At 45.2% G+C, this 72,089-nt stretch overlaps 1 protein-coding gene across 1 annotated transcript; it reads left to right on the top strand.

Moving 5' to 3' along the window:
• Nucleotides 1-39,267: 39,267 nt before the first annotated feature.
• Nucleotides 39,268-71,079, top strand: CD86 (CD86 molecule). Its single transcript, XM_040339479.1, has 4 exons — nucleotides 39,268-39,562; nucleotides 50,236-50,532; nucleotides 65,740-65,868; nucleotides 71,045-71,079. The coding sequence occupies exons 1-4, from the start codon at nucleotides 39,268-39,270 to the stop codon at nucleotides 71,077-71,079; spliced, it is 756 nt and encodes a 251-aa protein (XP_040195413.1).
• The last annotated feature ends 1,010 nt before the right edge of the window (nucleotides 71,080-72,089 follow it).

The following is a 72,089-nucleotide window of genomic DNA, read 5'->3' as shown; positions in this document are numbered from 1 at the left end:
CCTGAGCACTGTGAACAGACTGGTCTCAATGTGTGCTGTGCGCTGTCAGTGTGCGCTGTGCTATGGTGTCAATGGCTGTGCAGTTGTGTGGATCTCAGCGCTGGATTGTACTCCCTCCCGCTGTGCTGCAGCTCCTCTCCTCTCTGCCAGCCTGAATAAAAGGGGGAAGTGGGGACATGCAAGCGTGAAGCCGCACACAAAGGCTCCTGATTAGATGAATGGGAGAGAGAGGATGGATGGGAGTTGCAGAGGAGACAGCAAGAGAATGGGGAAGAGTCCCAGTTCTAGTGCCCTGTCCCTCTGGTCTGCCCCCAGTGCCCTGTCCCTCTGGTCTGCCCCCAGTGCCCTGTCCCTCTGGTCTGCCCCCAGTGCCCTGTCCCTCTGGTCTGCCCCCAGTGCCCTGTCCCTCTGGTCTGCCCCCAGTGCCCTGTCCCTCTGGTCTGCCCCCAGTCCCATTTTGTTAAAGTTGTTGTTGGTAATATTTAATTTTGTAACTTGATTCTGCATAAAACATTGTCATTCCATGAGATAATCTATGAGGGCGTGTTTACGGGTGCAATTAGGCGCAGGGCAGTGTATGAATTAGGTGGGGCAACTGGTGGCGAGTAACTCTTGAGGCCTGGCTAGTAGCTCAGGACTTGAAATTTTGAGCCCTGGTTTATACTATGGGGCATGTCTTTTGAGTTGGATATGGGGGTGCAGTAGGGTTGCCACCTGTCCGGGATTCACCCGGACAGTTCGAGTTTAGAATCATGCACCTGGGTCTCAGACTGCCTGAAACCCAGACACATTATTCAGACTGGACTATGGCTTCCCAGCAGGGTTGCTGGCTGTAGTTGTCTAAGCCAGGGGTCTCCAAACTTTCTAAACTTTCTAAATAAAGGGCCAGATTATTGTCCTTCAGACATTAGGGGGGCCGGACTGTGGTCCCCTGAGAGCAGCAAATGCCCAGAGTACATGGGAGTAAACAATGCTTCTGACTTTGTGCCCATTGGGATTACAAAAATAAAAAAAGACATTGCACCTCTGGTCAGTAGGAGTTGGAATAGTGCTCTATCACTTGTATTGGAGGCATAGTAGTGCCCCATTGCTGGTATCAGTGGGAGGGATAGTGCCCCAATGCTGGTATCAGTGGGGGATGGTATAGTTCCCCATTGCTGGTATCAGTGGGGGATGGTATAGTTCCCCATTGCTGGTATCAGTGGGAGGGATAGTGCCCCAATGCTGGTATCAGTGGGGGATGGTATAGTGCCCCATTGCTGGTATCAGTGGGGGGATGGTGCCCCATTGCTGGTATCAGTGGGGGATGGTATAGTTCCCCATTGCTGGTATCAGTGGGGGGATGGTGCCCCATTGCTGGTATCAGTGGGGGATGGTATAGTTCCCCATTGCTGGTATGAGTGGTGGGGGGGGGGGGAATAGTTCCCCATTGCTGGTATCAGTGGGAGGAGGGTGCCCCATTGCTGGTATGAGTGGTGGGGGGGATAGTTCCCCATTGCTGGTATAACATTGCTTGTGTTGGTACGGCGATCTGTGAGTTTTTTTTCATTCAGCCCCCTGGGTTGAACAAAAAGAAGTGTGCTAACACGTTGGTATCTGTAACCACTTCCCGACGGCCGTACAACTATATACGGCCACAGGGTGGTTCTACTTCTCTGGGGCGCCGTGTTTTTACGGCCGCCCCTTTCCGCGTTCCCCGCGCGCTCCCGAGCGCGCAGCAGGGAACTTCTGTTCTGGCCGTGTCCCTTGGACACAGCCAATCACAGATCACCATGAACGGCCAATCGGAGTGGCCGTTTCCTAGGCGATCTGTGCGGCCAATGAGAGATGATCTTATATGTTTACATATGAGATCATCTCTCATTGCCGGCTCTCACAGACAGCGGTGCTGTCAGGGAGAGAGGAGACGGATCTGTGTCTCTTGTACATAGGGACACAGATCGGTCACCTCCCCCAGTCACCCCCCTCCCCCCACAGTTAGAACACAATGCAGGGATACATTTAACCCCTTCCTCACCCCCTAGTGTTAACCCCTTCCCTGCCAGGCACATTTATACAGTAATTAGTGCATATTTATAGCACTGATCGCAGTATAAATGTGAATGGTGCCAAAAATGTGTGAAAAGTGTCCGATGTGTCCGCCATAATGTCGCAGTCCCAATAAAAATCGCAGATCGCCGCCATTACTAGTAAAAAAATAATAAAAAATAATAATTCTGTCCCTTATTTTGTAAGCGCTATAACTTTTGCACAAACCAGTCGCTTATTGCGATTTTTTTTTTTTTTTTACTAAAAATATGTAGAATACGTATCGGCCTAGACTGAGGATAAAAACAAAAACAAAAAAAGAAATTGAGCTATTTATTGTAGCAACAAGTAAAAAATATTTATTTTTTTCAAAATTCTCGCTCTTTATTTGTTTATAGCGCAAAAAATAAAAACCGCACAGGCGATCAAATACCACCAAAAGAAAGCTCTATTTGTGGGGAAAAAAGGACGTCAATTTTGTTTGGGAGCCACGTCGCACGACCGCGCAATTGTCAGTTAAAGCGACGCAGTGCCGAATCGCAAAAAGTCCTCTGGGCAGGAAGGGGGTTTAAGTGCCCAGTAAGGAAGTGGTTAAAGTTTGCAGCTCGAAGGTTCATATGTAGGGGAATTACGGTATAGTGAAGATCTCATATATGGTGGACTTTCTTTCCATTTATGTAAATCTCTCTGGTGTGTTCAAACTTTCTTCAGTGGAGTTGAAAAATCCGGGCACTGAGGATTCCTTGTTTATATAACATTTCTGCTGTATCACTATGAGAAGCGCACACAGGATATTGTATTATGTGCTTTGATTGCAACACTCGGCTTTATTTGCTTTATTTGGAATGCGGGACGCGGGGCTTTTTCATAATATTCTATGATTTGAGTAACACTTGATTGTAACACTTGGAGTTTTTATTTTTTTTACAACCCAGGATTTATATTTCACAACATTATACGCATTGATTGTAACACCTGAGGTCTCATAAAAAACATTCAGCTTATGTTGTGGCGCTGCGGCCCCATTCACACCACCGCATCAAGTTTTTCCGCATTTTTTTGTGCGTTTTTGTAGCACATTTTTGAACTGGCGCCATTCATTTAAAGGGGTTGTAAAGGAATTTTTTTTTTCATAATAAGTAGGGTTGTCCCAATACCACTTTTTTAGGACCGAATACCGATACTTTTTTTTAATCTCATGCGACAGCGGCACATGTGTCAGTAGTTTTTTTTCATGTCATGTGGTTACTTTTCTGGATTGTGACTGGATGTTAGTGATCATTAGTGTTGCTCACGAATATTCGTATTGCGAATATTCGGCTCGAATATGGCATATTCGAGTATTCGCGATATATTTCGAATTTTGCGGTGAATATTCGCAATACCGAATATTCGCATTTTTTCAATTTGATTTTTAAAACAGATCACATCCTATCGACGTCTAAAAGCATTGCTGGTATGATTAGAGACCCTGGGCCGAGTAGCTAAGCTGAGGCGATCCTTTTATGTTGCCAAATTGAAAAAAAAAAAAATTGCGATTTTTCGCTATTGCGAATGCGAAAATGATTGCGAATTTTCGATAACTGTGGTAGGAGAACTCTGATTGTCTCTGATGCAAAAGGGGGGGGGGCTTTGTGTATGTTTCTGTTATGAATATTTGTATGTTTGATATTATTATTTTTTGTAAGAAGGAAAAAATTGCGCATACCTTAAAAAAAGGGGAGAATACAGCAGCAACTCAAAAATGTTATACAACATAAATTAATACAAGACAGAAAATGGAGTCGCTCTACAAGAATAAAAAATATGTCTAGTGACAAGACATGTGGGCAAATTATAAAATAAGCAAGCGCAAATAACTTGTGAAATACACAGTGAAACAAATATATAAAGAAATATAGTCCCAATAATAGAAAAATAATCTTTCATAAAAATGTCTTTGATATGTGAAGTGAAAAAAAGTCCAAAGCATGCAGCATGAACGTGTTCAATCTTCAAGGTGTTTGATTGACAAACGGCTGTGACAGATGGATAGAGTAAAGAATCACCACCAATGCAAAACACTTTTTATTTTCTATTGTAAAATATCACGAATATTCTGAGCCAATCAGAGTGCTCCTTCCGCATTTGCCGAATATTCGCAATTATTTTGTATTGTAAAATATCAAGAATATTCTGAGCCAATCAGAGTGCTCCTTCCGCATTTGCCGAATATTCGCAATTATTTTGTATTGTAAAATATCAAGAATATTCTGAGCCAATCAGAGTGCTCCTTCCGCATTTGCCGAATATTTGCAATTATTTTGTATTGTAAAATATCACGAATATTCTGAGCCAATCAGAGTGCTCCTACAGCATTTGTCGAAATTGCGCAGTAAATATCGCATTCGCATTTTGCGAAATTTCGAAAAAATATCAAGAATATTCTGAGCCAATCAGAGTGCTCCTACCGCAGTTATCGAAAATTCGCAATTATTTTCGCATTCGCAATAGCGAAAATTCGCAATCATTTCATTTCGATAAAATATCACAAATATTCGAATTTAGCGAATATATCTCGAATATTCGACTATATATTCGAGATATATCGCGAAATCGAATATGGCGTATTCTGCTCAACACTAGTGATCATAGCAGAATTCAATGTAAGGAATACACAGGACAAAATGCATGTTGACAAGGGGAGTGCAGAGGTGGGCGGGGAGTCTACTGACATCACGACTCCACCCACCGAGCTCCAGACAACAGATCCACCCACAGAATTTGCAGTTTTTCGGTTCTTATAACAGACAGAGGGGAGACATGTGACAGGTAAGGATACATGCAGGAGGCGTCTATATCCTTATAGATCAGCACTATGGCAGGAGTTTAGAAAGGATGAGAGGGGCTTTACATCCACTTTAACGTAGGCTTACCTGTAGGTGCAAGTAGTTTCAGGTGGTTTACAACCACTTTAACTACTTGCCGACCACCAGCCGTCATTTTACGGCGGCAGGTGGCTCCCCTGCGCGAGAGCACGTAGCTATATGTCGGCAGGCCGCTGACACCCCGCTATCCCATAGGGATTAATGTATGTCCCTTTTTCACCCGTAAACGGATGGATGAAAAACAGACATACGGTCAGCAGGTGTGAAAGGGGCCTTAGAGCGCCCCCCACACACACACTCTGGACGAAGGAGCACAGTGGGCACCATCGGACAGCAGTATTGTCAGTCTGGGGATGGAGGGGAGTGTTAGATGGCTCAGCAGATTTACATACACAACAAATTGAAGCTGCAACCAGCACTATATAATCAGTTACAGAAAATGTTTTTTTTTGTTTTGTTTTTTTCTTTTGTGATAAAGGCTTTACTTAAATAAATTCAAGTTAATCATTGTAAGCACCCCTGTCAGTGGTAAATGGTTTGTCTCATCTCTGTAACTGCAGGAGAGCTTGTTCTTTTGAAAAAACAACTGACTTACTGGCTGGATCACCTGATGAAAATAGAAGAAAGAAAGCCTAAAAAGGAAAACGAATACAGCCATCCCATCTAAGAATTGGTAAGCGGCAATATAATAAATGTTTGCTTTGGTGTTTAACCCCTTCCATACTGGGCACTTTCACCCCCTCCCTGCCCAGACCAATTTTTAGTTTTCAGCGCTGTTGCAATTTGAATGATAATTGCGCGGTCATGCAACACTGTACCCAAATTAAATCTTTATGTTTTTTTCCCCCACAAAGAGAGCTTTCTTTTGGTGGTATTTGATCATCTCTGCGGTTTTTATGTTTTGCGCTTTAAACAAAAGAAGAGCGGCAATTTAAAAGAAAAACACACTGGGCCGGATTCAGATAGCCCGGCGTATTTTTATGCTGGCGTAACGTATCTCAGATAATTTACGCCGCCGTAACTTTGGGCGCAAGTTCTTTATGAATACGGAACTTGCGCCCAAAGTTACGGCGGCGTAAATTATCTGAGATACGTTACGCCAGCGTAGCGTATGAGGTCCGGCGTAAGCCCGCCTAATTCAAATGTGGATGATGTCGGCGTGTTTTATTTAAATGTAGTTGACCCCGCGTATTTGACGTTTTTTTTACGAACAGCGCATGCGCAGTCCGTGAAAGAATCTCAGTCCGCATGCTCGAAATTACGCCGCAAATCGTCATTGCTTTAGACGTGAACGTAACTTACGTACAGCCCTATTCGCGAACGACTTACGCAAACGACGTAACATTTTCAAAATTCGACGCGGGAACGACGTCCATACTTAACATAGGATACTCCTCATATAGCAGGGGTAACTTTACGCCGGAAAAAGCCGAACGTAAACGACGTAAAAAAATGCGCCGGGCGGACGTACGTTTCTGAATCGGCGTATCTACCTAATTAGCATATTCCTCGCGTAAATCGACGGAAGCGCCACCTAGCGGCCAGCGTAAATATGCAACTAAGATATGACGGCGTAAGAGACTTACGCCAGTCGGATCTTAGCTAAATTCGGGCGTATCTTGCTTTCTGAATACAGAAAAAAGATACGCCGGAGCATACTAGAAGTTACGCGGCGTATCAATAGATACGCCAGCGTAACTTCTCTCTGAATCCGGGCCAATATTTTTTAATTATTGATTTTAAATACCACAATTTAAAAAAAAAACAAAAAACATTTTTTTTCCTCAGTTTAGTCCGATGCGTATTCTTCTACATATTTTTGGTAAAAAAATATCGCAATAAGCGTTTATTGATTGGCTTGCGCAAAAGTTATAGCGTCTACAAAATAGGGGATCGTTTTATGGCATTTTTCTTTATTTTATTTTTTTACTAGTAATGGCGGCTATCTGCGATTTTTATTGTGACTGTGACATTGCGGCGGACATATCGGACATTTTTGGCACGTAGTACACCAAACAGTAACTATCATGAACACATAGGTGGACATAAGAAGTTACATAGGAAATACTTTAACCCTTTCATGACTAAGCCTATTTCTGACATTTGGTATTTACAAGTTAAAATCTGTATTTTTTGCTCGAAAATTACTTAGAACCTCCAAACATTATATACAGTTGCAGTAAAAAGTATGTGAACCCTTTGGAATGATATGGATTTCTGCACAAATTGGTCATAAAATGTGATCTGATCTTCATCTAAGTCACAACAATAGACAATCACAGTGGGCCAGATTCACGTAGAATTCTGGCAGCGTAACGTATTGCATTTACGTTACACCGCCGCAAGTTTTACAGGCAAGTGCTTGATTCACAAAGCACTTGCCTGTAAACTTGCGGCGGCGTAGCGTAAATCTGTCCGGCGCAAGCCCGCCTAATTCAAATGGGACGTGTATCATTTAAATTAGGCGCGTTCCCGCGCCGAACGTACTGCGCATGCTCCGTTTTGAAATTTCCCGCCGTGCTTTGCGCGAAATGACGTCGCACCGACGTCATTTTTTGAACGGCGACATGCGTTACGTCCTTTCCTATTCACGGATGACTTACGCAAAAAAATAATTTAAAATTCGACGCGGGAACGACGGTCATACTTTAACATGGCAAGTCTAAATATAAGCCAAGAAATAGCAGCTTTAACTATATGCCGGGAAAAGCCGACTAGAGACGACGTAAGATAATGCGACGAGCGCGCGTACCTTCGTGGATTGCCGTAAACAGCTAATAAGCATACCCGACACGGAAAACAACGCAAACTCCACCCAGCGGGCGCCGAAGTATTGCACCTACAATCCGAAGGCGTACGAAGCCGTACGCCTGTCGGATCGAAGCCAAAAGCCGTCGTATCTTGGTTTGAGGATTCAAACTAAAGATACGACGCGGCAAATTTGAAAGTACGCCGGAGTATCAGGATATACGCCGGCGTATTTCTACTGTGAATCTGGCCCAGTCTGTTTAAACTAATAACACACAAAGAATGAAATGTTACCATGTTTTTATTGAACACACTCACAGTGCAGGTGGAAAAAGTATGTGAACCCTTGGATTTAATAACTGGTTGAACCTCCTTTGGCAGTAATAACATCAACCAAATGTTTCCTGTAGTTGCAGATCAGACGCGCACAACGGTCAGGAGCAGTGGCGGCTGGTGCTCAAAATTTTTGGGGGGGGCGCAAACGAAAAAAAAAAAAATGCAGCCTCACTGTGCCCATCACATGCAGCCACTGTGCCATCAAACGCAGCCACTGTGCCCATCAATTGTCACCACTGTGCCATGCAACACAGCAACTGTGCCATCAATTGTCACCACTGTGCCATGCCATCAAACGCAGCCACTGTGCCATCAATTGTCACCACTGTGCCATGCCATCAAACGCAGCCACTGTGCCATCAATTGTCACCACTGTGCCCTGCCATCAAATGCAGTCACTGTGCCATCAATTGTCACCACTGTGCCATGCAACACAGCAACTGTGCCATCAATTGTCACCACTGTGCCATGCCATCAAATGCAGTCACTGTGCCATCAATTGTCACCACTGTGCCATGCCATCAAACAGCAACTGTGCCATCAATTGTCACCACTGTGCCATGCAACACAGCAACTGTGCCATCAATTGTAACCACTGTGCCATGCCATCAAACGCAGCCACTGTGCCATCAATTGTCACCACTGTGCCATGCCATCAAATGCAGTCACTGTGCCATGCCATCAAATGCAGCCACTGTTCCATCAATTGTCACCACTGTGCCATGCCATCAAACGCAGCCACTGTGCCCCTCAATTGTTGCCACTGTGCCCTTTAATTGTCACCACTGTGCCCTTTAATTGTCACCACTGTGCCCCATGATGCCACTGTGCCCATTGTCACCACTGTGCCCCATGATGCCACTGTGCCCATTGTCACTCACCACTGTGCCCCATGATGCCACTGTGCCAATTGTCACCTCTGTGCCCTTTGTCACCACTGTGCCCCATGATGCCACTGTGCCAATTGTCACCTCTGTGCCCTTTGTCACCACTGTGCCCCATGATGCCACTGTGCCCATTGTCACTCACCACTGTGCCCCATGATGCCACTGTGCCAATTGTCACCTCTGTGCCCTTTGTCACCACTGTGCCAATTGTCACCTCTGTGCCCTTTGTCACCACTGTGCCCCATGATGCCACTGTGCCAATTGTCACCTCTGTGCCCTTTGTCACCACTGTGCCCCATGATGTCACTGTGCCCCTTTCCCTGTAAAAAGCACTTACCTGAGGATTCCATGTCCTCCCTCGATGTCTTCTGCCGCTGTGGTGAAGCTTCAGCCAATCAGGTTCCTGATAACCAGAATCCGGGAACCTGATTGGCTGAAACGGCCGTTTGTCTTATGCAAGGAGCGCAGATTGCCTGCGCTCCGAGTATAGACATCTGAGAGCCGGAGAAAAGCCTATCAGAGCCGCTGGCTTTGATAGGCAGTTCCCCTCAGCCAACCAGCTGCCACTATTCGGGTAACCGGCGTCCCGCGTCCGGTTATATGAATAGACCAGGCAGCTGGCAACCAACCGATAACATACATTCGTGCATTTATGCACGAATGTGTGTTATTTGCGAGAGGGGGTGGCGCTGCAGCGCCCTCTATAGACGGCCGCCAGAACTGCGGTTAAAATGTCAAAATGACATTTTAGCCGAATAAAAGTTCTTAAAGGGCCCGTTTTATTTTTTATTTTTTTTTATTTTTTGTGACTGTGGGAGGGGGGGGCGGCGCCCGTGCGTCCCTATGGACGGGCCGCCACTGGTCAGGAGTAATTCTTCACCATTCCTCTTTACAGAACTGTTTCAGTTCAGCAATATTCTTGGGATGTCTGGTGTGAATCGCTTTCTTGAGGTCATGCCACAGCGTCTCAATCGGGTTGAGGTCAGGACTCTGACTGGGCCACTCCAGAAGGCGTATTTTCTTCTGTTTAACCTCCCTGGCGGTACGATTATTTCAGAAAAAAAGTGCTGAAAGCGGTACAATTATTTGCAAGGAAATCTGACCAAACAAGAGTCTAGTAGGCATCCCGGGTATGACATTTTTTAAAAAACAAAATTATAAATTATAATATAATAAATAATTATAAATAATTGTAACAAATAATCAGTTGCAGAATTGTCGCTGTCGTTACTTTTTTTTTTTTATGACGAATTTCCCCACAAATCGCTATCGCACAATTCTGCAAGTGATTATAATTTATTATCGCTGTTTTCTAGCTGCTCTAAAACCATTTTTGACATAAAAAGACACTTTTGGTTGCTATGGACAATCTACAGTTTGCAGGGAGAAAAAAAGGTTTTTATTATATAAAATGACATGCATGACACTGGACAGACCACTAGGGACAAGGGGGGTGTGTGTTTTTTACATACAGTACTGTAATCTATAAGATTACAGTATACTGTATGTAATGTGTTTGTTTACCTTTTTGAATTTGGCGCCGTTCTCCGCTCCCGTGCGTCGTAACGTCGCAGGGAACGGAGATCGGCGGCACACAGAGGCACTTTGAGAATTGAGCGAGGACAGACAGCGCGGTGGCATCGCTGGATCCAGGGACAAGGTAAGTAAACCAAGCCTGTGGATTCAGCGAGGCGAGCCCGAGTCTGGATTGGGGTTACCGATCGCAGCCAAAAAATCTCACCCCGAGTCAGACTTGGGAACACCGCTCAGAAGGTTAAAAGGTCACTAAAGGAATTATTTTTTTTAGCTAAATAGCTTCCTTTACCTTACTGCAGTCCTGGTTTCATGTCTTCATTGTTCGTTTTTGCTTTGATGTTGCTGTAATTCTTCTCTGTTCTGGACACTTCCTGGTTGTCTGTTTCCTGATCACCACAGTACTGGGAGATTTCTCACTGTGGTGACTAATCAAGGAGGTGTGATTACTGTGTGTCAGCACCAATCCAGTTTCGTTTTACAAAGCATCACTGCCCTCTATTGGCTCTCTGGCTCTGTACATCAGAGAACCAGGAAACAACAGCAAAAATTAAACTAAACTACAGGCACATTATATGATTGTTTTTTATCTATTTTTAATAATTTTTAAAAGGCATCAGTTAACTATTATGTCTCTATACCCTGTAAACAGTCATTTCAGCTAAAAAAATGTTTTCATTTAGACACCCTTTAAGCCATTCTGTTGTAGATTTACTTCTATGCTTTGGGTCATTGTCCTGTTGCAACGCCCATCTTCTGTTGAGCTTCAGCTGGTGGACAGATGGCCTTAGGTTCAGTCAGGTGACACTAACCAGACCCGAGCACCCGATTGGCTGAGAGGTGGGTCAGTGTTATGCTGCACTGAAGGGCACCGATGGACACTGATGAGGCTGCACTGATGGACAGTAATGAGGCTGCACTGATAGGCACTGATGGACACTGATATTCTGCACTGATGGGCACTGATGAGGCTGCACTGATGGATAGTGATATGCTGCACTGATGGGCACTGATGTATAGTGATATGCTGCACTGATGAGGCTGCACTGATGGACAGTAATGAGGCTGCACTGATAGGCACTGATGGACACTGATATTCTGCACTGATGGGCACTGATGAGGCTGCACTGATGGATAGTGATATGCTGCACTGATGGGCACTGATGTATAGTGATATGCTGCACTGATGAGGCTGCACTGATGGGCTCTGATGGATAGTGATATGCTGCACTGATGGATAGTGATATGCTGCACTGATGGGCACTGATGGATAGTGATATGCTGCACTGATGGGCACTGATGGATAGTAATATGCTGCACTGATGGGCACTGATGGATAGTGATATGCTGCACTGATGAGGCTGCACTGATGGGCACTGATGGATAGTGATATGCTGCACTGATGGGCACTGATGAGACTGCACTGATCAGTACCGATTGGGCCACTGCACATGTGAAGGACATCATTCTCTGTTACACTGTTACAGTTATAGACTATAGAATCCTTTCTCCACGCTTGCTGATTGGGCAGCGAAAGAACAACAGGTCATCTTAATGCTCACTCTTCTCTTTCCTCAGTATGTTCCTTGTCAGCATAGTCGGTTGGATCTCAGTGTTCATCTCTGTGGTACTTTGCTCTCTCCCCCCATCAGCATGCTTCTTGCACTGCAGCGCAATCAAATGGCTCCTGAGTCCTTATGGTGCTTCCCCCTCTCCCAGTCTGAGATTACAAGAGGCCAAAACCAAGTTAAATTCAGGTGCTGGTTGTATTATGAAAATAGATTTAATTATATATAAATGAACACAGAGCTGCATTCATTTGAGATTTTTATATCTGCCTGGGACTCGTACAGTAAATCTATCCTGCAGCTGGAACGTCTACAATACATACTGTAAATTCCAAAACCGTAGAAAAGGAAGTGGTTGGTTTTTTTTTTCCGACAATAATGAGAATGCAGGCAGCTTAACACAGGTAATCCTATCCATAGTTCTATGTTACAGCCCAGACTCATAATGGCCCATTGAAAACAATATGGTCTCTATGTGGCTTATACTGTAATCAATTTTATCTCAGCAGCCATTCAGCAAGGATACTAAGTGCGCTATCAGTCAAATCTACTCCAAGCCCCAAAAACTTGTTCTCATCATGTAACCGACCAGTGAGTTCCTCTTGATTAGATACCTGAGGCCCAACTGGATTAAAACTTCATTCACACCTCAACGTTTTGTAGTTTGAAGCTCGAAGCTCCAAAACGTCAGGCCCCGTACACACGGCCGAGGAACTCGACGTGCTTGGCACGTCGAGTTCCTCGTCGAGTTCTGGGATGAAGCCGCCGAGGAGCTCGGCGGGACGCCTTCTCCCATAGAACAACGAGAAAATAGAGAACATGTTCTCTATTTTCTCGTCGAGCTCCTCGGCGGCTCCATCGAGCCAAAACTGTACAGACGACAGAGTTTCTCGTCAGAATCCGGGTTTTGACCGAGTTTCTCGGTGAATTCTGCCGAGAAACTCTGTCGTGTGTACGAGGCCTGAGAGGAGAAAAAATCAATTATGCCCTATGGAGTTGGTTCCCATCTCCACATCAAGTCTCCTGAAGCTCAAAAAAGTTCTGAGGCATTTTTTTTAGCTTAAATTGGGCATATTTGCCAATTTTTTTGTGCATTTTTATTTCCATAGAGATTAATGGAAAAGCTGTATTTGCAAGTTGTTGTGCATGTTGTTTTGTTTTGTTGTGCATGTTGTTTTGTTTTGTTGTGCATGTTGTTTTGTTTTGTTGTGCATGTTGTTTTGTTTTGTTGTGCATGTTGTTTTGTTTTGTTGTGCATGTTGTTTTGTTTTGTTGTGCATGTTTTTGCATTACATTCGGCTCAATTGAAAAAAATAAATAAATAACATACCGTATTTTTCGCTCTATAAGACGCACCTAGATTTTAGAGGAGAGGAGTGAATACCCTGTGCTGCCAATTGCTTCCCGCCAAGGATCGTTTTTTGACATCTGTCATATAAAGCCTTGATCGACCTCTTTTGGCATACGCCATCAGTGGTCAACAAGTTCCGGTAAGCCTGCACTTCTATCGGTGGTGGGACTGTCACGATTTAGAAGTCACGTATTTTTTCATTTATTCACTCACTTGAAGGATATGTGGAAAATGATGAATTTCGTTATATACTTCCAATCATCATAACACTGAGTTTTGCTGGACTTTGTACTTCACTTGATATCGCATTAGGTGTATCAGACTATTTGCCAGGTTGGCACCCTTTTCTCCATCCAAAGGGTCTTACACACGTTTTGATTTGTGTTCAACATTTATTAATGTTTTATGTGTTTTATTTCATTACACACAATATGGTATTTTGATATTCACCATATCATTATAAGCGCTACACTTGTTTTCCTCCTCTAAAATCTAAAGGATATATAAGAAAAATATATATTTTGAACCAAATGGTGTACTAAAATATTTACCATGAAATGCAGCCTGACCTGTGCCATCGCATGGGGTAACAGCAGGGGCGGACTGACCATTGAGGAACCCGGGCACTGCCCGAGGGCCCCATGCCACTAGGGGGCCCCATAAGTTGTCAGTCCACCCCTGGGTAACAGTAAAAAGAATTTAAGTAACCATCAACCAATCAGAAAAAGCAGGATTTTTTTTTATTAATCCCACCCCCAGACTGTCACAAATCCCGCCAAAAACAGCTCAAATCATCCAAATTCATTAGCACAAATTCACAGAATTAGGAGAAAACATATCTATCAAATGAAGGGAATAGTAAAATGACATGCTGTTTAGTGCCTTTATATTAACTTTCTATTATCAAAATGGCGTGGTCCCCAATCATCGTTGGGACGGACCAGCTGTCAGGGAGCATCTGTTCTAGATCGGCTCCAGTGCAGGGATTGGAAGCTGTGGGTGGAGATCGTGGCAGCAATCGCAGGCCGCGCTTCCACAATGCAGCGGCGGTATCCAAGGCAACCAGAAACGATGTAGTGTCGGGGGTCGCTGTGGCGTGAACGACGCGTGACGGTAGACGTCGTTGCTAGGATGCTAGGCTTACAACATCCACCGCCGGCCGCACATGCGCGTTGTGCCAGCGGTAGCTGAGTCACGAGGGACGCTGCTGGGCTGGGCAGTGGCTGGGGGATTGCCAAAGGTGGCGGGTAAGGGGCGTGTTTCATTTAAATGAAGCACGTCCCCATGCCGAAAGAACTGCGCATGCTCCGTTTCAAAATTTCCCGCCGTGCTTTGCGCGAAATGACGTCGCAACGACGTCATTTTTTGAACTTAGACATGAGTTACGTCCATCCCAATTCACGGACGACTTACGCAAAAAAAATAAAAACTTCAAATTTCGACGCGGGAACGACGGCCATACTTAACATGGGAAATCTAACTATACACCGCAAAAAAGCAGCTTTAACTATACGCCGGAAAAAGCCGACTAGAGACGACGTAAGAGAATGCGACGGCCGCGCGTACGTTCGTGGATCGTCGGAAATGGCTAATCTGCATACCCGACACGGAAAACGACGTGAACGCCACCCAGCGGACGCCGAAGTATTGCATCTAAGATCCGAAAGGCGTACGAAGACGTATACCTGTCGGATCGAACCCAGATGCCATCGTATCTTGGTTTGAGGATTCAAACCAAGGATACGACGCGGGTAATTTTAAAGTACGCCGGCGTATCAGTAGATACGCAGGCGTACTTCGTCTGTGGATCTGGCCCTTTTTGTGCATTTTTATTCCCATAGAAATTAATAGAAAAGCAGTATTTGCATGTTTTTTGTGCGTGTTGTCACACGTTTTTTTTTGCATGATTTTCTGCTCAAATGAAAATAAATAAAATAATATATGCATATATAAATGTAAAATAAATACACAAATATCTAAAAATCATCATAAATAAATAATAAATACAATAAATTAATAATATGTAACAATGCATAAATCAATAATAATTAACCCTAACCTTAAAAAAATATTAAATGATTATTATTATTTATTAATAATAATAAAAAATAATAACAAAAATAATAATGAACTCCCAAACCCGAACAAAAAAATAAAATAACGAATTAACAATAATAATAAAAAAAAGAAATAAAAGCTGATGGAAAAGCTTCAAATGGTGAAACATATGATAGTTTTCTCTATTGGCGAATAAAAACATGCCAAAGCTCCCTGCAAAACACTGCATACAAATGTGCAAATCGCACAAAAACGCGCTAAACACGCTCTAGACGCTACGCTTCGGTGTGAATGCTTAGGCATGGGGGGTGTGGAGTTGGGATGGTCCATTCAGTAGATGATCTGATGTTTGCTGATGGGGTCGGGGGTTTCCCTGTTACATGGCGGGGGCTTTAGGAAGAGGCAAAAGTTTACTTTAGGACTGATCTTAGACAAATGTTTTGGTTTCAGGGAAATTCCACTGAGTAATGTGTACAGTTCACATACATATGATGTGCGGTCGGTTGTCACTGTTTAAATTTTTCAGGAAGTTAACGGGGGGGGGGGGGGGGGGGGGGACTGTAGTGTTTGTATTGTATTCATTTGCAGGCAGACTCTATATTCTTATTTTGCCTTTTGACCTATTGGTTTACTCTTGATAGCATATTTTTAGATCTTTGCATGTTTTTCTATATTTTTAAAAACATCAAATGCCTTCACATTTGTGCGCATTTTCTAAATATTTTGAATACTATCTTTTCTTAATTTAAACTCATTCTAGAATTTGATTAAAGGTAATGTACAGTACACTCTTTACTTTCTTTAATTAAAGTGGTTGTAAACCCTTGACAAAAAAAACCCTTTGCAAGACAAAGGCATAATGAGCTAGTATGCATACTAGCTCATTATGAATTACTTACCTTACATCGAAGCCCCAGCAGCGGTCCTCGTCCACCCCTCCGCCGGCGACATCTCTCCCGGGGGCAGGGGCGTACCTAGAGCATTTGGCACCCGGGCCGGATCTTATATCTGGCACCCCCCCCCCACGTTAAAATGTAAAAACACCCCACTGTGCCCCCTGCATACCTCTGCATCCTTCAATATCTTTTTGTTACTACTGTGTACCCCTCTCCACAACTGCACCTCTGGACCACTTTACATTGCACAGCACCCTGCACCTCTGGACCACTTTACATTGCACAGCACCCTGCACCTCTGGACCTCTTTACATTACACAGCCCCCTGCATCACTGGACCCCTTTAAAATGACACAGCGGCCTGCATCACTGGACCCCTTTACATCTCACAGCCCCCTTCACCTCTGGACCCTTTTACATTACACAGCACCCTGCACCTCTGTGCCCCTTTACATTACACAACACCCTGCACCTCTTTACATTACACAGCCCCTGCACCACTGGACCCCTTTACATCACATAGCCCCCAGCACCTCTGGAGCCCTTTACATTACACAGCACCCTGCACCTCTGGACCCCTTTACATTACACAGCACCCTGCATCACTGGACCCCTTTACATTACACAGCACCCTGCATCACTGAACCCTTTTACATTACACAGCACCCTGCACCTCTGGACCCCTTTACATTACACAGCACCCTGCATCACTGGACCCCTTTACATTACACAGCACCCTGCATCACTGGACCCCTTTACATCTCATAGCACCCTGCATCACTGGACCCTTTTACATTGCACAGCACCCTGCATCACTGCACCCCTTTTACATTACACAGCACCCTGCATCACTGCACCCCTTTACATCACATAGCCCCCTGCACCTCTGGACCCTTTTACACTACACAGCCCTCTGCACCCCTTTACATTACACAGCACCCTGCATCACTGCACCCCTTTTACATTACACAGCCACCTGCACCTCTGGACCCCTGCATGTTACACAGACCCCCCTTCAGTGCAGACACCCCCTCAGTGCAGACACCACCCCCCCTCAGTGCAAACCCCCCCTCAGTGCAAACCCCCTCGGTGCAACCCCCCAGTGCAAACACCCCCCCCCCCTAGTACAAACCCCCCCTCAGTGCGAACCCCCCTTAGTGAAAACCCCCTCAGTGCAAACACCCCCTTAGTACATCCCCCCCACCCCTTCAGTGAAATCCCCCCAGGTGCAAACACCCCCCCTCCCCATTCAGTACCTCAGATCATTGCAGGCAGCGCCATGGCACATGGACAGAAGGTCCCCTCGGCCCCTCCCCCTCTGTACACACAAACAGAGAGGAGGGGGCTGTGCCTGTGTGCCGACTGCCGACCACCGCTAACAGCCCGTGGCTGTGAGAGGAGGGGATGGATGGTGCTGCGGTGTCACCCCGCAACCCCCCTCCTCTTGTACCGCGGCACTCGGCGCTCTGATTCCGCGGCGCTCATTGCTGCAGTCGCGGGGGGGGGGGAGCCGCCCCCCCCCCACATGTCAGCTAAAAAATATATATATATTTTTTTTAATCGGGATGGTGTCACCCCTCTAGCGGGTGTCACCCGGGGCGGACCGCAACCCCCCGCACTCCCCTAGGAACGCCTCTGCCTGGGGGTTACTTCTGGGTATCGCAGCTCCAGTGCTGTGATTGGCCGGAGCCGCAATGACGTCACTCCGCGAGATGACGTCACAGTAAGTGAGTAATCCAGAATCTAACGTATGACACATTGTAAGGTAACATTAGAGGGTGATGTTGAATTTTAAAAGCAGCGGTGTTCTGTCAGATTAGCAAACCAGTGAGATCAGCAGGTTCGCCGCTGCTTTTAAAATTCAACATCACAACAGTAAGGCGGATTTCAAAATACTGTATTTCACTATTTAACACTTTCATGCCTAAGCCCAGGGCTGTCTTAATGAGTGGGCACACCTGGGCACTGCCCAGGGGCCCCAGCTGCATGGGGGGCCCCTATACTTTCCCCAAAGCAGATGGTTCTTGAGCCCACGCTGCCCAGAAATTTGGGGGCCCAATGGTGCTGGGGAGATATCTGGGGTGTAGAGGGGCCATAGTGCTGGGGAGGCATCAATCTAGAAGATATATTATATGCACAGGACAGCTTTGTTACTTTATGTATGTAGTATTTTCTCCACTGTTTCTTTGCTGTACAGAATGATTGTTCATGTAGTTAATGCGGAGCTCCACCCAAAAGGTGGAAGGCACCAACTTGTCTGCCTTCTACCTATTTGATGTCTGTTTACCTGCGTTGCCTCCATTGTAGGGGCCCCAGAGCATTACTTTGCCCAGGGGCCCAAGATGCTATTAAGACGGCCCTGCCTAAGCCTATTTCTGACATTCATACAATAAAAGTGTAGCGCTGGATGATGAACCATATGCAACCACATAATTCAATATGTAAATATGAAATGTGAAAAAAGTATCAAAAACCCACAATTTATAAATCAAACATTTCTAAATAGTGAACAGTGAATCACTAAAGTTCATAGGTGAACAAACTCCTGAGGAGAAAGATGAGAGTTCAATGTATTCATGTAGAGTGTAGACCTTCAGTGATCTAAGATATGTAAATGGAATCCAATGTGTCAAGAGACCCGCCACCAGGAGAAGAAATGAAGGCTTACCAACTTGCCAGTGACCGCCCTTCTAAAGGTTCGTACACACGGTCGGACATCCAACAAAATTTCCCTTGGATTTTTGACTTAATTGATTTGTCCGATCACACCCATAGCATACACACGCTCGGACTTTTCTGCAAACTTTTCTAACACTTTCCCAACATCACGTGGTTTTACTTGCTCTTTACCGCCACCCTTTGGTTAACTTCTGCTATTGTTGGTTGAGTTTAACATTGGTTCTGAGCATGCGCATTTGTACTTTGTCCAAAAGTCCGATGGTTTGCTGTACACACGGTCGCACTTTGCACAATCGGACTTTTCGGAACAGAAAGTTGGTCCGTTCACAGACCCAACTTTTTGTCCGATTGAAGCCAAAAAAGTTGGTCCGATGGAACGTACACACGGTCGGACAAATACGAAAAGTGCCGGATTTTGAAGTTGGTTGGGCAAAAGTCCGACCGTGTGTACGGGGCTTAAGGGGGGTCAAAACAGGCTCAGCAGATTGATGGTCCTCACTGGAGCAGAAGGGAATCCTACGACTCATAGATAACACTTCCGCAATTCCCAGATGGGTGATCCGGATACAGTCCACAAACAGGTTCCGGGGTTGGCGCAGGTAAACATCCGGTAGTGAGGGATTAGTGATACCCAATGGGAAAAAAAGGGAAAATTCCAATAGTGTAGTGCATTTTGAATGACAATTGCTCGGTCATACAACACTGTACCCAAATTATATTTTAATCATTTTTTTTCCCACAAATAGAGCTTTTTTTTGGTGGTATTTGATCATCTCTGCAATTTTAATTTTTTGCGCCATAAACAAAAAAAGACAGAAAATTTGGAAAAAAAACACAATGGGCCAGATTCACATATAACTGCTGCGGCGTAACGTATCGTCTATACGTTACACCGCCGCAAGTTTTCAGCGCTAGTGCCTGATTCACCAAGCACTTGCGTGTAAACTTACGGCGGTGTAACGTAAAGGCGTCCGGCGCAAGCCCGCCTAATTCAAATGGGGCGTGTACCATTTAAATTAGGCGCGCTCCCGCGCCGGACGTACTGCGCATGCTCCGTTTTAAAATTCCCGCAGTGCTTTGCGCGAAGTGACGTAATTTTTTTGAACGGCGACGTGCGTAACGTACTTTCGTATTCCCGACGTCTTACACAAAAAAAAAAAAATTTGAAATTCGACGTGGGAACGACGGACATACTTTAACATGGCTCGTCTAAATTTAAGCCATGTTAAAGCAGCCGTAACTTTGCGACAGGAAAAAACGACTAGCGACGACGTAACGAACGCGAAAACCTTTGTGGATCACCGTAAAAGCTCATTTGCATACCCAACACTGGAAAACGACGCGAACTCCACCCAGCGGCGGCCGAAGTATTGCAGCCTAAGATCCGAAGGCGTACAAAGCCGTAAGCCTGTCGGATCTTAGCCAAAAGCCGTCGTATCTTGTTTGTAAATCACAAATTAACATACGACGCGGCAAATTTGATAATACGCCGGAGTATCAGTAGATACTCCAGTGTATCTCGTCTGTGAATCTGGCCCACTATTTTTTACTTTTTGTTATAATAATATCCCAATTTATATATTTTTTTAATATTTTTTTTCCTCGGTTTAGGCCGATACGTATTCTTCTACATATTTTTGTTAAAAAAAAATCACAATATGCGTATATTGATTGATTTGCGCAAAAGTTATAGGGCCAAATCCACAGAAGAGATACTCCGGCGTAAGCCGTCGTATCTCTGGTTCTAACTTTGGAACTGATCCTCAGAAGCAGTTTTCCATAGTTAGGCAGAAGATCCGACATCTGTAAGGGACTTACACTGCCGGATCTTAGGATGCAGTACCGCATCCGCCACTGGGGGCATTTCGAGTCGAAATGCCTCTGCTAGTATGCAAATTAGCACTTAGGGCGATCCTCAAAGCTTTTGTGCCTAGTTTTTTCGCCGTAAGTGTTAGTTTGCCTGGTGTAAAACTAGGGCTGCTTTTACAAAGTGTAAAGTTAGTCACACCTTGTAAAGGCCCATTCAAGCGACGGCATTTGGTATGCATTCCCGAGGGAGAACTCCACGGCAATTTGTAAATTCCAAACCGGCATGGGTTCCCCCCCAGGAGCATACCAGGCCCTTAGGTCTGTTATGGGTTGTAAGGAGACCCCCCTACGCCGAAAAATTGACGTAGGGGGTCCCCCTACAATCCATACCAGACCCGTATCCAAAGCACGCTACCCGGCCGGCCAGGAATGGGAGTGGGGACGAGCGAGCGCCCCCCCCCCTCCTGAGCCGTGCCAGGCCGCATGCCCTCAACATGGGGGGGTTGGGTGCTCTGGGGCAGGGGGGCGCACTGCGGGCCCCCCCACCCCAGAGCACCCTGTCCCCATGTTGATGAGGACAGGACCTCTTCCCGACAACCCTTGCCATTGGTTGTCGGGGTCTGCGGGCGGAGGCTTATCGGAATCTGGGAGTCCCCTTTAATAAGGGGGCCCCCAGATACCGGCCCCCCACCCTAAGTGAATGGATATGGGGTACATCGTGCCCCTATCCATTCACCTGGAGGCAAAAAGTAAAAGTTAATAAACACACAACACAAGGCTTTTTAAAATATTTTATTATTCTGCTCCGGACGCCCCCCCTGTCTTCGTTATTAGCTCAATTACCAGGGGGGGCTTCTTCTTCCACTCTCCAGGGGTCTTCTCCGCTCTCCGGGGGGGGGTTTCTGCTTCCGCTCTCCGGGGGGGGCTTCTCCGGACTCCGGGGGGCTTCTTCTATCTTCTCCCCTCTTCCGCTGTTGACTCGGCGAACCCCGGTTCTTCTGCAGCTCTCCGGTGCCTTCTTCTTCAGCGCTGGCTGCCTGCTATGTTTGTGTGTTAGCTCGATTTCAAACAGGCAGCCAGCGCGGTCTTCTGTGGCGTCAGGGTCTTCTGGTCTTCTCCCCTCTTCCGATGTTGACTCGTCGCCTGTTGTCGCTGTAATGATGGAAGCGCGCCTTGCATCACATTTATATAGGCATCACCGTCCCATCATGCTCCGGCAGGTACCCACGTGGTGGGTGCCTACCCACGTGCACCCACCACGTGGGTACCTACCGGAGCATGATGGGACGGTGATGCCTATATAAATGTGATGCAAGGTGCGCTTCCATCATTACAGCGACAACAGGCGACGAGGCAACATCGGAAGAGGGGAGAAGAACAGAAGAGAAGATGACGTCACAGAAGACCGCGCCGGCTGCCTGTTAGTAATTGAGCTAACACACAAACATAGCAGGCAGCCAGCGCTGAAGAAGAAGGCACCGGAGAGCTGCAGAAGAACCGGGGTTCGCCGAGTCAACAGCGGAAGAGGGGAGAAGATGGAAGAAGCCCCCCGGAGTCCGGAGAAGCCCCCCCCGGAGAGCGGAAGCAGAAACCCCCCCCGGAGAGCGGAGAAGACCCCCGGAGAGTGGAAGAATAAGCCCCCCCTGGTAATTGAGCTAATAACGAAGACAGGGGGGGCGTCCGGAGCAGAATAATAAAATATTTTAAAAAGCCTTGTGTTGTGTGTTTATTAACTTTTACTTTTTGCCTACAGGTGAATGGATAGGGGTACGATGTACCCCATATCCATTCACTTAGGGTGGGGGGCCGGTATCTGGGGGCCCCCTTATTAAAGGGGACTCCCAGATTCCGATAAGCCTCCGCCCGCAGACCCCGACAACCAATGGCAAGGGTTGTCGGGAAGAGGTCCTGTCCTCATCAACATGGGGACAGGGTGCTCTGGGGTGGGGGGGCCCGCAGTGCGCCCCCCTGCCCCAGAGCACCCAACCCCCCCATGTTGAGGGCATGCGGCCTGGCACGGCTCAGGAGGGGGGGGCGCTCGCTCGTCCCCACTCCCTTCCTGGCTGGCCGGGTAGCGTGCTTTGGATACGGGTCTGGTATGGATTGTAGGGGGAGCCCCTACGTCAATTTTTCGGCGGAGGGGGGGTCTCCTTACAACCCATAACAGACCTAAGGGCCTGGTATGCTCCTGGGGGGGGAACCCATGCCGTTTTTTTCTTTGAAAATTGGCATGGAGTTCTCCCTCAGGAATGCATGCCGAGCGACGCTGTCATTTTTTTTTATAATTATTTGTTTTCCCGGCGCGTCTTTTTTTCACCCGTCGCAACTTTAGTGTCCCGTCGCAATCCACAAAGCCGCCCGGCGTCAATTACGTTCGCGCGATGCACGTCGGGAAAATGATGTCACACGCATGCGCAGTACGGCCGGCGCGGGAGCGCGCCTCATTTAAATTGTAAACGCCCCCCGGAGAGGAGGAACGCCTTACGACGGCGGCACTTAACTTACACGGCTTGAAATTTTTACGTAAGTGCTTTGAGGATCAGGCACTTAGGTAAAAACTTTAAGTCAGTGTAACTTAACTGCTGAAAGTTAAGTTACGCCGCCTGGCTGAGGATTTGGCCCATAGTGCCTACAAAATAGGGGATAGATTTAGGATTTATTTTTTACTAGTAATGGCGGCAATCTGCGATTTTTATTGGGACTGCGATATTGCCGCGGACGTATCGGACACTTTTGACACACTTTTGGGACCATTCACATTTATACAGCGATCAGTGCTATAAAAATGCACTAATTACTGTATAAATGTGACTGGCAGGGAAGGGGTTAACACTAGGGGGTGAGGAAGGGGTTAAATGTATATCCTGGGTGTGTTCTAACTGTGTGGAGGGGGACTGACTGGGGGAGGTGACCGATGCTGTGTCCCTATGTACAAGGGACACAGATCGGTCTCCTCTCTCCCTGACAGGACGTGGAGCTCTGTGTTTACACACAGAGCTCCACGTCCCTGCTGTCACCGCCGATCGCGGGTACCCGGCAAACATTGCGGCCGCCAGGCACACGCATCGGTATCTCAGCGATGCGCTGGGCACAGTGTTTACCTGCTGCGCGCCCCAAGCAAACAATGAAAACGAAAACTCTTGGGTAAAAATTTATGATGATGAAACTAATTTCCTTGCAAGGATAAGAAGCTCCGTGGTTTGTCAGTCTGAAAGTCCGGTTCGCGCATGCGCAGTACGTTTGCGTGACACCCTACGACTGTTTCGTCATAACTGACGTCATCAGTCGTAGGGCGTCACGCAACTGTACTGCGTATCAGGGTTGCCAACTTTCAGTAAATTTACAAACAGTTTGTAAAATACATAATTGTTGCATGTGTCCATGAATGTCGGTTACCGACATGCAGCCTACATGTCCGTAATGGACATTCAAGGACACATGCAAAAAGTACAGATTTTACAAACTGTTTGTAGAATTACTGAAAGTTGGCAACCCAGCTGCGTATGCGCTACACTTTTATTGTAAATATCTCTGTTGTGCCTTATATCAAGGTTGTGGTGTTTAGCGGCAGGACATCTGTCATAGATACATTCATTCATTTATTCACATATCTTTCACCTAGTGCAAATTTTTCTTTTTACAACTATACACTATTTCTGACATTTGTTAACATTATTTTAGCAGGGAATCTAAAGAATAAAATGGTGTTCGTTGCAATATTTTATGTCATGCTGTATTTGCGCAGCGGTATTTTAAACGCAATTATTTAGGAAAAAAGACACTTTCATGAATCAAAGAAAACCTAAACAGTAAAGTCAGCCCAATTGTTTTGTATAATGTGAAAGATGATGTTACGCCGAGTACATAGATACCTAACATGTCAAGCTTTGAAATTGCTCACACTCGAATGGCGACAAACTACGGCCCCTAAAAATCTCCATAGACAGCATTTTAAAAAAAACGGTTACCAGGTTAGAGTTACAGAGGAGGTCTAGTGCTAGAATTATTGCTCTTGCTCTGACGATCGAGGCGATACCTCACATGTGTGATTTGATCACCGTTTACATATGCGGGCGCTACTTGCGTGTGCGTTTTCTTTGCTGCACGAGCTAGCAGGGACGGGGGCACTTTAAAAAACGTTTTTGTTTTTTTACTTATCAAGGGCCAGATTCACAGCGGAGATACGACGGAGTATCTCAGATACTTCGTCGTATCTCTCAGAGTATCTATGCGACTGATTCATAGAATCAGTTACGCATAGATATCCCTTAGATCTGACAGGTGTAATTGTTTTACACTGTCGGATCTTAGGATGCAATACCACGGCCGCCGCTGGGTGGAGTTTGCGTCGTATTCCAGCGTCGGGTATGCAAATTAGTAGTTACGGCGATCCACAACGGTTTTTCGCGTTCGCTACGTCGCTGCTAGTCTAGTTTCCCGTCGCAAAGTTAGTCGTCGTTTTAGGTGCCCTAACTTTACACAGCAAAAGTATGTGCTGTATAAAGTATGGCCGTCGTTCCCGCGTCGAAATTTAATTTTTTTTTTCTTCTTGCGTAAGACGTCCGGGAATACGAAAGTACGCTACGCACGTCGCCGTTCGAAAAAATGACGTCACTTCGCGCAAAGCACGGCGGGAATTTCAAAACAGAGCATGCGCAGTAGGTCCGGCGCTGGAGCGCGCCTAATTTAAATGGCACACGCCCCTTTGAATTACACGGGCTTACGCCGGAGACCGCCGGCGTAAGTTTTCACGCAAGTGCTTTGTGAATCAGGCACTTGCGATGAAAACTTGCGGCGGTGTAACGTGCAGTTCTTTGTGAATCTGGCCCTTAGTTTTTACATTTTCACTTTAAAAAAAAAAAAAAAACGTGATCACTTTTATTGCTGTCACAAAAAATGTAAACATCCCTTGTGACAGCAATAGGTGGTGACAGATACTCTTTATGGAGGGATCGGAGGTCTAAAAGACCCCAAATCCCTTCTTTACACTTCAAAGTGTTCAAAAACTGCGATTCTGAATACTGTTGTTTTTTTCTTAAATTGCGCCATTGGCAGCCAAGTAAACCGGAAGTGACGTTGCTTTCGTGTTTACACCAAGGAGACCGGAAGGAAGCAGTTTCCGGCTTCCTTCCAGTCTCACTCTAGCCAGCGGAAGTGGCGCATCGCGGATCGGATCTCCCGGTGGAACGGGAAGCCCGAGAAGAGTGGCGGAAGGTAGCGGGAGGGGGGATGTCCCCTCCCGTTCCTCTGGGATAACAGCCGAGCGGCTTTTAGCCGCATCGGTTGTTATGACTGAGGAGCCGACCGCTCTAAAAAGTGGTACCAGGATGATGCCTGAAGCTGCATATCGTCAAATGCCAGACTCCGGTGGGTGTAAAAAAAAATGTCCACTTGCCGCCTTCTCAATGTATCCTTACTATGGGGTGTAGCAAGATGGCCCGTGACGGAACATCACTTCCGTTACAAAATTTGACAGGTCACCTAATCTGACGGAACACCGGCAGGAATGTGCATTTACAGTAGCTGAGAAAGCCCCTCCTCTCCTGAAGACTCCTGGGATGTATGATATCATTTTGACCTAGGCCAGAAACCAGGAAGTAACTGAAGAAATGTTAAAAAACACATTTTAAACAAGTAAATATCATTTTTATAATAATAACTATAGTTATACCTATCTATCAATTTACTAATGCTAGCAGCATAAGGATTAAAAATATCTAATACTGATTGAGAGCGCTTTGTTCTTTAACCACTTAAGGACCGCCGCACGCCGATGTACGGCAGCAGAATGGCACGGCTGGGCACAAGGCCGTACAGGTAGATCCCAGCCGTGGGTCCCGCTTCCCGGTCCTGAGCTCTGTGACTGTGCCCGCGTGACTCGCGGACACGATCGCCGCCGGTGTCCCGTGATCGGGTCACAGAGCTGAAGAACGGGGAGAGGTAAGTGTAAACAAACCTTCCCCGTGCTTCCTAGTGAGAGTGTCACTGATCGTCTGTTCCCTGTCATAGGGAACGACGATCAGTGATGTCACACGCCAAGCCACGCCCCCACACAGTACGAATAACACATTAGGTCACACTTAATCCCTTCAGCGCCCCCTACAGGTTAACCCCTTCACTGCCAGGGTCATTTTCACAATAATCTGCATTTTTATAGCACTGGCCGCTGTATAAATGACAATGGTCCCAAAATAGTGTCAAAAGTGTCCGATGTGTCCTCCATAATGTTGCAGTCATGATAAAAATCGCTGATCGCCACCATTACTAGTAAAAAAATATATAAAAAAAAATGCCATAAAACTATCCCCTATTTTGTAGACGCTATAACTTTTGCGCAAACCAATCAATAAACGCTTATTGAGATTTTTTTATCACAAATATGTAGAGGAATACATATCGGCCTAAACTGAGGAAAAAAATAGTTTTTTTATATATTTGTTGGGGGATATTTATTATAGAAAAAAGTAAAAAAAAAATATCGTCTATTTTTGTTTATAGCGCAAAAAAATAAAAACCGCAGAGGTGATCAAATACCACCAAAAGAAAGCTCTATTTGTGGGAAAAAAAGGACGTCAATTTTGTTTGGGAGCCACGTCGCATGACCGCGCAATTGTCAGTTAAAGCGACGCAGTGCCGAATCGCAAAAAGGGGCCCCTGGTCCTTTAGCTACAAAATGGTCCGGGGCTTAAGTGGTTAACAAAAGACACAATGCAAAATGACCACTGAGTTCACCTCTATCCTCTCCTTAGTAATTTCATTGGTGACAATGGGATGTATTGCTGTCATATCTTAAAGCTTAAATATCCTTGGGACTAACAGGAGTATCTGTTGTTTTAATTACAGGAAGAATTAAACATGGCTAAAGTTTTGATCGTGATCATCTTAATACTGAAATTTGTGGGTAAGCAGATTTTCTAATTTTCCATTCATAAGAAATTTGAAAAGACATAAAAATACATTGATGAACCATAACTAGTATTTACATACTCTGGCAGAATTTATGATTTCTTGGCCATTTTTCAGAGAAAATTAATAACACAACATTTTTTCTCTCACTCGTGGTTAGTGTTTGGCTGAAGCCATTTATTATCAAACAACCATGTTTACTCTTTTTAAATCATAATCACAACAGAAACTACCCAAATGACCCTGATCAAAAGTTTACATACCCCAGTACTTATTACCGTGTCTTGCCCCCTTTAACATCATAGACAGCTTGAAGTCTTTTGTGGTATTTGTGGATGAGGCTCTTTATCTTCTCAGATGGTAAAGCTGCCCATTCCTCTTGGCAAAAAGCCTCCAGTACGGCACAATTGAGATCTCCCCAGAGGGGCTCAATGATATTGAGGTCAGGAGACTGAGATGGCCACTCCAGAACCTTTACTTTATTCTGCTGTAGCCAATGACAGGTGAATGAATGAATGAATGAATGAATGAATGAAAAACTTATAAAGCGCGGCGCATGCGAACTGAATCGCTTCTGGGCGCTAGTTGTTCGTGTCTCATGACATCAAAAGAGCAGAGTTTTGATCCGTCTTCTGAAAGTCAGGTGGTTTTCCTCCAACCGAATGCTGGTTGGTAAAGCGTTCCATAGTCTAGGACCCTGAAAAGCAAACCTTCTTTCTCCTTTGGACTTGTATTTGGTTTTTGGTACCCTGACCAGATTTTGGTCGGTGGATCGCAGAACGCGATTCGAATTGTGAGGTTCTATCTTGTCGCAAAGATATTGCGGAGCCTTCCCATGGATGCACTTATGTGTCAGGCAGAGTGCTTTAAATGCAATTCTGTCTTTTACTGGCAGCCAGTGAAGGGTTCTCAACGAAGGTGAGATTGATTCCCATTTTTTTTTCCCCAGTCACCAGTCTGGCGGCCGTATTCTGAACGACTTGCAGACGGGAGATTTGGTACTTTGGGAGTCCGAGGTACAGGGCGTTAGCATAGTCCAGTCTGGAATTTACGATTGTTCCCACCACGACTGCTACGTCTTCTTTGGGGATAAATGGAATAAGTCTGCGTAGTAGGCGCAACAGATGGTGCGCTCCGCTGACTACTGACCCTATTTGTGCGTCCATTGTCATGAAGGTGTCGAAGATGACCCCGAGACTTTTGACTTTGGAGCTAGGGGTGATGATTTGGCCCATAATGGGCGGGGGTGTCCAGGTTGTTGCCAGTTGACTCTTTCGGCTGGCGTGAAACATAAGGAGTTCTGTTTTTGAACTGTTGAGTTTAAGATAACTCTTTGTCATCCAGTTTTCTATCAAAGAGAGACATTTCTCTAAACTGGGATGATGATCCTTTTTGTTGCAGATGCGAAAATACAGTTGCGTATCGTCTGCATAAGAGTGATAGAGTAGTTCTTGGCTACTGATAATATCAAAGAGAGGGCGAAGATAGATGTTGAAAAGCACCGGTGGACTTGGCCTTGTGCTTTGGATCATTATGTTGGAATATCCAAGTACGTCCCATGGGCAGCTTTCTGGCTGATGAATGCAAATGTTCCTCCAGTATTATTTGATAACATACTGCATTCATCTTGGTCTCAATTTTCACCAAATTTCCTGTGCCTTTGTAGCTCACACATCCCCAAAACATCAGCGATCCGCCTCTGTGTTTCACAGTAGGGATGGTGTACCTTTAATCATAGGCCTTGTTGACTCCTCTCCACATGTAGCGTTTATGGTTGTGGCCAAAAAGCTCAGTTTTGCTCTCATCACTCCAAATGACTTTGTGGCAGAAGGTTTGAGGCTTGTCTCTGCGCTGTTTGGCGTATTGTAAGCGGATACTTTGTGGCATTTGCATAGTAATGTCTTTCTTCTGGTGACTCGACCATGCAGCCCATCTTTCTTCAAGTGCCTCCTTATTGTTCATCTTGAAACAGCCACACCACATGTTTTAAGAGAGTCCTGTACTTCACCTGAAGTTATTTGTGGGTTTTTCTTTGCATCCCAAACAATTTTCCCGGCAGTTGTGGCTGAAATTTTAGTTGGTCTACCTGACCGTGGTTTGGTTTCAACAGAACCCCTCATTTTCCACTTTTTGATTAGAGTTTGAACACTGCTGATTGGAATTCTCAATTCCTTGGATATCTTTTTATATCCCTTTCCTGTTTTATACAGTTCAACTACCTTTTCCCGCAGATCCTTTGACAATTCTTTTGCTTTCCCCATGACTCAGAATCCAGAAACGTCAGTGCAGCACTAGATGAAAGATGCAAGGGCCTGTCAGGAGTCCAGAAACTCATTGACCTTTTATACACACACACTAATTACAAGCAAACAGATCACAGGTGAGGATGGTTACCTTTAATAGCCATTCAAATCCATTTGTGTCAACTTGTGTGCATGTTATCAGGCCAAAATCACCAGGGTGTGTAAACTTTTGATCAGGGTCATTTGGGTAGTTCCTGTTATCATTCTGATTATCATTCTGATATTATCATGATGAGTAAACACAGTTGATTGATAATAAATGGCTTCAGACAAACACTAAGCATGAGTGGAAAGAAAAGCTTTTGTGTTATCATTCATATTCTCTGAAAAATGGCCAGGAAATCATAAATTCTGCCAGGGTATGTAAACTTATGAGCACAACTGTAACTTTATTCCAGTGTTAATTTCGTGGTTGAAAATATTTTTGCGCGGTTGTGCAACGTGGCTCCCAAACAAAATTGACGTCCTTCTTTTCCCACAAATAGAGCTTTATTTTGGTGGTATTTGATCACCACTGCGTTTTTTAAATTTTTTTTGCGCTATTAAAAAAAAAAAGAGTGACAATTTTGAAAAAAAAAAGCAATATTTTTTACTTTTTGCTATAATAAATATCCCAAAAAAATATATATAAAAACATGTCTTTCTCAGTTTAGGCCGATATGTATTCGAAGGCCCCATACACACGAGAGAATTTATCCGCGGATACGGTCCAGCGGACCGTTTCCACGGATAAATCCTCTCAAAGATTTCCGCAGATTTCTATGCGATGGAGTGTACACACCATCGCATTGAAATCCGCGCGGAAATCCTCTGGCGATGACGTGTCGCGCCGTCGCCGAGATTATGACGCGGCGACGGCGCGACGCTGTCATATAAGGAATTCCACGCATGCGTCAAATCATTACGACGCGTGCGGGGAATCCCTTTGGACGGATGGATCCGGTAAGTCTGTACAGACGAGCGGATCCATCCGTTGGAATGGACTCCAGCAGATGGATTTGTTGTGCAGCACAGCAAATATCCGATCTGCTGGAATCCATCCCAGAGGAGATTTTTCCGCGGAAACAGATCCGCTGGGATTTATCTGCGCATGGATTCTATCGTGTGTATGGGGCCTTAGTATTAAAACTTTAATAAGAGTTTATTGATTGCTTTGCACAAAAGTTATAGGCCCAGATTCTCAAAGGGCTTACGACGGCGCAGCGCCATGTACGCCGTAGTAAGTCCTAATCTGGGCCGTCGTATCTATGCGACTGATTCTTAGAATCAGTTACACATAGATATCCATTAGATCCGACAGGCGTAAGGCTCTTACGCCGTCGGATCTTAACTGCAATTTTTTTTTTGACCGCTAGGTCGCGTTTCCGTCGTTTTCCCAGTCGAGTATGCAAATTAGCTAGATACGCGAATTCCCGAACGTACGCGTGACCGACGCAGTAAATTTACGACGTTTACGTTAGGTTTTTCCCGGCGTAAAGTTGCCCCTGCTATATGAGGGGCAACCAATGTTAAGTATGGCCGTCGTTCCCGTGGCGAAATTTATAAATTGACGTTGTTTGCGTAAGTCGTCCGTGAATGGGGCTGGACGCCATTTACATTCACGTCAAAACCAATGACGTCCTTGCGACGTCATTTGGAGCAATGCACCCTGGGATATTTTACGGACGGCGCATGCGCAGTACGTTCGGCGCGGGAACGCTATGGCCCAGATTCTCGTACAATGGAGTAAATTTGGGCGGGCGTAACGTATCTCATTTACGCTACGCCGCCGCAACTTTACACGCAAGTGCTTTGTGAATAAAGCACTTGCATGAAAAACTTGCGGCGGCGTAACGTAAATGAGATACGTTAAGCCCGCCCAAATTTACTCCATTGTACGAGAATCTGGGCCATAGCGTCTACAAAATAGGGGATAGTTTTATGGCATTTTTTTATTACTAGTAATGGCGGCGATCTGCGATTTTTATCATGACTGCGACATTATGGCGGACACATCGGACACTTTTGAAGCTATTTTGGGACCATTGTCATTTATACAGAAATCCGTGCTATAAAAATGCACTAATTACTGTGAAAATGACACTGGCAGGGAAGGAGTTAACCACTAGGGGGCGAAGAAGGGGTTAAGTGTATCCGAGGGAGTGATTCTAACTGTGTGGGGACTGGGCTACCAGTGACATAACATTGATCACTGCTCCCGATGACAGGGAGCAGCTGATCAGTGTCCTGTCACAAGGCAGAACAAGGAAATGCCTTGTTTATACAGGCATCCACATGTTCTGCAGCTCCGTGACACGATTTCGGGACACCGGCGGACATAGAGTCCGTTGGTTCCGCGGGCACGGTCATGGAGCTTGCGGCAGGGGCGCACATGTGCCTGCACAGCGGCTAATTTAAAGGGACGTATAGGTACGTTATATGGTGTTGAATCACAAGACCAACTCACCAGAACTAATAGTTCTTTGGCAGTAAAAATAGCATACACTATTAGGTGGATTTAGGCCGGTGTATCAGTAGATACGCCGTCGTAACTCTGAATCTACGCCATCGCAAATTTAAGCGTATTCTGGAAACCAGATACGCTTAAATTAGGCTAAGATACAAGCGGCGTAAGTCTCCTACGCCGTCGTATCTTAGGGTGCATATTTACGCTGGCCGCTAGGTGGCGCTTCTGTTGAGTTCGGAGTAGAATATGCAAATTACTAGATACGCCGATTCACGAACGTACGTGCGCCCGTCGCAATTAGTTATGCCGTTTACGTTAGAGATACGCCGCCGTAAAGATAAAGCTGCTCCCTAGGTGGCGCATCCCATGCAAGGTATGGACGTCGGAACAGGCCTATCTTTTTACGTCGTTTGCGTAAGTCGTACGCGAATCGGGCTTGACGTAATTTACGTTCACGTCGAAACAGCGTACTTTGGAGCAATGCACACTGGGATATGTCCACGGACGGCGCATGCGCCGTTCTTTAAAAACGTCAATCACACAATCACATCAGTCATTTACATAAAACACGCCCCCCTGTTCCACATTTGAATTAGGCGCGCTTAGGCTGGGCCCATTTACGCTATGCCGCCGTAACTTTGACTTACGGTACGCCTGCCTAACATTGCGCCCGCCTACGTGAATCTGGCTATATATGGACAAAGGTTTGTGGACACCTGGCTATCACACCTTCATATATGACCAAAAGTATGTGGCCTGCTACTGATTATTGAATTCAGGCATTTCCAGTGAAGCAAACTGTTATGCCGGGTACACACGAGAGGATTGATCCGCGGATACGGTCCGCCGGACCGTATCCGCGGATAAATCCTCTCGAGGATTTCCGCGGATTTTGATCCGATGGAGTGTACTCACCATCGGATCGAAATCCGCGCCGAAATCCCATCGCGATGACGTGTCGCGCCGTCGCCGCGATGATGATGCGGCGACGTGCATGACGCTGTCATATAAGGATACCCACGCATGCGTCGAATCATTACGACGCATGCGAGGGAGGGAATCGGACGGATCGATCTGGTGAGTCTGTACAGACCACCGGATCGATCCGCTGAAGCCGATTCCAGCGGATAGATTTCTTAGCATGCTAAGAAATTTTTATCTGCTGGAAATCGGTCGGCCCGAAAAAAATCCGCGGAAAAAGATCCGCTGGGATGTACACACCAGCGGATCTATCCGCTGGAACTGATCCGCAGATCAATTCCAGCGGATAGATCCTCTCGTGTCTACGGGGCCTTAGGCTGGTTTTACGATCTGCTGTGGTTTGGCTACAGCTCAGGAGTAACAATAGTGCCCTTTCCCATAGACTTCAATTAGATCAGGTGTTTTTTGCTGCATTTTCTGAAAGCGCACCAAAACCACCTGGTCCAATAGAAATCTATAAGAAAGTGCAGGTAACAAGCATGAAAACCACAGGTACACTGTGGCCAAACCTCAGCGGATCAGTGTGAAACTGCCCTTAACCGCTTAAGGACCGCCGCACGACTAAATACATCAGCAGAATGGCACGGCTGGGCATATGGACGTACCTGTACGTCCCCTTAAAGAAGCCCAGCCGTGGGTCGCGAGCGTGCCGCCGGCGGCACGCTCGCGACCCGGTCCTGTGCTCTGTGACCGCGCCCGTGGGATCGACAGAGCTGAAGAACGGGGAGAGGTGAGTGTAAACAAACCCCTCCCTGTGCTTCCTAGTGAGCCTATCACTGATCGTCTGTTCCCTGTCATAGGAAACGACGATCAGTGACATCACACGCCCAGCCACTCCCTCCTACAGTAAGAAACACACATTAGGGAACACTCAACCCCTTCAGCGCCCGCCTACAGGTTAACCCCTTCACTGCCACTGTTATTTTCACAGTAATCAGTGCATTTTTATAGCCCCAAAATATGGTCCCAAAATAGTGTCAAAAGTGTCCGAAAGTGTCCGCCATAATGTCGCAGTCACGATAAAAATCACTGATCGCCGCCATTACTAGTAAAAAATTAATTATTAATAAAAATGCCATAATACTATCCCCTATTTTGTAGACGCTATAACTTTTACGCAAACCAATCAATAAATGATTATTATTTTTTTTACCAAAAATATGTAGAAGAATACGTATCGGCCTAAACTGAATTTTTGGGGGATATTTATTATAGCAAAAAGTAAAAAATATAGCTTTTTTTCAAAATTGTCGCTCTATTTTTGTTTATAGCACAAAAAATAAAAACCGCAGAGGTAATCAAATACCACCAAAAGAAAGCTCTATTTGTGGGAAAAAAAGGACGCCAATTTTGTTTGGGAGCCACGTCGCACGACCGCGCAATTGTCAGTTAAAGCGACCGAATCGCAAAAAGGGGATTGGTCCTTTAGCTGCATAATGGTCCGGGGCTTAAGTGGTTAAAGGGGTTGTAAAGTTTTTTTTTTTTTTTCTAAATAGGTTCCTTTAAGCTAGTGCATTGTTGGTTCACTTACCTTTTTCTTTAATTTCCCTTCTAAATTTTTTTTTTCTTTGTCTGAATTTCTCACTTCCTGTTCCTCCTCAGTAAGCTTGCCCCCATCATCATCCGAGCCGTTCTGGCTGGGGGTTATTCAGCGTACTCGCCCCCTCCCTTTGGACTACATGAACATTCACAGCATCTACCCGCAGGGATGTAGTCCCAAGGGAGGGGGGCGAGTACGCTGAATAACCCCCAGCCAGAACACCTTGGATGATGGGGGCAAGCTTACTGAGGAGGAACAGGCAGTGAGAAATTCAGACAAAGAAAACAAATATTTAGAAGGGAAATAGAAGGAAAAGGTAAGTGAACCAACAATGCACTAGCTTAAAGGAACCTATTCAGAAAATAAAAAATGAACCTTTACAACGCCTTTAATGGCACACTGTAAAAAGACATTGTAGACTGTTGTACCCATCTAACCAAGTAGTAACTGTTTGATGAAAGTTCTCAACTGTTCCTGCATGACTGAAACCCTGTTTACAAAGCCAGCTTCATACCATGTCGTTGGTTTGATGTGGATGAACTTGAGTGTCCTGTACAGAGCCCTGATCTCAACCATTCTGATCACCATCCATAAAGTCATAGTTTGATGAGTTTATTATGAAGAAACTTGAGTGTCCTGCACAGAGCCCTGATCTCAACCCTAATGATCACTAGGGATGAGCTGAACATCTCCCCGTTCAGTTCGCACCAGAACCTGCGTACACACCAAAAGTTTGTGTGAACTTTAGAACCGTGTTAAAGTCTATGGGACTCGAACGTTTGAAATCTAAAGTGCTAATTTTAAAGGCTGTTATGCAAGTTATTGTCCTAAAAAGTGTTTGGGGACCCGGGTTCTGCCCCAGGGGACATGTATCAATGCAAATTTTTATTTTAAGCGGCCGTTTTTCCGGGAGCAGTGAATTTAATAATGCTTAAAGTAAAGCACTAAAAGTGAAATATTCCTTTAAATTTCATACCGGGGGGGGGGGTGTATAGTATACCTGTGAAGTAGCGCTTGTTTCCCGTGCTTAGAACTGTCTCTGCACAAAGTGTCATTTCTGAAGGAATAAAGTCATTTAAAATCACTCGCGGCTATAATGAATTGTCGGCTCCCGCAAATTCAGAGAAAAGTCATTAATTAAAAAAAAAAGTGTGAGGGTCCCCCCAAATTCAATTACCAGGCCCTTCAGGTCTGGTATGGATATTAAGGGGAACCCCGCATTAAATAAAAAAAAATTATGTGGGTTCCCCCCAAATATCCATTCCAGACCCTTCAGATCTGGTGTGGATTTTAAGGGGAACGCCACCCCAAATTTAAAAACATAACGGCGTGGAGTTCCCCCAAAAATCCACACCAGACCCCTTATCTGAGCACACAAACTGGCAGTCCGCAGGAAAAGAGGGGGGGGGACAAGAGAGCGCCCCCCCCCTCCTGAACCATACCAGGCCACATGCCCTCAACATGGGGAGGATGTCCCCATGTTGATGGGGACAAGAGCCTGATCCCCACAACCCTTGCTCGGTGGTTGTGGGGGTCTGCGGGGGGGGGGGCTGATCGGAATCTGGAAGACCCCCTTTAACAAAGAGGACCCCCAGATCCCGCCCCCCTATGTGAATTGGTAATGGGGTACATTGTACCCCTACCATTTCACAAAGGAAGTGTAAAGAATTGTAAAAAAAAAAACACACACACCGTGGAGAAAGTCCTTTATTAAATCTCGCTGTCGGTATCCTGCGATGGGTGATCTCCTCTCCGCCAGGGTCCAGCAAAGAGAAGATCCATCCAGGTCCGGGATTCAGCGCACGCATCGCCGCCTGTCTCCACCGGAGACAGCCCGGTGAATGACGCGGCTTCAGCCAGTGACAGCTCTTATATAGGTAAGGTCACGTGACCCCGCCCCCTCTGACGCACTTGTCACGTCACTGGGGAAGCCTGGACTCTCCCTTGCATCAGAGGGGGATGGGGTCACGTGACTGGTGCTCGGATAAGAGGTCTGGTATGGATTTTTGGGGGAACTTCACGCCATTTTTTTTAATTTGGGGTGGCGTTCCGCTTAAAATCCACACCGGACCTGAAGGGTCTGGAATAAATATTTGGGGGGAACCCCACATCATTTTTTTTTTATAATTTGATGCAGGGTTCCCCTTAACCACTTCCATACAGGGCTGTTATACACATCCATACCAGGCCTATTCTGGCACTTCTCTCCTACATGTACAAATCATAATTTTTTTGCTAGAAAATTACGCAGAACCCCCAAACATTATATATGTTTTTTTAGCAGACACCCTAGGGAATAAAACGACGGTCATTGAAACGTTTTATCTTGCACGGTATTTGCGCAATAATTTTTCAAACGCCTTTTTTTCATGAATTAAAAAAATAACAAAACAGTAAAGTTAGCCCAATTTTTTTGTAGAATATGAAAGATGATGTTACACCGAGTAAATAGATACCTAACATGTCACGCTTTAAAATTGCGCACACTCATGGAATGGCGCCAAACTTCGGTACTTAAAAATCTCCATAGGCAACGCTTTGACATTTTTTACAGGTTACCAGTTTAGATTTACAGAGGAGATCTAGTGCTAGAATTGTTGCTGGCACTCTAACGCACGCGGCGATACCTCACATATGTGGTTTAAACGGCGTTTACATATGTCGGCTGGACTTGCGTATGCGTTCGCTTCTGCGCGAGAGCTACTGGGGACAGGGGCGTTAAAAAAAATATTTTTTATTTATTTTTATTTTTTTTACATATTTATTTATTTGTTTACACTTTTATTTTTATTTTTTATTTTTTATTATCACTTTTATTCCTATTACAAGGAATGTAAACATCCCTTGTAATAGGAATGTGTGTGACAGGTACTCTTTATGGAGAGATGCGGGGTCATTAAGACCGCACATCTCTCCTCTAGGCTGGAAAGCATGAAATCGGTGAAAAAAATTCACCGATCTCATGATTACTGTTGCTTAGCAGCCGCAATTGCGGCTTTGTTTACTTACGGGGACCCGGGCGTGACGTCATCACATCGCGCCCGGGTCCTCCGACGGTCATAGAGATGACTGGTGACCATCTGGTCACCAGTCATCTCTATGCTTCCTGCCAGCGCTGGACGATTCGTTCTCCGGGCCCCCGATGGCACGGGAGAGCCCGGAGAAGCACCAGATGGCGGCGGGAGGGGGGGATGTCCCCTCCCGCCGCCTGTAAGAACGATCTAGCGGCGGAATCGCCGCTATGATCATTCTTACGTTGTGCAGAATCGTCGGCAGAAGAGAAGGATATCTGAATGATGCCTCTAGCTGCAGGCATCATTCAGATCTGAAGGGCCTGGTAGTTGAATTTGGGGGGACCCCCACGCTTTTTGTTTCTTTTTTTATGAATGACTTTTCGCTGAATTGCCGGGAGCCGACAATTCATTATAGCCGCGACTCATTTTAAATGACTTTTTCCCCCTTTAGAAATGACACTGTGCAGGGACAGTTCTAAGCGCGGGAAACAAGCGCTACTTCACAGGCATACTATACACCACCCAAGTACGAAATTTAAAGGAATATTTAACTTTTATTGTTTCACTTTAAGCATTATTAAATTCACTGCTCCCGAAAAAAATTTGCATTGATACATGTCCCCTGGGGCAGTTCCCAGGTCCCCAAACACTTTTTAGGACAATAACTTGCATATTCGCCTTTAAAATTAGCACTTTAGATTTCTCCTTTTACAGGGTGTTCCGCCGCTTTTCAAATTTTCCGCGAACACCTCAAATTCTTCGCTGTTCACCGACCTCAACCCTACTGATTACCATCCGTAAAGTCATAGTTTGATGAGTTTAGTGTGGAAGAACTTGGGTATCCTGCACAGAGCCCTGACCTCAACCCTACTGATCGCCAACCATAAATACATGGTTTGATGAGTTTAGTGTGGAGGAACTCCAGTGTCCTGCATAGAGCCCTGACCTCAACCCTATGGAACACATCTTCTCATCCAACATCACTGCCTGACCTAACACAAGTTCTTTTGGCTGAACGGGCACAAATTCCTACAATCACTCTCCAAAATCTTGTGGAAAGCTTTCCTAGAATAGTGGAGGCTGATATGGCCACAAAGGAAGTGGGAGCACCATATTAATACCCATAGCTTTGTATTAGAATTGTATCATACAGTAGGTGTAACACGTTTAACTGTTTAACCAGGTCTATGAGTTTTTACTGGTCAGTTTTGCATCAACCTTCTTTGCTGCCCTTATTGTAACCAACAATACAGTGTAAAAATTGTTCTTTCAGAAGCTGCACAAGAGACTCTCTATGGGACAGTAATTGTCAATGGCATGGCTGAACTTAAATGCCAATATAATAATCCAGACAACATCTCCAGAGAGTCACTGAACATCTACTGGCAAAAAAACGAGGAGGTTGTATATGCACTGGTGAGTGGAAAGGAGGCGATGCAATTTGTCCATAAGAATTACGTGAACAACACAAAGGTTCTACTATCAAATTACGACCTCAGAATGTACAACATAAGCCTCAAACAGAGTGGAGAATATGAATGCATTGTGCCTGCACTAAAAGAATTTCGTAATAAAAATGTACATAAGTCCAAATTTCATCTGAACGTACTTGGTAAGATATGTTTCTATTATTACCTCTATTACATGTTTACAGCACATTGTAAATATAATATCTGTAGAATATGCAAAAAGCTGTTTTTCTTTCACAGTGTTAAGACAGGGCTCTAGAGTCCAATGACTTGGACCAACTCCTGATCATGTGGCCACTGAAAGCCAATCATAGTGGTCAACTGAATGGCTGATCCTTTCTGCCCCCCAAGCACGCAGACCCTATTAAAAGGATGCCAAGAAGGGGTTAACTAACCAAAATGGTGCAGATAAGAGAAGTTCAATATCAGGGTTTACCTAAATTTTACATTCAATCACCAAAACTTTGGAAAAAAAAATATGTTGAATGTTTGTAGTCCTTCCTCATAATTGAGGTCCTCCAGCCTCTTAAAGCGGGTGTTCACCCTAAAAAAAAATTCTAACATTACATCCAGCATACTAAGCATACTAAGGACATTTACTGTATGCAGGTCATTTTTTTAATCCATACATACCGTTATATTGTCATTTTGTCCAGGGCTTCCGGGTTCCGATGACTGCGGGACTGGACGTTCCTATCCTTCGGTTAGATGATTAACGGCTTTTGAAACAGGTGACCTGTCGCACAACGCGCGTCACCAGATTTCCGGAAATAGCCGAGCTGCAAGTCGGCACTATACCGCGCCTGTGCAGTCAGCTCTACACGGCGGGTGCAGGCGCCGTATAGTGCCGACTCGCAGCTCGGCTATTTCCGGAAATCTGGTGACGCACGTTGTGCGACAGGGGAACTGTTTCACAAGCCGTCAATCATCTAACCCAAGGTTAGAAACGCCCAGTCCCGCAGTCATTAGAACCCTGAGGCAGGGATAGGAACGCCCAGTCTAGCAGTAATCAGAACGCGGAAGCCCTGGACAAAATCAGAATATAACGGTATGTACGGATAAATAAAAAAAATGACCTGCATACAGTAAATGTCCTTAGTATGCTGGCTCTAATGTTAGAAATTTGTTTTTAGGGTGAATCCCCACTTTAATTTGCTTTGTTACCATTCTCTGGACTCTTTCCAGTTCTAGCCTGAGGATTGGTGACCAAAACTGGATGGCATACTTAAAGGGGTTGTAAAGGTAATTTTTTTCCCCTAAATAGCTTCCTTTACCTTAGTGCAGTCCTCCTTCACTTACCTCATCCTTCCATTTTGCTTTTAAATGTCCTTATTTCTTCTGAGAAATCCTCACTTCCTGTTCTTCTGTCTGTAACTCCCCACCGTAATGTGAGGCTTTCTCCCTGGTATGGAGAAAGCCTCTTGAGGGGGGAGGGGGCGAGCAGGCAAGTCAGGACACTCTCTACTTTGCAGATAGAGAAAAGAGCTGTGTGTTAGTGGGCATCCTGACACTCCTGCTCGCCCCCTCCCCCCTCAAGAGGCTTTCTCCACACCAGGGAGTTACAGACAGAAGAACAGGAAGTGAGGATTTCTCAGAAGAAATAAGGACATTTAAAAGCAAAATGGAAGGATGAGGTAAGTGAAGGAGGACTGTACTAAGGTAAAGTAAGCTATTTAGGGATTTTTTTTTACCTTTACAACCCCTTTAAAGGGATACTAAGGCTGGATTCACACTTGTGTGGTGCAAATTCCATCTCTCTTATCTCTGCAAAGAGATAAGAGAACTGTTCAGCAGATCATCTCTGTTTTTAGCTGCGAATTTGGAGACCTGTGAGAGGGGAGGGGGAGGGGGGAAGTGTATTGAGGAGAATGAGAGAAATCCTGATGAGAACTGAACACATCGGCGAATCAGATGCGTGCCCATAGAAGATAATGGGCCTGAATTTGCACCTGAGCCGCACCGCAATGCCTAGAAAACGCACACTTTTTGGGGAAATGCGCAGTGCGAATGCATTGCTCATATGTGAACCAGCCTCATTAAAATCATTGTATTTTATAATGTTATGCGAATTGGATGTGGTTTAAGCCGCCCTTAATTTGCATAGGTGTGAACCCGGCCTTAAAGTTATATATTTTTTTTTTAAACAAACATGTCATACTTACCTCCACCGTGCAGTTCGTTTTGCACAGAGTGGCCCCAAATCCTCTTCTTCTGGGGTCCCACGGCGGCTCTCCCAGCTCCTCCCCGCAAGAGCTAACCCCCTCTGGGAAGCTCTCTCCTGAGGTGGTTACCTTTTGGGCATGCTCCCGTGTGATACACTAGGCGGCCATAGCTGCCAAGTGTATGATTTAGGCCCTCCCCCCCGGCGTGCCACGTCATTGATTTGATTGACAGCAGAGGGAGCCAATGGCTGCGCTGCTATCAATCTAACCAATGAAGAGCCGACAAGCCATTTGGAAAGCGACCACGGAAGTTTGGGGGTCAGGTAAGTAAAACGGGGGCTGGGGGGGATGGGGGTGGGCGGAGAGTGCAAGGTGTTTTTTCACCTTAATGCATAGGATGCATTAAGGTGAAAAAACACAAAGGTTTACAACCCCTTTAATATGTGGCCGACCCAGAGTTTTGTAAATTGGTAAAATGATAGTTTTAGCTCCTAGAGTAAATCCCCTTTTTAATACATGCTAATAGTCTGCTGGCATTGCTTGCTATTAATAAGTCTGTCATCTACCAGGAACCCCAGATCCTTTTTCATCCTTGATTCCACCAGAGATTCTCCCTTTAGTGAGTAACTACATTCATATTTTTAGCCCCCAACTGCATTACTTTACATTTTTTTATTTGGCCACCCCTCTATTTTACCAAGGTCTTCTTGTAAAATTGCTATATCCACTTGTGAAGTTATAAATGTGCTTCGCTTTGTATCATCTGCAAAAAATGAAATCAAACTCTTTATGATAACCTCTATATCTATTTAATTTGTCCTAGGACAGAATCTTGGGGTACCCCACTTACAACTGCAGATGATAAAAAATGTTTTAATTACCTGATGCATACTGAGACAGCTAACATCCAGGCCCGTCGTGACAAGGCAAGCAAACAAAGCAATTGCTTGGGACCCCGAGCTGGCCTGGGGCCCTAAGCAGGACCCTTGCCGCGCTTCCTATAAATGCTGCGGCCGCCTGAGCGCTCTATAGAGAGCCATGGGGAGGGGGGAGTAAAAAGAAAATGGGGGGAGTAAAAAAAAAACATAGGGAGTGGTTCCTGTGAAATTTTCCTTTGTTTGAGAGAGAGGAGATCTCTCTAATGTAAGGGAAATACCCTCGGAGGCAGTGGCCACCAGAGCAAGTGTCCCCATTGAAAGATTTTTTCTTCTACTCATTCTGGTGACAACCCAAAATTTTGCATTTTCACTCGCTTGTGGTCTCAGAGACCATGGTCGACACCAGGATAAACAGAGAGAGTGAATTTCAAAGGATCTTTGAGTCTAAAGCTAGTCGTACACCTATAGATTTCTATCATCCAGTCTGCACTAAAGAGCGTTGTAACGGACCTATGTATTCTGCCTGGACATGCAGTGAGGCATACAAAGAACTGCATGACTTGTTACAATTGCATTTACCACATTGTATTCTGAGCTCAAAGGGTTAATTATAGAAGGGACTCTTTCACTGCTAAATGCTAATATTCCCTTTGCATAGCTAATTGACTCTCCTTTGTGTAGTTAACAGCCTCCTGTCAGGTGTATGCTGATGGGATTATGTGTGAGTGATAATTGTTTTAATTGTTTTAAAGGTTAATTGAATTCTATTGATAAAGGAAGGTGTCTGATCAAATCATGTTAAATGTAAGCTTGGAGCCAAACCGTCTAGAGACTGATTGGCTCAAGGGAATGTCATTATTTCAAAGTATCTGTATTGAAGCCCCCCCCGTGTGAGGAGGGGCGGAGATTGTTCCTGTACAGTTTGTAACCACATATAAGCTAGGTGAAATGTGCCATTAAACAGTCCTACTTGACCCTTCAAAACGTAGCCTCGTCTCGTTCTTGAAAGGGCGTTCAATGGGATTGTTATTCTGCTCATTTTATAGCTGAACCTGACTCTCTCTCTCGGGATCTCGTGGATGGGATATACCGGCTGTACCTGCATATCGCAACTTGCAAGGGAAAAGGATGTCTCCAACGGCTGATACCCTCTCACTACCTGGGTAGCCGTTACATTGGTTGGCAGCAGCGGGATGGTCCTTTTATCCAAAGAGCAAGTTCTGAATGGAGTCGCAGTACGCCAGGCTGAAAAGATCCACACTAAAAGATTTATTGGAGAGTCGTGGTAGGAGCGCCAGCAACAGACCACGGAGGGAGCTGATAGCTGACCTGCTGGAGCTGGACGAAATGGATGGATCTATGGAAGGAACGGAGCCCCTTGCACCGGTCAGCGAGGAAGATATAATTACTGGGATTGTGCAGCGGAGATTATCCTTGTATCCAGAAACGTCAGTGGAACTAATAAACCAGCTGTTCCGGGAAGCAAGGGAGGAGATACAAACGAAGAGGGGACAAGAACTGGAACTGGTAAGAGCGAGACAGCCCATTACACATGCAGCTCCTACTCCCCCACCTGCGGCTACAGGAAAGAAAATACCGTTTACTGCATTTAAAGCTTTTGTAGAAAGTGAGGAGGAATTCGATGGATATTTGGCTGATTTTGAGAGGCAGTGCTCACTACACCAGGTACCACCAGACCAATGGGTCACTATTTTGTTGGGGAAATTGTCGGGCAAAGCCAATGAAGCCTTTCGGGCTCTCACTCCAGAGGATATTTTACAATACCAGCAAGTTAAAAAGGCGCTGCTAACCCGATACGCCGTAACTCCAGAAGCCTACCGCCGTCGCTTCCGGGAGTCCAAGAAGAAGGCTGTGGACTCCCACATGGAATAGGCCAACCGGTTACAAAGGGTGGCATCCCTTTGGGTCCAAGGGTGCAAGGCCAACACCGGGGAGGAAGTGTTGCAGCTGTTCCTAATGGAACATTTCTTCCAAGACCTGGCTGCGGACATACAAGACTGGGTACGAGATCGCCGTCCCGCTAACTTAAACGAGGCGGCTCGGCTAGCAGATGAGTACGCGGAAACAAGGAAAGTAAGCCAGGGTACTACACGGCTGGCTCAGAAGGTAGAACCGCGTACTCCAACCGTCACCCCACGCCCAGAGTTTCAGGCTCCAGTCCCACCAGGACCACCAAGTCCTCAGGGGCCTAACAACTATCCCCGGGATTCGTCTAGGGTGACGTGCCATCACTGCACCAACACGGGACATATTGCTCGTTATTGCCCTTTGAGAGCTACAAATAACAACTGGAGACACACAACACCCAACACAGAGGTCACTCCATCACGTCCCTCTGCGGCCCACTGCCTGGAGACTGAGGGGGGCCCGGAGGAATGTCTGGGAATTTTGTATGAGGCAGACCCAATACAAGCTGCCTCTCCAGATAACCGTCAGCATCACCGTCAGGAGGTACGGGTGAATGGACACGTAGCACAAGGCTTAAGAGATACCGGGACTACTATCACTTGGATTCAAAAACATCTGGTAAAGCCAGAGAACGTGTCCACTCGCACAGTTGCCGTCCGGGTCGCAGGGGGTGCTGTATTTTGCGTACCCACCGCCCGGGTGCACTTAGACTGGGGAGCCGGGTCAGGAAAGACCACAGTTGGTATCATGGACAACCTACCTGCCGAGGTTGTGCTGGGCAACGACATTGGCCCTCTGACTTCGGCTTATTTACCTACACCTGCTGCTGCTTGTCCCGTGACCACCCGCGTTGCTGGAATCAACTCGCTTGCTGCTGAGAACCAGGTAAGACTAACTTCCCCGACATGTACTGTAGATCCAGCACAATATCACAGTCTAAAATGGAAATGTGACAAGTTGGCCAGTGAGAAATCAGAGATGCAACGACACTATGTCATGTATTATGAGATGTGGCTTGAACATTGAAATGCACAAACAGGCGGAAATTGTCAAAAGATTAAATGGGATTTGCATTCAGGTGGTGCCTTATCTGTCCCAAGAGCATCAGCAACAGGTTTTGGGAGCCATTGAGAGAGCAAAGCAAGTGACTGTTCCAGAACTGAATTCCATTATTCACCTTCACCCTCAGCTACCGACCTGGTAAGCCAATGGGAATGCCGATGGACTGTCCAGGCAAACTGAACTTTAACCCTAACAGCAGACCGGACATCCCCAAGTTGACCTGAAAAGGATCAATCCGGGTCTGCCGGAGTGTTCCACAAAAGGGGAGTAGTGTAACGGACCTATGTATTCTGCCTGGACATGCAGTGAGGCATACAAAGAACTGCATGACTTGTTACAATTGGATTTACCACATTGTATTCTGAGCTCAAAGGGTTAATTATAGAAGGGACTCTTTCACTGCTAAATGCTAATATTCCCTTTGCATAGCTAATTGACTCTCCTTTGTGTAGTTAACAGCCTCCTGTCAGGTGTATGCTTATGGGATTATGTGTGAGTGATAATTGTTTTAAAGGTTAATTGAATTCTATTGATAAAGGAAGGTGTCTGATCAAATCATGTTAAATGTAAGCTTGGAGCCAAACCGTCTAGAGACTGATTGGCTCAAGGGAATGTCATTATTTCAAAGTATCTGTATTGAAGCCCCCCCCCCCTGTGTGAGGAGGGGCGAAGATTGTCATTGTTCCTGTACAGTTTGTAACCACATATAAGCTAGGTGAAATGTGCCATTAAACAGTCCTACTTGACCCTTCAAAACGTAGCCTCGTCTCGTTCTTGAAAGGGCGTTCGATGGGATTGTTGTTCTGCTCATTTTATAGCTGAACCTGACTCTCTCTCTCGGGATCTCGTGGATGGGATATACCGGCTGTACCTGCATATCGCAACTTGCAAGGGAAAAGGACGTCTCCAACGGAGGATACCCTCTCACTACCTGGGTAGCCGTTACAAGAGTGGATGAAGACATCTCCACTGATGGCTATTGTATTAAGCAGCTGGCAGGAGCCAAGGGTGCTGTAATGCAAGATTATCATAGGGCCCCCATGCACCTGGGGCCCCTTTGCACTGCCCATGGGTGCCCATGCATTAAGATGGCCCTTCTGTAAGCTAACAATTTTATTTTGTTACAGGAGCTTTGACTAGCGTTCAGAGAGCTTTAACCAAGCCTGTCCGAAGCCTTGTTTTGAAGCAAGTGTAAACTAGCCTTTAATGTGTGTTGAAGTCAAAGCAAGTATAAAGGAGCCCTAAGAGCCATGGCAGCTGTGCAGACCTGGGGAATCCTACATAGCTCCCAACTGTCCCTGATTTTGAGTGACTCTCCCTGATTTGGAACAATGTCCCTCTGTCCCTCTTTCCTCCTCATTTGTCCTTCATTTTGGTCTGATCTATATAATTGTATATACAATGCACTTTTTATCTTTCAATAAGTGTTTTCCAGAGCCAAACCTTTCATCCAATTTCTAAATTGCTGCATTTGTACATTTGTAAAACCAATATAAAGGAATAGCAGTGGTAAAAAAAACACTTATTAATCTTTTTTTTGGTTAATTCTCCTTTAAGGGGGTGTGGCAGGGGGCGTGTCCTATGCCTACATACATTTGCTAGTAGGTGTCCCTCATTCCAATGTGAAAATGTTGGGAGGTATGGTCCTATCCTGGGCTTCGTACGAAAGATTTGCACCTATTTCCTGTCTTGGTGAGAACGGTTTCACCAGGCCGGAATTCTAGGAAAATCTGCAACAAAGACACAGATATTGTAGAAGTAAAAATCTGACAAGGGTTTTAGCCTTCCCCTCTCTACTGATAAAATGTTCATCCTCACTTCCTGTCTGGTAATAAAATGTCAGCAAGACAGGAAATTGGGGTAAATCTCTCTAATGGAACCCTGGATCATAGTAAAAACCCAACAGGGCTTCTTCCCCTTCCTTGCTCTAGATCAGGGGTCTCCAAACTGCGGCCCAAGGGCCAGACGTGGCCCTTTGCTAGCCTTTATCCGGCCCTTAGGGCACTATTCCTTCTACTTACACCAACAATGGGGCACTATTCCTCCCACTGACACCAATGATGGGATACTATTTCTTCTACTGATAGGGGAACTACTACTCCTCCTCCTATTGACCACCAATCCTGAGGCCATATTTATTCTCACTCATGTCAGACCCGGGACATTTTCTTCCCACCCGCTGGCCAATCTGGACTTCCTAAAGTCTGAAGGACAATAACCTGGCCCTTTGTTTGAAAAGTTTGGAGACCCCTGCTCTAGATCTAAGGGAAAACAAATCCTGGATGTACAATTAACCAATTCGCATCCCAGCTATTGTTATATGTCATCTGCAGGAGGGATCTCCCATCCTGGGCGGGCATCATATGACGTCCTGGGCTCCTATTCGCTCCGGAGCTGGTGCCCGGCGGCCGTGATGTCCGCCGGGCAACCGCAATTGCCGGTAATCTGTGTGTGTAAACACATAGATCCACGTTCTATCAAAGGAGAGGAGACCGATGGTGTGTTCCCAGTAGTGATGTCGCGAACCTAAAATTTTTGGTTTGCGAACGGCGAATGCGAACTTCCGCAAAAGTTCGCGAACCGGGCGAACCGCCATAGACTTCAATGGGCAGGCGAATTTTAAAACCCACAGGGACTCTTTCTGGCCACAATAGTGATGGAAAAGTTGTTTCAAGGGGATGGAGGGGGATCCATGGCAAAACTCCCATGGAAAATTACGTAGTTGTCGCAGAGTCCGTTTTTAATCCATTAAGGGCATAAATCACCTAAGATTCATAAATTGTTTGGAATAACGTGCTTTAAAACATCAGGTATGATGTTGTATCGATCAGGTAGTGTAAGGGTTAGGGTTAGGGTTACAGACAGGGTTAGGGTAACAGATAGGGTTAGGGTTAGGGTTACAGACAGGGTTAGGGTTAGGGTTACAGATAGGGTTACAGACAGGGTTAGGGTAACGAATAGGGTTAGGGTTACAGATAGGGTTAGGGTTACGGACAAGGTTAGGGTAACAGTTAGGGTTAGGGTTACAGACAGGGTTAGGGTCAGGATTACAGATAGGACAAGGGTTACAGATAGGGTTAGGGTAGGGTTATGGTTACAGACAGGGTTAGGGTAACAGTTAGGGTTACAGACAGGGTTAGGGTTACAGACAGGGTTAGGGTAACAGATAGGGTTAGGGTTACAGATAGGGTTAGGGTTACAGACAGGGTTAGGGTTAGGTTTAGGGTAACAGATAGCGTTAGGGTTACAGATAGGGTTAGGTTTAGGGTTACAGACAGGGTTAGGGTTACAGACAGGGTTAGGGTTACAGATAGGGTTAGGGTTACAGTCTGTAACCTTAACCCTAACCCTGTCTGTAACCCTAACCCTATCTGTAACCCTAACCCTATCTGTAACCCTAACCCTATCTGTAATAGGGTTCACAGTGAAAGACCAAACTCTGACTATGTCCTCAGAACTTTTCGAGTTCAGGGTACGTGGCCTCTGAACACTGGGCATTATTCTGGGGCCAAAGGGAATCACAGCACCATGACCACGACGGCCCCTGCGTGGTGGCCTACCTCTGCCTGTCATTTTTTTTAGATTAGTTTAGTTGTACTATGCGTGCAAGCTACTGTGCCACCAGATATGAGATGTGGCACTGGACAGGTGGGCACAGTTTACCCTGTGAGGCAAAGACACCCTGGCAGACAAATGACTAATATTATGTATTGCAGTGAATTTTGTTTTCATATCTTATCAACTGTGCCAACACAATATAGATGAGATGTGGCACTGGACAGGTGGGCACAGTTTACCCTGTGAGCCTGGGCCCCTTACATTACACAGCACCCCACAGCTCTGGGCCCCTTTACATAGCACCCTGCACCACTGGACCCCTTTATATTACACAGCACTGCACCACTGGACCCCTTTACATTACACAGCACTGCACCACTGGACCCCTTTATATTACACAGCCCCCTGCACCTCTAATCTAACTAAACTATACAGTGTATAAATATATGTACAATTATATATATATGTACAATTGCGAACAAGCGAAAATCGCCGCGAACTATTCGCCGGCGAACAGTTCTGTACATCTCTAGTTCCCAGTACAGAGGAACAATGATTGGTCTCCTCCCCTTGTGAGTCCCCTCCCCCTACAGTTAGAAACACTCCCTAGGATACACATTTAACCTCTTGATCGCCCCCTAGTGTTAACCCCTTCCCTGCCAGTCACATTTATACAGTAATCAGTTTTATAGCACGGATCGCTGTATAAAATGTGCCAAAATAGTGTCAAAAGTGTCCTATATGTCCGTTGCAATGTCAGTCGCAATAAAAATCACAGATCGCTAACATTACTAGTAAAAAAATAAAATAAAAAAAATGCCATAAATATTTCCCCTACTTTTGCGCAAACCAATCAATATAACCAATCAATAAGGAAATGTTTTTATTTATTTTTTTAAATTGGATATTTATTATAGCAAAAATGAAAAAAAAATATTTTCAAAATTGTTGCTATTCTTTTGTTTATAGTGCAAAAAATAAAAACGCAGAGGTAATCTAATACCACCGAAAGAAAGCTCTATTTGTGGGGGGAAAACCCATAAAAAGCATTTGTGTACAGTGTTGCATGACTGCGCAATTATCATTCAAAATGCGTCAGCGCTAAAAAAAAAAAATTGGCCTGGGCAGGAAGGGTGTGAAAATGGCCCATATTGAAGTGGCTAAAATGTATTTTAGTCTTTTATTTTTTTGTTTGTTTTAAAAAATGTTGCTACTTTCTTATTACAGCTAATTTCAGTGTGCCGGAAATCAGTTCTGAATCCTCATTGGTTGAACTGGAACGTAGAAGTACTGTGTCTTTGAAATGCAGCTCAGGCCATGGATTCCCCAAACCACAACGCATGTTTTGGCAACTGACTGATGGAAATGGAACAAAGGAGCCTAGATACCCACATTACAATGTTGAAAATATCGGTGAAACATTTAACATTTCTATTAGCTGGACACTGACGGTGGAGGAGGACATCAACGTCACCTGTGGGCTGGAGGCCCATCACAAAGCCGTATCTCCAGTCCTGCAACTAAGTGAGTCCTTAACCACTTAAGCCCCGGACCAATACGCTGTCTAAAGACCCAAGGTGTTTTTACAATTTGGCAATGCGCTGCTTTAACTGGTAATTGCGCGGTCATGCAATGTTGTACCGAAACGAAACTTGCGTCCTTTTCTTCCCACAAATAGAGCTTTCTTTTGATGGTATTTGATTGCCTCTGCGATTTTTATTTTTTGCGATATAAACGCAAAAAGACCGTAAATTTTGAAAAAAATGATTTTTCTTATAACAAAAAGTAAAAAATATCGAATAAACTAAATTTTAGTCAAACATTTAGGCCAAAATGTATTCAGCCACATGTCTTTAGTAAAAAAAATCTCAATAAGCGTATATTTATTGGTTTTCGCAAAAGTTATAGCGTCTACAAACTAGGGTACATTTTCTGGAATTTACACAGCTTTTATTTTATGACTGCCTATCTCATTTCTTGAGGTGCTAAAATGGCAGGGCAGTACTAAACCCCCCCAAATGACCCCATTTTGGAAAGTAGACACCCCAAGGAAACTGCTGAGAGGCATGTTGAGTCCATTGAATATTTTTTTTTTTTTTGTCCCAAGTGATTGAATAATGACGAAAAAAAAAAAAATGTTTACAAAAAGTTGTCACTAAATGATATATTGCTCACACATGCCATGGTTATATGTGGAATTGCACCCCAAAATACATTCTGCTGCTTCTCCCGAGTACGGGAATACCACATGTGTGGGACTTTTTGGGAGCCTAGCCGCATACGGGGCCCCAAAAACCAAGCACCGCCTTCAGCATTTCTAAGGGCACAAATTTGTGATTTCACTCCTCACTACCTATCAAGGTTTCGAAGGCCATAAAATGCCAAAATAGCACAAAACCCCCCCAAATGACCCCATTTTGGAAAGTAGACACCCCAAGCTATTTGCTGAGAGGGATGTTGAGTCCATGGAATATTTAATTTTTTTGCCCCAAGTCACTGAATAACGACCAAAAAAGAAAAATTACAAAACGTTGTCAATAAATGATATATTTCTCACACATGCCACGGTTATATGTGGAATTGCACCCCAAAATACATTCTGCTGCTTCTCCTGAGTACGGGGATACCACATGTGTGGGACTTTTTGGGAGCCTAGCCGCGTACGGGGCCCCGAAAACCAAGCACTGCCTTCAAGATTTGTGTGAGTGAAATCAAAAATTTATGTCCTTAGAAATCTTGAAGGCGGTGCTTGGTTTTCAGGGTCTCATACGCGGCTAGGCTCCCAAAAAGTCCCACACATGTGGTATCCCCGTACTCAGGAGAAGCAGCAGAATGTATTTTGGGGTGCAATTCCACATATAACCATGGCATGTGTGAGCAATATATCATTTAGTGACAACTTTGTGCAAAAAAAAATCAGTTTGTCATATTTCCGCAACTTGTGTCAAAATATAAAATATTCCATGGACTCGACATGCCTCTCAGCAAATAGCTTGGGGTGTCTACTTTCCAAAATGGGGTCATTTGGGGGGGTTTTGTGCTATTTTGGCATTTTATGGCCTTCGAAACTGTGATAGGTAGTGAGGAGTGAAATCAAAAATTTGCGCCCTTAGAAATGCTGAAGGCGGTGCTTGGTTTTCGGGGTCCCGTACGCGGCTAGGCTCCCAAAAAGTCCCAAACATGTGGTATCCCCGTACTCAGGAGAAGCAGCAGAATGTATTTTAGGGTGCAACTCCACATATAACCATGGCATGTGTGAGCAATATATCATTTAGTGACAATTTTTTTTTTTTTTTTGTCATTATTTAATCACTTTGGACAAAAAAAAAAAAAATCAATGGACTCAACATGCCTCTCAGCAGTTTCCTTGGGGTGTCTTCTTTCCAAAATGGGGTCATTTGGGTTTTTTTGTGCTATTTTGGCATTTTATGGCCTTCGAAACTGTGATAGGTAGTGAGGAGTGAAATCAAAAATTTACACCCTTAGAAAGCCTGAAGGCGGTGATTGGTTTTTGGGGTCCGGTACGCGGCTAGGCTCCCAAAAAGTCTCACACATGTGGTATCCCCGTACTCAGGAGAAGCAGCAGAATGTATTTTGGGGTGTAATTCCACATATGCCCATGGCATGTTTGAGCAATATATCATTTAGAGACAACTTTGCGCAAAAAAAAAAAAATATATATATATATTTATATTTCCCGCAACTTGGGTCAAAATCTAAAATATTCCATGGACTTGAGATGCCTCTCAGCAAATAGCTTGGGGTGTCTACTTTCCAAAATGGGGTCATTTGGGGGGGTTTTGAATTGTCCTGGCATTTTATGCACAACAATTAGAAGCTTATGTCACACATCACCCACTCTTCTAACCACTTGAAGAAAAAGCCCTTTCTGACACTGTTTGTTTACATAAAAACATATTATTTTTTTGCAAGAAAGTTAAGTTGAACCCCCAAACATTATATATTTTTTTAAAGCAAAGGCCCTACAGATTAAAATGGTGGGTGTTGCAATTTTTTTTTCCACACAGTACTTGCGCAGCGTTTTTTCAAACGCATTTTTTGGGGAAAAAATACACTTTTTTTTATTTTAGAGCACTAAAACACACTATATTGCCCAAATTATTGATGAAATAAAAATTATGATCTTAGGACGAGTACATGGATACCAAACACGACATACTTTAAAATTGCGCACAAACGCGCAGTGGCGACAAACTACATACATTTTTAAAAGCCTTTAAAAGCCTTTACAGGTTACCACATTAGATTTACAGAGTAGGTCTACTGCTAAAATTACTGCCCTCGATCTGCCCTTCGCGGTGATACCTCACATGCATGGTGCAATTGCTGTTTACATATGACTCCAGACCGACGCTTGCGTTCGCCTTTGCGCAAGAGCAGGGGGGGACAGGGATGCTTTTTTTTTTTTTTTTTATATATTTATTTCGCTTTTTTTATTTTATTTGTTAACTGTTCCTTCCATTTTTTAATTTTTTTACCATTTTTATTGTTATCTCAGGGAATGTAAATATCCCTTATGATAGCAATAGTTAGTGACAGGTAGAGGTCGACCGATATATCGGCCGATATTTGGCCGTTTTTAAGAAATCGGCATCGGCCGATTATTGTAAAAAAATCGGCCGATTTTCGGCTGCCGCGCTAAAACCCCGCTCCACCTACAGCAGCACGAGAAATGAATCCTTCAGCCACGCTGCTGGTAGCCTGCGCGCCGGCCCCGCCCCCCCTTACCTCGGCGGGCTGTAGCAGAAAGCAAACTTGTCACAAGCCCGAGCAGCTGCAGTACAAGTTGTCTGCGCAAAGAGATCACAAAAGCTTCCTGCATGCTGGGACGTTGGCGGGATTACTGAACATGGGCTCTAGGCTACGGCTCCAGCCGTAGCCTAGAGCCCATGTTCAGTAATCCCGCCACCGTCCCAGCATGCAGGAAGCTTTTGTGATCTCTTCGCGCAGACAACTACTGCAGCTGCTCGGGCTTGTGACAAGTTTGCTTTCTGCTACAGCCCGCCGAGGTAAGGGGGGGCGGGGCCGGCGCGCAGGCTACCAGCAGCGTGGCTGAAGGATTCATTTCTCGTGCTGCTGGAGACTGGGGTAATGTACAGTATTCCTATCATCTCTGATAGGTGCCTCGGCTCTCTAGTGATTGTACATGGTACTCCAACTCACGTGGGAGCTCACAGGTGTCATCCAATGGACAGTGCTGGAGGGAACAGTGTGTACATGTTAGAGCACACCCCTCTCCTGTATACACACTCATTTTATATATATCCATCCCCACCCACGGCCAGCTGCATCCATCCACCCCCCTCTACAAAGCATCTCCCACCCACGGCCAGCTCCATCCATCCATCCCCCTTCACAATGCATCCCCCACCCACGGCCAGCTCCATCCATCCACCCCCCTCCACAATGCATCCCCCACCCACGGCCAGCTGCATCCATCCATCCCCCTTCACAATACACCCCCCACCCACGGCCAGCTCCATCCATCCATCCCCCTTCACAATGCATCCCACGGCCAGCTGCATCCATCCATCCCCCTTCACAATGCATCCCCCACCCACGGCCAGCTCCATCCATCCATCCCCCTTCACAATGCATCCCCCACCCACGGCCAGCTTCATCCATCCATCCCCCTTCACAATGCATCCCCCACCCACGGCCAGCTTCATCCATCCATCCCCCTTCACAATACATCCCCCACCCACGGCCAGCTCCATCCATCCATCCCCCTTCACAATACATCCCCCACCCACGGCCAGCTCCATCCATCCATCCATCCCCCTTCACAATGCATCCCCCACCCACGGCCAACTGCATCCATCCATCCCCCTTCACAATACATCCCCCACCCACGGCCAGCTGCATCCACCCATCCCCCTTCACAATGCATCCCCCACCCACGGCCAGCTGCATCCATCCATCCCCCTTCACAATGCATCCCCCACCCACGGCCAGCTTCATCCATCCATCCCCCTTCACAATACATCCCCCACCCACGGCCAGCTCCATCCATCCATCCCCCTTCACAATGAATCCCCCACCCACGGCCAGCTTCATCCATCCATCCCCCTTCACAATGCATCCCCCACCTACGGCCAGCTGCATCCATCCATCCCCCTTCACAATACATCCCCCACCCACGGCCAGCTCCATCCATCCCCCTTCACAATACATCCCCCACCCACGGCCAGCTCCATCCATCCCCCTTCACAATGCATCCCCCACCCACGGCCAGCTGCATCCATCCATCCCCCTTCACAATGCATCCCCCACCCACGGCCAGCTGCATCCATCCATCCCCCTTCACAACACATCCACCGCCAGCACCATCCATCTATCCCCCTCCACAACACATCCCCCACCCACACCCAGCACCATTCATCCATCCCCCTCCACAATGCATCCCCCACGCACAGCCAGCACCATCTTTCCCCCTCCACAACGCATCTCCCACCCACGCCCAGCACCATCCATCCTCCTCCACAATGCATCCCAATCCAAAAATCGGCCCAAAATATCGGCCGCAAAAATCGGCCTCATATATCGGCCATCGGCTGCCCCGATTTCTGAATATCGGCATCGGCATTGGCCAGAGAAAAACCCATATCGGTCGACCTCTAGTGACAGGTACTCTTTTTTTTTTTTAAATGGGGTCTATTAGACCCTAGATCTTTCCTCTGCCCTCAAAGCATCTGACCACACCAAGATCGGTGTGATAAAATGCTTTCCAATATTCTCAATGGCGCCGTTTATATCCGGGGGGGGGAACATTCCCTCCCACTGAATGTAAAAGCAGTCTAGAGGCTAATTAGCCGCTAGGACTGCTTTTACATGAAAGCTGACCGCTGGCTGAAAAGAATGATACCAAGATGATGCCTAAACCCACAGGCATCATTCTGGTATAACCATTCAAAGTCCAGCAACATACCAGTACATTGATGGTTCTTGTTGGACATGTATTGTAATCTTTTTTTTTCATGCAGCCTGTTGGCTGAACGAAAAAAAGATTGATCGGTGGGTATGCCCACCATTAGAATACCTCCCTTCATCCACCCACTTCTAATGATGGGCATACATGCACCATTTATATATGCTGAAGCATGGGGGCATCCTCCCGCAAAAAAGTTATGCCGCGTACGGTCGGACTTTTCTATGCCGCGTACACACGGTCGGACTTTTCTACGCCGCGTACACATGGTCAGACTTTTCCACGGGAAAGCCTCAGTAGGAATGTCAACAGTATGTACGCGGCATTAGGAGCAAAATCGCTCCTCCGCCCCTAATGCCCCCATGCTCCGGCATATATGCTCTTTTTTGAACTGTGGTGGTGAAATCACCTCCTACAGCATTGGAGTCGCGGCTTTATATATATCGTGGGAGCAAACGCTGTTGCTGTCACGCTAAATAAATCCGCACTGCAACTGAATGGCGTACCTGCTAAGCAAATGATGGTTAACATTAAAACAAAGTAACATTCCAGTATAACAGTAAGATCATACCATACCTGCAAAGCAAATACCTATAAAAAAAACTGTAAAAAATAAAACATTTTTTAACGCAACCTGTGCCTAAAATATATATATGCCGAAGCATGGGGGCATCCTCCCGCAAAAAAGTTATGCCGCGTATGGTCGGACTTTTCTATGCCGCGTACACACGGTCGGACTTTTCTATGCCGTGTACACATGGTCAGACTTTTCCACGGGAAAGCCTCCGTAGGAATGTCAACCGTATGTACGCGGCATTAGGAGCAAAATCGCTCCTCCGCCCCTGCTGCCCCCATGCTTCGGCATATATGCTTTTTTTTTAACTGTGGTGGTGAAATCACCTCCTACAGCACTGGAGTCACGGCTTTATATATCGTGGGAGCAAACGCTGTTGCTGTCAATATAAATAAGTCCGCGCAACAGCTGAATGATGTACCTGAAAACAGTAAAGTAAATTACATACCTGAAAAGCAAGCATGAAAAAACATAACAACAATAAAACTTTGCAGAATAGAATACAGTAAAAAAGAGCAGAACAATAGAGAGAGAATAGAGAGGGAGAGAACAATAAAACAACAACTTTTTTTTTTTTTTTTTTTTTTTCCTTTTTTTTTTTTTTTTTAACACTTTTTTTTGTAACTGTTCAACTTTTCGGTTCCAGGTTTGGGTCTCTCAAAATGCGATGGCATCTTGGGAGACCCTGTGTAAGTGAGCCTATCCTGTGAAATGTTTCACCCTACACTAAAAATTAACTCGTGTGTGGAAGCGTTCAAAACATTCCCCAATACAAAGACCAGGATTGTCAAGACAGCGGGGACAAAAATAACGGGTGTCACGCCTAAATCCGCGCTTGGTACAGACACGACATCTTCTTTGGGGGGCTCGTTGGGTAGGGGTACTCTCGAGGACATAAGAAAAATGCCTCTCATGCAGTCGGCTTACTGCATTTGGTAGGGGCTGGTGAGGTGCAGTACCGCCTGGATACAGGAGTTCTGTGATGATATCCCTCTGGAATTGAAGGAAGGATTCATTCCGTCCTGAAGCTCTGTATACGACATGAGCATTCAGTAGAGCCAATTGAAATAAATGTAGAGACACTTTTTTGTACCAGCGTCTCGTCTTGCGGGCAATATGATACGGCGCCATCAGCTGGTCGTTGAGGTCCACCCCTCCCATGTTTTGGTTATATTCGTGGACACAGAGGGGTTTCTCCACAACACCAGTCGCCGTACGAATTTGTACTGTCGTGTCTGCGTGAAGGGTGGTAAGAACGAAAACATTCCTATTGTCCCGCCACTTCACAGCGAGCAAATTTTTACACTTGCAGCAGGCTCTCGCCCCCAGGCTAAGACGGGCATCTACAAGCCTCTGGGGAAAGCCCCGGCGATTAGGTCGCACGGTGCCACATGCTCCAATCTGACGATCAAACAAGTGGCTAAAAAGTGGCACGCTGCTGTAAAAATTGTCCACGTATAAGTGGTACCCCTTTCCGAATAAGGGTGACACCAAGTCCCACACGATCTTGCCAGCGCTCCCCATGTAATCTGGGCATCCTTCCGGCTCTACCTGACTATCTTTTCCCTCGTAAACCCTAAAGCTCCATGTGTAGCCTGTGGCCCTGTCACAGAGCTTATAGAGCTTGACCCCGTATCTGGAACGCTTGCTGGGAATGTACTGTTTGAAAGACAAGCGGCCAGCAAATTCAACCAGGGACTCATCAACGCATACAACCTGCTGGGGATTAAACAAGGCTGCAAAACGTTCGTTGAAATGGTTTACGAGGGGCCGAATTTTGTAGAGCCGGTCAAATTCAGGGTCTCCACGTGGACGACAAAGTGCATTGTCACTGAAATGCAGGAACCGCAGGATCGCCTCGTATCGTTTCCTGGCCATGTGAGCAGAGAACACGGGCATATGGTCGATGGGATGTGTGGACCAATACATCCGCAACTCCGGAAATGTGTGTATTCCCATGTTGAGGGTAAGGCCCAGAAAGATCTTAAATTCGGAAACCTCAAGAGGTTTCCATTCTTTGGCAAGGAGAGACTGGGGGTTAGCGGCGATGTAGGTACCAGCATATAAATTAGTCTGGTCCACAATAGATCTATAGAGATCTTCCGTCAAAATACAGCGAATAAAAATCAAGTGACGTAAAGTTCGCTGTATCCACCTGAATACCGGGTTGGCCAGTGAATGGGGGAAGTACGGGTTCTGCAGAAGTGGTGGGGACCCAATCAGGATAGGCGAATTCTGCAGGAAGGGCACTATGGGCACGACGGGCCTGTCTTTGTCTTCTTCTTGGTGGCAGCGGGACACTACTTGTGCTTGCCACCTCGCCAGCTTGAACTGCACTTATGGGACTCGCCACGTCGCCACGTCTTACTGCAGTGCTGGATGAACGACCAGGGTGTACTAGGCCGCTGGTGCTTGCCAATCCACCAGAAGGAATAGCGGCGCTAGTACTGGCTCTCTGCTCCATACGAGGGACCTGCGGTTCTTGCTGCTCAACAACATCAGAATGGGGTCGGGTACGCCTGGCCTTAGCAGGGACCACCACTCCGTCGTCCGAGCTATCTGACATGGAGCCGCTGTTGTAAACAGGATCGTATTCTGAGCCAGATTCTGTCAGATGCGTGACCTCCTCTTCTTCACTATCTGACATGCACAGAATCCTGACGGCCTCTTCACCACTGTACATTCGCTTTGCCATTTTGGGTTTTAAATTTAGTGGTACACTGGTGATGATTCACAGGTAAAAAAAGCACCCGACTATAGAAAGGAAAATGTAGAAAATGCTTCCAAAAAAACTGTTAGCGATCGCAGGGATCAACCTGTCTCTGCGAACGCTGCAGTTGTGTGTTGTGTTTTTGAAGTGACAGTGATCGATCGATACTGCACTTGGGTGGGTTGGGCTGGGCAACCTGAGGGGGAAAACGCAGGTGCTAGCGGGTATCTGGGCTGATTCCGCTAACAATGCGTTTTTGGGTACCCTAAACTGCTGGGTGCGCTAGTATAGATCTGATCAGATCAGGTATCGATCCGTTCAGATACTATACCACTAAGGGGGGTGTATGCTTTGCGAGTGGGTGTAAGCGGTACTGGCACTAACCTAACACTGCCTGGGGCGACGCAGACCCTGACTGACGCTAAAATTTTATTTATATCACCCGCCGGGCGATCAGGGGGTTAAACCTTTATTGGGTTATATACGGCGGGTGCCCTGATGCTATAAACAGCAAACTAACTAACCAGCGTCAACCGTAACACTTATACGGTGATCACTGGTGAAAGGGTTAACTAGGGGGCAATCAGGGGTAAAAACTTTATTTATGGGGGTACCTAACGCTATAGAACCTGGCGGCGAACCTCAAAAAAAACTAACTGCCTAGCGGCAACAGTGACACTAATACAGCGATCAGAAAATCGATCGCTTAGTGACACTGGCAATAGGGGGTGAAAGGGTTAACTAGGGGGCAATCAGGGGTTAAAAACTTTATTTATGGGGGTACCTAACGCTATAGAACCTGGCGGCGAACCTCATAAAAAAAACTAACTGCCTAGCGGCAACAGTGACACTAATACAGTGATCAGAAAATCGATCGCTTAGTGACACTGGCAATAGGGGGTGAAAGGGTTAACTAGGGGGCAATCAGGGGTTAAAAACTTTATTTATGGGGGTACCTAACGCTATAGAACCTGGCGGCGAACCTCAAAAAAAACTAACTGCCTAGCGGCAACAGTGACACTAATACAGCGATCAGAAAATCGATCGCTTAGTGACACTGGCAATAGGGGGTGAAAGGGTTAACTAGGGCGGTGATCAAGGGGTTAAACCTTTATTAGGGGGGGGTAGGGGGCTACCCTGGACCTAAAGGGGGCTAAAACTAACTGCCCTAACACTTTTTTTCTGTAACACTGACACTAAATGCAGAAATCAAAAAATAAATGATCCCTGCATTCAGTGACACTATTACAGGAGACTGGGGGGGGGGGGGGCGATTGGCGGTGACTGAAGGGGTTAAAAGGGGGTTAAATGTGCCTAATGTGCTGGTGTCAGTGTGCTGCTTGGTGCCACTTACTTTTGTGATGTCTTCTCTCCTCAGCGGTGGTCGATATGACCACCACGAGGAGAGATCACACACTTCCTCCTTCCTGTTGTTTACACTGAACACAGGAAGGAGGAGGGGGGAGTGCAGGGATAGGCTGAGAGCGATCGCAGAGGGGGAGCTGAAAACGGACAGCCGCCCCCTCATCACGGATCGCTTCTACAGCTTACCGACCCGCGCCATGTACCGGGGGGGGTCCCGATCGGACCCCCCACCGCCGTCAAGCAGAGGACGTACAGGTACGTACATGTGTACATGAGCAGGTCGGCAAGTGGTTAAAGCTGAACTCCGGCTGGAAAATAAAAATGTAATAGTCAAGTACAGTGAAACCTCGGATTGCGAGTAACGTGGTTAGCGAGCGTTTCGCAATACGAGCATTTCTTTTCTTTAAATCCTGACTCGGTTTGCGAGTGTTGTCTCGCAACACGAGCAGGATTCAAGCCACAGCGGTGTACAGCACCGGGTTTGGCTAGAAGTGCGGGGGCGCCAAAGCCCATCTGAGCCGAGCGTAGCCGATCGGAGCCATTCGTAAATACTCAGAAATACTCGGAATACCTTGGAAATACTCCGTTCCAGAGGGTTTCTAAATTCAGCCAAGCTGTTCCCGAGTATTTCTGAGGCTCTCCGGCGCCCCCCCCCCCACCTCTGGCCACATACGGTATTACATGCCATAAAAGTCAATCTGGAACAAATTATTTTAGTTTCCATTGACTTCTATGGGGAAACGCTTTGATATGCGAGTGCTTTGGATTACAAGCATTCCCCTAGAACGGATTATGCTTGTAATCCAAGGTTCCACTGTAAAAGTAAAAATAGTAAAAAGCTGATTTTAGACAGAATAAATCTAAGCATGCAGCAGTCTTGGTGGTTACATCTAAAGCCCCGTACACACGATCGGACCTTTGTCCGACCAAAATCACGTCAGAATTCCATCGGAGTAAAATAGAACATGTTCTCTATCTAAACTTCGGTGAAATTCATCGTAATTTCCGATGGAATTACTCCGATGGGGCATACACACGGAATTTCCGATAGAAAAAAGTCTGTCTGACTTTTTCCATCAGAAATTTTGATTGTGTGTATGGGGCATTAGTTATTTCACCCAATAACAATTCTTAGCTTTGATCTCTACTTTTTGTAGCGTAAACATTAAGAATAGCCATTACTACAGAAGTGTGTCAAGAAAAAACACAGCCATATTTATTCATTTAAATTTCATTGATCGTCTTCACATTTGCCAAAAAGTTATCACTAAGGGAACTATTATATATATATATATATATATATATATATATATATATATATATATATATATATATATATATAAAAATCTGTAGGAAAGTGACAAACATTGGCACAACCTCACTGAAAACTTGCCAAATTTTGTCTAAAAATATTATTTCCTATGTCTGCCATCTAGAGGCCACAATGTGATATTTTTCCTGAAACATCTCAACCAGGAAAGATTCTTCATTATGACCATTAGATGGCATTGATGAGCATAGGAAATAAACTTATTACGGCAATCCCTTTACGACCACCTGACACATTTGTGCCGTGGCAAAAGGGTGGCCTTCAATGTCCACCCCTAAACGTTGCTGGATGGCTGTTGTTAAAGCGGAGTTCCACACAAAAATGGAACCTCCGCTTTTCGGAACCCTCCCCAACTCCGGTGTCACATTTGGCACCTTTCAGGGGAGGGGGAAGCAGATACCTGTCTGAGGCCTTGTACACACGACCGGATCGGTCCACTAAAACTGGTCCGCGGACCAGTGTCAGCGGACAGATCCGATCGTGTGTACAGGCTAGCGGACAGATATCCGGCGGACAAATGTTTCTTAGCATGCTGGAAAGCTGTCCGGCGGACATGTCCGCTGGTTAGTACACCTAACCAGTGGACAGATATCTCCCGCATGCGTCGAATGGATTCAACACATGCGTGGAAGTATTTTACTTCCTGGTTTGGTGACGTGGCGGCGTCAACGTCACCGCCACGTCACCGCGCTGTCTGTCCGCGGGGAGTTCGGTTTGATGGTGTGTACAAGCCATCAGACCGAAATCTCCGAGTGGACGGTCCGATGAAAACGGTCCGCCGGACCGTTTTCATCGGACTGTCCGCTCGTCTGTACGGGGCCCAATACAAGTATTTTTCTCCCACTTGCGGGCATAGATACTCAAGCCACCTGTGGGTATCTACGCCACTTCCGGCGCCTTCTCCGTCCCACAATATAAAAAATATAAAAATTGGGCTAACTTTACCATTTTCTTATTTTTTAATTCAAAACAGTGTATTTTTTCCAAAAAAATTGCGTTTGTAAGACTGCTGTGAAAATACGGTGTGCATAAAGTATTGCAACGAGCGCCATTTTATTCTCTAGGGTGTCTGGGAAAAAAATATAATGTTTGGGGGTTCTAAGTAATTTTCTAGCAAAACATTTTTTTTTTAACTTGTAAACAACAAATCTCAGAAAGAGGCTCGGTCCTTAACCACTTAAGACCCGGACCAATATGCAGGTTAAGGACCTTGCCCCTTTTTGCGATTCGACACTGCGTCGCTTTAACTGACAATTGCGCGGTCGTGCGACGTGGCTCCCAAACAAAATTGGCGTCCTTTTTTCCCCACAAGTAGAGCTTTCTTTTGGTGGTATTTGATCACCTCTGCCGTTTTTATTTTTTGCGCTATAAACAAAAATAGAGCGACAATTTTGAAAAAAAAAATCTATATTTTTTACTTTTTGCTATAATAAATATCCCCAAAAATATATATACAAAAACAATTTTTTTCCTCAGTTTAGGCCGATACGTTTTCTTCTACTTATTTTTGGTAAAAAAAAAATCGCAATAAGCGTTTATTGATTGGTTTGCGCGAAAGTAATGGCGGCGATCATCGATTTTTAACGTGACTGCGACATTATGGCGGACACATCGGACACTTTTGACACTATTTTGGAACCATTGTCCTTTTTACATCAAGCAGTGCTATAAAAATGCACTGATTGCTGTGAAAATGACACTGGCAGTGAAGGGGTTAACCTGAAGGGGGGTTAAGTGTGCCCTAATGTGTGTTTCTTACTGTGGGGGCGTGGCTTAGCGTGTGACATCACTGATCATCGTTCCCTATGACAGGAAACAGACGATCAGAGACAGCCACACTAGGAAGCACGGGGAGAGGTGTGTTTACACTTACCTCTCCCCGTTCTTCCTCTCTGTGACCAGATCGCGGGACACCACTGGTGATAGGGTCCGCTGTCATGGAGAAGAGGACCAGGTCGTGAGCGTGCTGCGCGACCCGCGGTTGGGCTCTTAAAGGGGACGTACATGTACGCTCTTGTGCCCAGCCGTGTCATTCTGCAGACGTATATCTGCGTGTGGCGGTCCTCAAGTGGTTAAATGCCACCTATGGAGATTTTTAAGGGTAAAAGTTTGTCGCCATTCCACGAGCGGGTGCAATTTTGAAGCGTGAGATGTTGGGTATCAATTTACCCGGCGTAATATCATCTTTCACAATATAAAAAATAAATTGGGCTAACGTTAATGTTTTCTTATTTTTTAATTCAAAAAGTGTATTTTTCCCCCCAAAAAATTGCATTTGTAAGACTGCTGCGCAAATACGGTGTGACATAAAGTATTTCAACCACATCATTTTATTCTCTAGCTTGTTCTGTTGAAAATCAACAGATTTCTGCCGCGTACACACGATCGGAGTATCCGATGGTCTAAAATCCGATGGATTTTTTCATTGGAATTCCGTTCAAGCTGTCTTGCATACACACTGTCAGATTAAATTCCGACCGTCCAAAACGCGGTGATGTAAAACACTACGACGAGCCGAGAAAAAGTTTAATGCTTCCGAACATGCGTCGACTTGATTCTGAGCATGCATGGATTTTTCTCCGATTGAATTCCACACAGACGGAAGAGTTTACTGGCTGGATCACAAGGTAAAAATAAAGGAAAGAAGGCCTAAAAAAGAAAACAAATGCATCCATCGCATCTAAGAATTGGTAGGCTGCAATATATTAACCACTTGAGGACCGCTTAACGCCGATATACGTTGGCAGAATGGCACGGCTGGGCACAAGCACGTACAGGTATGTTGCCCTTTAAGTGCCCAGCCATGGGTCGCACACGCGCCATCAGTCCGAAGCCTGGTGACCCGGCCCGCGGGACCCGCTAACCCGATCGCCGCCGGTCTCCCGCGATCGGGTCACAAGAGCTGAAGAACAAGGGGAGGTGTGTGTAAACAAACCTTTCCCTGTTCTTCTCTGTGGCAATGTCAGTGATCGTCTGTTCCCTGTCATAGGGAAGGACGATTAGTGACATCACACATACAGCCACGCCCCCCTACAGTAAGAATCACAAATCAGGGCACACTTAACCCCTTTAGCACCCCCTAGTGGTTAACCCCTTGACTGCCATTATCATTTTCACAGTAATCAGTGCATTTGTATAGCTCTTTTCACTGTGAAAATGACAATGGTCCCAAAAATGTGTCCGAAGTGTCCGCCATAATGTCACAGTCACGGAAAAAAAATTGCTGATCGCCGCCATTAGTAGTAAAAAAAAAAAAAATTAATAAAAATGCCATAAAACTAGCCCCTATTTTGTAAACGCTATAACTTTTGCGCAAACCAATCAATAAATGCTTATTGCAATTTTTTTTACCAAAAATATGTAGAAGAATACGTATCGGCCTAAACTGAGGAAAAATATATATATTTTTTTTTTTTTGGGGGGGGGGGGGATATTTATTATAGCAAAAAGTAAAAAATATTGAATTTTTTTTTCAAAATTGTCGCTCTATTTTTGTTTATAGCGCAAAAAATAAAAGCCGCAGAGGTGATCAAATACCACCAAAAGAAAGCTCTATTTGTGGGGGGAAAAAAGGACACTAATTTTGTTTGGGAGCCACGTCGCACGACCGCGCAATTGTCAGTTAAAGCGACGCAGTGCCGAATCGCAAAAAGGGGCCAGGTCCTTTTCCTGCATAATGGTTCGGGGCTTAAGTGGTTAAATATTGTCTTTTGGTTTTAATACCGATTTTAAATGCTTCCTAAAAAGCTGACTTCTACCTAAGTTTATGAGAATAATAAAGTATTATCACCATTTCTTCACAGAGTTGAAAAAACCACCAGTGCCTCCTGAGTCTGACCTGAAAATGACCATCACCATCATGATCAGTGTCGTCGTCCTAGTTTTAGTCTCGTCTTTATCGATTATATTGATCTGTAAACAAAGCAGATCCAGTAAGTATATTTTTTTGAATGTGTCAAGCAGAATGATCTATTCCCCCCCCCCCCCCCCCCCCCCCAAGTACAGACATTATACGAGGGGTGAGCAAAAATTCCATAGCAATCGTATAGCCAATTATTATTGTTAATATTATATTAACCACTTCCAGCCCAAGGCCATAAGGCCATCAGGCCATTTCAGGGGGGGATATCTGAATAATGGGTCACACACCCCTCCAGCCGCCATCCGGTGCTTTCCCGGGCTCTCCCGTGCCATCGGGGGCCCGGAGAAAGAATCGGCCGCCGCCGGATGACGACCATAGAGATATCTGGTGACCAGATGGTCACCAGTCATCTCTATGACTGTCGGAGGCCCGTTATTACGCCATGTCCGGGCCGCCATTGTAAACAAAGCAGCGATCGCGGCTGGTAAGCGTGAGATTGTGAATTATTTTTTTATGGTCTCAGACTTCCCAGCCTGGAGGAGAGATGTGGGGTCTTATTGACACCGCATCTCTCCATAAAGAGGACCTGTCACACACCATTCCTATTATCAGGGCCGCCATCAGGGGGGTACAGGCAGTACACCTGTAAGGGGCCCAGATGGCAACCCCCTTAAATTTTTTTTTTTTTTAGGGGTCCGGAGGTCCCCAGGGACACGGAGGCCCACAGGGGCCCCAGATGGCAACTCCCCCTTTTTTTATATAAAAAAAAATATTTTTTTTAATTCATTTGTATTTATTTTTTTATTAAAGGGCCAAGTTTTTTTTTTTTTTAGGGGTACGGGGGGCCCGTAGATCCCCAGGGCCCCGGATGGCAACCCCCCCCCCCCCCCTTTTTTATAATTTTTTTTTTTTTTTTTTTTTTTTATTTCTTTTTTTTATATATATATCTTTTTTTTTACTATTAAAGGGCTCAGAGGTCCCCAGGGCCCCATGTGGCAAACCCCCTTTTTTTTATTTTTTATAAATGTTTATTTTTGTTTATATATATTTATTTTTTTATTGAAGGGCCCAGAGGTCCCCAGATGGCAACCCCCCTTTTTTGTAATTTTCTTTTTATAAAAAAAACTAATAATAATTTCAGGCGGCAGCACCCCCCCCCCCCCCCAGTTCTCTGCTCCAGGGGGCCCATGCCTTAAGCTGTGTAGGGGGCCCCATAATTCCTGATGGCGGCCCTGCCTATTATAAGGGATGTTTACATTCCTTGTAATAGGAATAAAAGTCATCGAAAAAAAAAAATGTAAAAGCGAAAGTGTAAAAAAAAAAAAAGTAAAATAAACAATATATATATATATATATATATATATATATATATATATATATATATATATATATATATATATATATATATATATATTTTTTTTTCTTAACACGTCCCTGTCCCCGGTAGCTCGAGCTCAGAAGCAAACCGTACACATAAGTCCCGCCCACATATGTAAACACCGTTCAAACCACACATGTGAGATATCGCTGCATGCGTTAGAGCGCGAGAAAAAATTCTAGCACTAGACATGGGGCTAGATTCAGGTAGACTTACGATGGACGTATCAGTAGATACGCCGTTGTAAGTCCGAATCCGCGCCGTCGTATATTTAAGCGTATGCTCAAATTGAGATACGCTTAAATGTTGCTAAGATACGTTCGGAGTAAGTCTCCTACGCCGTCGTATCTTAGCTGTCTCTTTACGCTGGCCGCTAGGGGCGTGTACGCTGATTTACGCCTAGAATATGTAAATCAGCAAAATACGCCTATTCACCAACATACGCATGGCCGTCGCAGTAAAGATACGTCATTTACGTAAGGCGTTTTCAGGCGTAAAGATAAACCACCAAAAACATGGCGCAGCCAATGTTAAGTATGGACGTCGGAAGGCCGTCAAATTTTTCACGTTTTACGACGTTTGCGTAACTCGTCCGTGAATGGGGCTGGGCGTAAGTTACGTTCACGTCGAAAGCATTGACTTTTTGCGACGTGATTTGGAGCATGCGCACTGGGATACTTTCATGGACGGTGCATGCGCCGTTCGTTCGAATCGTCATTTACGTGAGGTCACGATTAATTTACATAAAACACGCCCACCTCTTCCACATTTGAATTAGGCGGGCTTACGCCGGCCAATTTACGCTACGCCGCCGCAACTTACGGAGCAAGTGCTTTGTGAATACTGCACTTGCCCATCTAAATTGCGGCGGCGTAGCGTAAATAACATAAGCTACGCCCGCAAAAAGTTAAGCCGCCGTACGTGAATCTAGCCACTTCTCTGTAACTCTAAACTGGTAACCTGTAAAAAAAAAAAATTAAAGCGTCACCTATGGAGATTTTTAAGTACCGAAGTTTGGCGCCATTCCATGAGTGTGCGCAATTTTAAAGCGTGACATGTTGGGTATCTATTTACTCGGCGTAACTTCATCTTTCACATTATACAAAAAAGTTGGGCTAACTTTACTGTTTTGTTATTTTTTTATTCATTAAACAGTTTTTTTTCCTGGAAAAACATGTTTGAAAAATTGTTGCGCAAATACCGTGCAAGATAAAAAGTTGCAACGACCGCCATTTTATTCCCTAGGGTGTCTACTAAAAAAAACATATATAATGTTTGGGGGGTTCTGAGTAATTTTCTAGCAAAAAAATTATGTTTTTTACATGGAGGAGAGGAGTGGCAGAATAGGCCCGGTATGGAAGTGGTTAATTATTATTATTATTTTTTTTTTTTTGTGTGTTCCGGATGGAGTGTGGAAAAGGTAGAAGATCTGCCAGGCTTTGATCACTGTCTGTGTCTCTGTTGGGGAAATTCACCCTCTCTATGATGACCAATGGCTACTATTGCAAAGTGATGGGTTATCCAAAATCTTAGCATTGTCACCAGCAGGGCAGCCATCACAAAAAAAAAAAGTGTTAAAAAAAACGGGAGGGAGCCAGTTGGGCCCCTGCCATTGTCCTTTTCCCAGTATTCAATGCATTTTTATAGCACTTTTCGCTGTGAAAATGACAATGGTCCCAAAAATGTGTCAAGTGTCCGGTGTGTCCACCATAATGTCGCAGTCACGAAAAAAATCGCTTATCGCCGCATTACTAGTAAAAAAAAAAAAATATTAATAAAAATGCCATAAAACTATCCCCTATTTTGTAAACGCTATAACTTTTGCGCAAACCAATCAATCAATAAATAAATAAATAACTTTGCGACGGGAAACTAGACTAGCGGCGATGTAGCGAACGCGAAAAACCATCGTGGATCCGCCGTAACTCCTAATTTGCATACCCAACGCTGGTTTACGACGCAAACTCCCCCCATCGGCGGCCGCGGTATTGCATCCTAAGATCCAAAAGTGTAAAACAATTACACCTGTCGGATCTTAGGGATATCTATGCGTAACTGATTCTATGAATCAGTCGCATAGATAGAAACAGGGATACGACGGCGTATCAGGAGAAACGCCGTTGTATCTCATTTGTGAATCTGGCCCTTAGTTCCTCCCTTTTTAGAATAACCGAGTGTCCAGCTACACAGTCCCCTGTTAGTTTATGTCTCTGTTCGAGATCAAGAATTTAAACAAAAATGTAGCGCTAACAAACTCAAAATTATATAGTACCAAGTGAGGTAACAACTCTCATAATATAAGAGCATAAATATAAACAATTGGCATGAATGAAAGTGACTAAAACAATGCTCAATGTAAAACAAAGAATATAAACGTATCAAAGTCTATATTATAAAGATGAGTGAACATCAGATGGAGTGATTGAAGCAGGAAAACAGGTGAGCTGCAATCCAGTGATTAAGATGCAACAGGTGTGCAAGTTGTCTGTAGAACCCCGTGAAGATCACAATCACATCAAAGTATGAAATGGGTAAAACACGCTTACCAGATGGTGTTGGACTCTACTACCTTACAGCAAAGAGTCAGCCAGACATTGTGGTCTTTGGAAGCCGGGACCACTAGAAACCGGACTTGGATCATATGCAGGGCTGGAACTCCAATGGAATGGACAACAGGAACCAGCAGTGCTTGAATGATGTATTTGCGTCAATGCCACAGGCTCTGAATACGATCTTTGGACCATCGATCAGGAAATGCAGGCAGAGGACGTAGTTAGAGCTCCAAATGAAGCCATGGGGTGGATGATAGAAAAGGAAAAAAGAACTCCAATGGTGCAGGTCAATTAAAACCAATAGGTTTATTTATAAAAGTCATAAAAATGACAAAAATAAAAGTGATCACGTACAGGGGTAGCAATGTGGGGTGCTCAAAGGCAATACCTGACGCGTTTCGGCTCAGTAAGCCTTCAACATGCCCCTGTTGAAGGCTTACTGAGCCGAAACGCGTCAGGTATTGCCTTTGAGCACCCCACATTGCTACCCCTGTACGTGATCACTTTTATTTTTGTCATTTTTATGACTTTTATAAATAAACCTATTGGTTTTAATTGACCTGCACCATTGGAGTTCTTTTTTCCTTTTCTATCATCCACCCCATGGCTTCATTTGGAGCTCTAACTACGTCCTCTGCCTGCATTTCCTGATCGATGGTCCAAAGATCGTATTCAGAGCCTGTGGCATTGACGCAAATACATCATTCAAGCACTGCTGGTTCCTGTTGTCCATTCCATTGGAGTTCCAGCCCTGCATATGATCCAAGTCCGGTTTCTAGTGGTCCCGGCTTCCAAAGACCACAATGTCTGGCTGACTCTTTGCTGTAAGGTAGTAGAGTCCAACACCATCTGGTAAGCGTGTTTTACCCATTTCATACTTTGATGTGATTGTGATCTTCACGGGGTTCTACAGACAACTTGCACACCTGTTGCATCTTAATCACTGGATTGCAGCTCACCTGTTTTCCTGCTTCAATCACTCCATCTGATGTTCACTCATCTTTATAATATAGACTTTGATACGTTTATATTCTTTGTTTTACATTGAGCATTGTTTTAGTCACTTTCATTCATGCCAATTGTTTATATTTATGCTCTTATATTATGAGAGTTGTTACCTCACTTGGTACTATATAATTTTGAGTTTGTTAGCGCTACATTTTTGTTTATTATCTTGCTGGCTTTGTTTGTTTGTATGTAGCAGCTTGGCACTTATTTTTATATTAGCGCAGTTTTTTCTTTATTTTATTTTAATTCGAGATCAAGAATTGTTTTATGTAACTCATCACGTTTCTTCCTCCTTTCTTTTATTTTAGCTGTTCCGATTGCAATCAGAATACCTCTGATATAAGCCTTGTGGGCTTCCCATACTAATGCTTCTGACATATGTTCTGAACTATTTTCTTTAAAATACAGTTCTAATTCCCGTTTGATCTTATTTACAACCTCTTCATCTTGGAATAGATCCTCATTAAGTTTTCATGTTGAAATGTTCTTTTGTATTCCCGCTATGTTTAAATTAATTGATACTGGAGCATGATCCGACAAAGTTACTATTCCAATATCGGAACTTTTGACTGTCTCCAAAGATCCATGGTCCACCAAAAATAAATCAATTCTAGAATAAGTCCCGTGTACAGCAGAGCGGAATGAGTAGTCACGTACTTTTGGATGTTGTATTCTCCAAACATCCATCAATTGGTGTTGATGTAATTTCTTTTTAAGTAATTTCCGTTGTGCATTCCCGCCCCGCTGCACACGCGACGTACAATCGGCATCTGGGTCCAGACAGAGATTCATGTCTCCGGCCATAATTACCCTACCCGACTTGAAATCCATAAACCTCTCAATTACTCCCTTGAGACATTTAACAGGGTTTTGGTTTGGGCCATAGATATTACCTATGGTGATCAATACTAATGTCGGCGTCATCGGATCTCTCTATCACCCCTCTCTCTTTCTCACCTCCCCCTCTCTCCCCCCTCTTGCCTTGGCTGAATATGTCTGATGGGTGAGGAGGGTGCCCTGGAAGTGGTCCCGATCACGTGTGGGCTAGATCCTTGTTCTTTCTAAAGCCATTTTTCTTGCTTGAATTATTTTTCCCATTATGGGCGTGAGTGGGGCCTCATGTCTAAGTTTTGCCTAAGGCCTCACAAAGCCTAGAGCCGCCTCTGCTTAAGTCAGTGTTTCTCAATTCCAGTCCTCAGGCCCCCCCAACAGGTCAGGTTTTCAGGATTTCCCTCAGATGAAAAGGCTGTGGTGATGTTATGACCCTGAAAATGATAAGACTCTACTTAGTGTTTAGACCGCAGGTGTAGAGGCTTATCAGAAATTAACCACCACTTCACTCTCACTGAACAA

The sequence above is a fragment of the Rana temporaria genome, chromosome 2, assembly GCF_905171775.1.
Source record: "Rana temporaria chromosome 2, aRanTem1.1, whole genome shotgun sequence".
In the NCBI taxonomy this organism is placed as follows: Eukaryota; Metazoa; Chordata; class Amphibia; order Anura; family Ranidae; genus Rana; species Rana temporaria.
The sequence above is the reverse complement of the archived record's forward strand: the minus strand, read 5'-3'. Positions and strand labels throughout refer to the sequence as shown.

Coding starts and splice junctions, on each gene's coding strand:
- CD86 (XM_040339479.1), top strand. CDS start 39,268: ATGGCTGAACTTAAATGCCAATATAATAATCCAGACAACATCTCCAGA. Junction 50,533..65,739: donor ATCTCCAGTCCTGCAACTAA/GTGAGTCCTTAA, acceptor ATTTCTTCACAG/AGTTGAAAAAACCACCAGTG. Junction 65,869..71,044: donor CTGTAAACAAAGCAGATCCA/GTAAGTATATTT, acceptor CTTTTATTTTAG/CTGTTCCGATTGCAATCAGA.